Source organism: Coffea eugenioides, chromosome 4, assembly GCF_003713205.1.
Source record: "Coffea eugenioides isolate CCC68of chromosome 4, Ceug_1.0, whole genome shotgun sequence".
Classification (NCBI taxonomy): Eukaryota; Viridiplantae; Streptophyta; class Magnoliopsida; order Gentianales; family Rubiaceae; genus Coffea; species Coffea eugenioides.
The window spans coordinates 9,948,195-10,009,651 of record NC_040038.1 but is presented as its reverse complement, the minus strand read 5'-3'; the positions used below and the strand labels follow the sequence as shown (position 1 = coordinate 10,009,651).

Below are 61,457 nucleotides of genomic sequence, written 5' to 3'. Positions count from 1 at the left end.
TTCTCATGAGTTTGGTCAGAAATCTTTGAAATGCCCATATTCTGGCTATGTTGAAAGAAGGGAAACCTATTGTAGCTACATCGTGTTTACCACAGCATAGGAGGTATAATTTGGAAACTTGGTGACAAATTGATTTGGAGTTTTGTAAGTTACAATTAAAGGTTTTGACTTTGTTATCTTATTGAGTAAAATTAGATTTGTAAATCGTATGCCTGATATGGTTCTGTCTGTTGATATTTGAGAATAGTTTTAGCAGATTGGAAGGATAAGTGGTCAAAGGCTTCTTTTCCTGGTATCTTGTAGGCACATTCATTTTTAACTTCTTAGAATTCCTCAATGCCTTAGTTTAGTGTTTGTTATTGCTGTTGAGAAATGCTAAATTGGATTATTTAGTTTTCTTAGATCCTTTTGTCCCTAGCATAGTAGAATTTCTTTCGCTTGTGGCTGTTGTGTTATTGTCTATATGTTATACTTCCTTGGAAAAGGTTTCACCTTTTAAGATTGATCTTGTGAATTGTTTCAGTGGCATATAAGCTATCAAAAAGAAAAGCTGATGACACTCTACAGATGCTTCACTACATTCTCTTTGGCAAGAAAGGAAGGGTGAGTTTCTTTTTTTTTTAACCCAAAATATTCATTGTTTTTTTTTTAGGATTGCATTATTCAATTAGCTATTTTGTAGTTAAACTAGAAATGGCTGCCAAATGGTATGCGTATGGTGCCTTATGTACTTGTCACTTTCTTTTTGTAAGCTCATTTGGGAATGAGAAGTATTTTGTCCTTGTAAAGTATTTTTGTCTTGTGATGCAGGCACAGACTTTGAAGAAAAACATAGGCATGTTTTCAGGCTTTGTCTGGACAGAAAATGAGGTAAAAATCACGTGGAACTCTTGGTCCTTTATTTCTTGTTATTATTGGTCTTTTTGGTAAAGCTTTTTATGCGAAATGGTTGGATTTGTATCTCTCTTGCTGTGGGTTGTGCAGTTTCTGATGGCTGTTAAGTGTTCACATGTGGTGTTTTATTCATGAAATCAGTGGTTCTTGGCTGTAAATCATCCAACTGCCTTGAGCATGTTATGCCAATTGGTTGTATTTGGATCTATTGGGTTGACAAATCAACTACCCTGCTGCTGCATGATAATTAATAAGCCTGTATGAGCCATTGACCTTGTGGACACGTGGGAATCTGAAGATGGATCTAAAACTGGGAAGGTCCTTGTCATTTGAAACTGGGGTAACTGGGAGAAAATTTTTTAAGGACAAGTATTCTACTTTATTCTGTTCATTTGCTTTCCACCATAAGCTAAAAGATCAAGTTGTTTGTATGGTTTTTGCTTCTGTTTTTTCAAAGCCATAGTCATGAATAATTTGTGAACTTGGGTATATTTTAAGTGGGTAATCTGATGTAGCAAGTTTATGTGTACGCCTAGATGAATGGGTTGTGATTTACTGATCATTATGCTGACATTATATAATCTTCCTTGTTTGACGTCTTCAGGAGGAAAAGCAAAGGGCAAAAGTCAAGGAGAAGCTTGACAAATGTGTTAAGGACAGATTGTTTGTCTTTTGTGATATCCTCAATATTCGGTTGAACAAAGCTGTTGCAAAGAAGGCAAGTTGCTGCTTACTTCCCTGATGGTTATGTTATTTGTTGAAGCATCCATTTATTTTTAATCAATCTTGTACACTTCCGTAGGAAGATCTTTCAGCAAAGTTATTGGAGTTCTTGGAATCCCCACATGCTACCACAGAGGTTTTGCTTGCTGACCAGGAACAGGTGAGTTACTCAAACATCTCTCTCTCTCTCTAGGTTGAATATTTGGCTGTCTTTTCCTGCAGAGTTAATAGGTCATTCTTGTTCTTAAAGTTGTTTGTTTATCTCAGAAGGGTAAGAGACGGAAGGTGAAAGCATCAACAAGTAAAACTTCAGGCCCTTCGGATGCAGCTACAGGAAAGTCAGCAAAGGTTAGTGTCATTTATATGATTGCCAGAACAGTGTACGGGAAAAGATCTGGTACATATAGATTTTTCACGTAGATGAACCTGTTGAATGGGTGGTATTGTATTTACAATGCCAATTCAATGTATTTCCAGTAATCAGTGGACATTCTGGGTCATTTAAGTAGATTGTTGTCTTTGTACTTGCCAATGGAGGATGCCTAAATGTTTCTTTGGTTTGTCATGTTATCAGAAAGCTTTTTCTTTGGTAAAAGGAACCCATGATAATTTACATAGCTTGTGGATGAATCTCTTTTTGGCATGTAGATGATATAAGCAATAACTGTTCTTTTCTCCATCTCTTTTACCAACTAAAATAAATGCCCTGCAAGATTGAAGACTCTTACTGGAGAATGGTAGAGTTTCAGTTAGAGCAAAGGGTTTTGTCATTAGTTACTGGAACTGCTTGCTTGGGGCATTAATGGGATGTCCCTTCCACAAAAATGGATTTCGTGTAGTGTTCTCCAGCGAGTATGGTCCTACTTTTGATGGGTTTGGATAGTGGTATAATTGGAATTTTTGCTGTTGTTTAGCAAGAGGGGTTTCTGGAGTTTATCTTGAGTTGTCTGTTTACGTATGTTAGGATGAAGTTTTTGTGAGCAACTTCATTCTTTCCTGGATCATGGATGATCTTGTTATGCTGTCCAGGCCTAGGTTGTAACAGAGTTAATTTTCAACTTTTTTATTTTCTTTGTTTGGGTTTAGAGATTGATTGTAACATTTGTCTCTGGGATTACTGAGAGATGTCTGATTTGACTGTTATGGTCTGGTGTGTATAGTTTCCTTTGCTTTCATCTTTCAAGTAACTCATAGCTGAATCCAGCTGTTTTCTTTTGGAAACAGCCTTGTGATTCCATTAATTTCTGATTAGATAAGCCAGGTAAAAGGAAGTGGCCCTTCAGGGTCCATTAAGTAATATTTATTATCTGCTTCATGATACTGAAGTTTCTTTGTTGTCAAGCTAAGATGCCAGTTTCCTGTATAATATTTCTGTAAGTCCTGCTGTGCTGCACAGAAAATGTTTTTTTTTTTTATCATGAGAAAGGTTATCAAATTTAGTTTTTTGAGATCAAAGTGCTACTAGTTTTTAGTATCTTGAAAGCATGTAGTATGTTATCAAATACATAGATCATTTGGCAGGTCATGGTTTTGTTCCGATTTCTTTGGCTTTTTTTGTTTGTTGCCAATACTGGTAATGTTATTTCTACTCAATTTCAGAAACAAAAACAGGATTCTGAAGTTGGGGAAAAGCGCAAGCGTTCCTCAACTGAGGATGAAGAAGATGATGCGTTTGAGCATTCTGACAGCAAACAAGAATCTTTGGGGGATGAGGATAGTGATGCAGTTGTCAAAGCAGAAAGTGATAATGAGCAGAGCAAGTCAGATGAAGATGTTGAAGAAGATCACGAGGAACCCAAGCAGAAGCCAAGTGAGAAAAGTGCTTCTAAGAAGAGTGTGAAGAAGGAATCTGGTGATAATAGCAGGGAGAAGTCTAAGGCAGTGAAGAAAGAGAGCCCAGCCAAATCTCCCAAAACCTCTGGTAAAAGTGCCAAAAAAACAGTCAGTTCAGGATCTAAGAAAGTTGCTACTGAATCTGACTCAAAGGAGAAGTCCAAAGTTTCATCTTCTAAGAAACAGAAGGTTGAAAAGGAGAGCGAGAAAGTACGTGATGCTTCTGGGAAAGAAAAAGCTTCAAGTATTAAGCAGTCAAGCAACTCTTCGGCAAAGGGTTCAGGAAAAGATCAAGGTGTGTTGTTTATTGTTTAATATAGTTTGATCCAAAATCTTATTCAAATACTGATAGCATAGTTCAGAGTTTTATTGCCATTCATCATTATCATTTTACTGCATCCATGCATTGCACTGTATGGCTTCGGAATGTTTGAGGATTCTGTCCTTGATTTTGGACTACTAGCGTTTATGCTTGACTAGTGGTTAGTATGTTATTGATGTTAGTTCATAAGAGTAATGACCTTATATGAGATTGGTTGTAAAATTCACTCAATTTTTTGAAAGTTCCAAGATGCATGCATTGTGTGGCGTAATTGCATCTGGGCATATTTGTTGCAAATATTTGCTGCATGATTGTTCACTTTTCCGAAAGAACGTCACGTCCATTGGTATGCTGTGAACATGTTATAACTTGCTTTGAGACTTACAGGGAAATCAAAGAGTGACAAGAAGGCTAAGGCAGAACCCAGCAATGAGGAAATGCATAAAGTAGTAGTTGCCATTTTGAAGGAAGTGGATTTTAACACTGTAAGTGGTCTCTGTTGTTCTCTATGGAGCATAATTATTTCTGACAGCGTGGAGTCTATTATTAATCTTTGTACTTACTTAATTGCAGGCAACCTTATCTGATATTCTCAGGCAACTTGGTATGTTTTTAATGGAATCATATGATTCGGACTCTTTAAGTTACACTTGTGGTTGCTAAGTTGGTTGACTTTATTGCCTTCAGGAACCCACTTTGGAGTGGATCTAATGCACCGAAAGTCTGAAGTTAAGGCTATAATTACTGAGGTTATAAATAACATGACCGACGAGGAAGATGAGGAAGATGATGAGGAAGCTGAGGCTGGGAGTAATCATGAGAAAGATGAGGATGATGACAATGATGCTTAAATTTAAAATCCAAGCATATGCCGTGGATGAGGAATGTATCAGTTTGAATTAGTTGTTGAGTATGATGATGAGAAGCGTTGTACAAGGGACTCTTATCAGATGGGGGTGTGCAGCACAACTGCAACTGCGGTATCATTTCCTTCTGTCAAACTTCTTACAGATGAAGGCGGAATAGGTCACCTGTATCATATAACATTTAACTGTGTGTCTGTACTTTGGATGAAATCTCACCATTAGGGATTTTTTACATTCTAATCCCCTTCCTATCTTTAGCTTATAGCTTGAGCATGAAATTGATGTAGTTGTATTTATTTGATGTTAAACTCTGTAAAACACCTAGGAAATTTTCCAGAAGTGGGTTCAGTGAACTTAGATTTGTAATTTTTATACTGTTCTTTGACACATAGATGAGACATTTTACAGTGAGAAGGGTGGATTTGAAAGGACGGTCTTTTACTTATCTTCAATGTCTTGAGTTTTCATTTTGATATTGATGCGCTGCAAGCCATTAAGCCTGTAATGTGTGCAACTCTTTTTACTTTTGCTTGTAGTAGTAATTTTGGTTTTTCAGTTATTAACAAGATGCTTGCTCCTGGAAGCATTCTTCTTGCTTGCTTTGGAAATAGCGTCGTTGTCAAGTTGCTATCCTATTTCTAGTTTACTTAGTGGAATCATTGTAAAAATAGAATAAACTACATTCCTCCACAATTAAAAAAAAAGTACAGTAAATTTTCGGATATGATTGTGTCAAGCAAATACCTAAATCCTTCGAGTAGGTAAAATAACCGTGCTATCGCTTGATAAAACCAAAAAAAAAAAAAAAAATTAAATAACCTTGCTGTAATGTAAAAGAGAAAAAAAAGGGTTGTAAAATCAAATGTAAACAATATCTAAAGCACGAGCTGAAATGACACCTTTTGTGTTCCTAAAAATTTCCTCTATAGATAATTGTATATATTAATCTAGCAATTGCACAGGAACGCTCATGATTCCATTAAATAAACGCAGACTACTCGTAGTTAAAGGAAAAGAATATCAAATCCATGTGATGAAATCCATCTCTCATAAGTGGGATTTTACTATCTATCATAGGTGGTTGGCGTTAAAAATCATTTCATCAATGTCTGTTAATTCCAAATTGATGAGTATCATATCTATCAGATGCATAGATCTTCTGTCTCACTTGTTATCTTATAACTATGACAGTTTTGTTCTTAATTAGTTCTTCTTGATAAGAGAATAAAAGGGATTTCTGTCTCTGGTGGGTTTTGGCTGCATTTTAACGTCATAGTCGGTGTGATCTGATCATATGTATATCCTTGACCTGATGTTTCCACTGGTGCTGCTGTCCTTGATTCCTTGCACAGCATGTATGGTTTAAGTTTATCTTAAAAACGTTGGAAGCTTTGCATGGTTTTGGATTGATATTTTCTGCAGCTTTTCTAGAAAAATATACTGTAACGATTTGATATATATGAGATCAAAAGGTGATTAAGAAACGTGTTCGTGGAAAACATAAAAAAATTTTGGTAGAAAAATCCAATCCAAACACTAATCGAATGACAACTTTATTGCAATCTCAAAATTGTCTTGTCTGCATAATATAGTCTCAGATAAGGTCGAAATGTTGAATTCAGAAGTGAGAATATGCGTCAGAATCTGATATCACCATTTGGGACTATTTCTCACAATCATAGCTATCAACAGGAAAGCAAGGGAAGAAGCAAAATTGTCTTGTCTGCATAATATAGTCTGAGATAAAGCCGAAATGTTGAATTCAGAAGTGAGAATATGCGTCAGAATCTGAGATCACAATTTGGGACTATTTCTCCCAATTATAGCTATCAATAGGGAAAAAAAAAGGGAAGATGAAGAGGAAGAGGAAGAAGACGAAGAAGAGAAGAAGAAAGCCAATCCAATAGCACTGGATTTTTGCCCTGAAATATTGCTTAGATATTGACTAATTTCGTGATTATTACTCAAAACATAGCTTTGGCATAATTAGGAATTATTTTTTGGCAGTGCTACTAAGCTAATGTAAGTGAGCAAAAAGTCTTTTATTTCCCCCTAATCTCAAGCAATAAACAAAAATCTGAAAGTAAATTTTTTGTCCCTCAACGTTACCATATGTGGGAGGAACAAATTTGCAATGATAATTGCACAAAAAATAATTTTTTTTTGCAATAATGAGCAAAAACTTGTGATTAAGTTAGGTAAGTGCTGTTGTTCTGGATGAGGGTAGGGTGTGCACCAACTAAACCAAACTCATACATTAAGTTCTTAAGTTTGCTATTCTGTTCTAGTCTAAGATTTAAAAGTTTTTCTTTGGGTTTGTTAGGCTACAATATCAACGCACATGATATATATGGGTTTTTTTTACTTTCAGCCATGGCTTTCAAATCAATTATTATTGTTCTTACATAATCTATCTTTTTCAGAATTCTCATGCAGCAACTTGCTCAATCTAATTGTCAACTTATCAGAGATTAAAAGATCAAAAAGGGCTGTGCTTACACATTTGGTAAGCCCCATTAACTAACTAATCATCCTAACAGAAAGTTAGAGGTAAACCCATGCAGAAGTGTGGTCTTCTTTTCCTCTTTTCAACACATACATAAGAAAATAATTCCTCTAATTTAGGTCATACATGAAAATTAAAAAAAGATACCAGAAGATATATGTAACTTAGCATGAAATGTACTGAGAAAAATGAAGAAGAGAGTGAGATGAAAGAAGAAAAAAGAAAAGGACTTATAATGGAGAGGAAGAGATTTTAGGAGAAAATAAGGAAAAGGGAAAACAATAAAAATCACAACATTAGCTAATGCCTTGATGCTGTGACATGTTCTCCTTGGCTGTTTCAACAGAGCATAACCCTCAAGAAACCCAAAACACTCTTTGATTCTTGAGTAATGTAGGGGTGAATTGCCATCAATCTAGGCAAAAAAAGTGCCAACTTAATTACAAAACCATGATGCTGTGGAGATTTGATCATAATCTTCTTTTCTTGTTGTTATGCTATATTATAAGTGAAGTAACTAGGAATAAAGTGATCATCTGCGGTAGCGTGGCATTTTGCTGCATCAAATTTTAGATGCATCAAGCAATCAAATTTGGACGCCAACCCTACCAACCAACCCCACAGGATCTTCTCTACTACGCCGTGTTCTCTTGACTGTTACTAAAATTTTGTTCCATGGCTAGTAGCCTAACCATACCAATATGAGTATATAGAATTTGTCCTCACCAAATGACCAAAACAAAATTTACTAAAATCAAAAGTACAATGGGATTACGTACATAAGAATTAATAGGCAATGTTGACACCCCCCCCCCCCCCCCCCAAACACAAAGAAACCCCAAAAGATATATATTAGTCTTATATCTTCTTTCTCTAGAAGTGTACAAGAAGAATCTTAGCAATTAAATTTGCCAATCATAAAGTACTAGTCATTTTCATTGGACCATCTTTGTTAACCAAAACTTAACAATCTTCAAATTTTGCAAGCAATTGTCTTCCTATATATTCCTTGAATCCCTTTCCCCGAAATATGATATTCTCAGTTTAGCACGGCCAACAGATAGAAAAGCTCTCTTTACTAGTGTGTGCTTATTGAAGGTAAAATATCTGAACATGTTTTTTTTCTCGACTGTCTTTACTAGTTATGAACAAGTCATGAGATTTTATCTCCACTGATGCAATTTGCATGAATGAAACACTCTAAACACACAAATTTCATCTCTTTGAATTTCACTAACATGGTGTTTTGACTCAGGATTGTGTCATTTGAACAATTTTAGCAATGGAGAATGGTAAGAGCAACACATTTGAGCTCACCGTCAAGCAGGGACAACCAACTTTGATCCCTCCAGCTGAAGAAACACAGAAGGGCCTGTACTTCCTCTCAAATCTTGATCAGAACATTGCGGTGATTGTTCGTACAATTTACTGCTTTAAATCAGGGGAAAAGGGCAATGAGGAAGCTGTAGGGATGATCAAGGATGCTTTATCAAAGGTTCTTGTTCAGTACCACCCTCTTGCAGGGCGTTTAACTATTAGTCCTGAGGGAAAGCTGATAGTGGATTGTACCGGAGAAGGGGCTGTCTTTGTTGAGGCTGAAGCAGATTGCACCATTGAAGACATCGGCGACAACACAAAGCCTGATCCTGTTACTCTCGGAAAGCTGGTTTATGATGTTCCAGGCGTGAAAAACGTACTGGAGATTCCTCCTTTGGCTGCTCAGGTTACAACATGTCTTTAACTTCTATTTCGAGTATTAGCTCCAGCAAACTTACATCTTTGAATAACTTTTTGAGTAAAATATAAGCAAATCTCTGTGGTTAAAGAAAAAGGCCGCGAATAAAAAAAAGGGAAAAGATTTTGATTCAGGAATTAGGCTTTTGCAATGTCACATGTATATTACATGATCAAGAAAAGAAGTGGAACATCTGAATTTACATTTTATCCTTGAAAGTTCAGTAGAGCTTTCATAACAGAAATTATTGCAATAGTGCAATCTTACGGTATGTGGCTTGCCCTGCTGTTTATTGTTCCTTTACCCTGGAAATTTAAGGTCTTTGAGTGATAACTGATTTTGCTCTACAGGTGACTAAGTTCAAGTGTGGAGGATTTGTTCTTGGGCTGTGCATGAACCACTGCATGTTTGATGGGATTGGTGCAATGGAATTTGTCAACTCCTGGGGTGAAGTTGCCAGAGGACTGCCTTTAAAAGTGCCTCCATTTATGGACAGAACCATACTCAAAGCCCGAAATCCTCCCAAGATAGAATTTCCCCATCATGAATTCGCTGAAATTGAAGACACATCAAATACTGCTGAACTCTACAAGGAGGAAATGCACTACAGGTCATTCTGTTTTGACCCAGAAAAACTCGAAAAGCTCAAAAGGAAAGCTTTGGAAGATGGAGCTCTGGCCAAATGCACCACATTTGAAGCCCTGTCAGCATTCATATGGCGATCTCGTAGCCAGGCCCTGAAGATGAAGCCTGATCAAAAGACAAAACTTCTCTTTGCAGTTGATGGAAGATCAAGATTTGATCCCCCAATTCCAGAAGGCTACTTTGGCAATGGAATTGTGCTTACAAATTCACTTTGCAGCGCGGGTGAGCTAGTCGGGAATCCACTTTCATTTGCAGTGAAGCTAGTCCAAGAATCAGTCCAAATTGTCACAGACAGTTATATGAGATCTGCTATAGACTACTTCGAAGCAACTAGAGTAAGGCCTTCTTTGACTGCAACGCTTCTCATCACAACCTGGTCTAGGCTATCTTTCCATACTACTGATTTTGGATGGGGAGAACCTGTTTTATCAGGGCCTGTAGCCCTTCCAGAGAAGGAAGTAAGCCTGTTTCTGTCTCATGGAAAAGAAAGGAAAAGCGTCAATGTGCTTCTGGGGTTGCCAGCTGCTGCAATGAAAACGTTTGAAGAGCTTATGCAGATCTAAAGCTCAGAACCTTTTGTTACTGAATCTTTCATCCTGCATTTTATTCTACCTATTGTCATTATTTATGTTCTGTATTTGTTTCCACAACACTTACATTTCCTGATCCAGGAATGTATTCCAAGCTATGTTTCTGGCTAAAAAAGATTATGTAAGATTATCGTTCCTGATTTTGTACCAATACCAACAGTTGAACAAGTGCAATTATTGTTCATATTTCTTTCTAATGTTTGATCAACGTTGATTGATCACATAGATTACTGTGCATATGGAGGGGCAGAGCCAGGCTACTGAGGCAGACAAATTGCCCCCCAACCCCTCAAATTTTCATAATTTTTTAACCGTTAATTAAATTATGGGAAAATTTTCCCTTTACTCTCTTTCTAAAAATATAAAATTTTCCACCATCGTATTTGAAAAAGTAATAAATACCACTTGAATGGACAAGGATTCAAAATTTTAGAACAACAACTGCATTATAATAATTTTCTTCTGTAAACCAATAATTGAATTGGAACGTAAACTATATGTTATTGATCCAAGTGATTATTGACCCCCTAATCATGGACCTTTAACTCCGCTACTGTGTATATCCCTTTAACCCGTGAGAATTCAACGCAACATGAGCTCTACATGAATGCTCAAAACTATGAATAAATTTTCTCATGTTCTTTCCAAAGCAAGTATTGAGAAGAGCTAGCAACGTCTGCAAAAATTTGGAATAGAATACACGGTTAGTAATGATTTTTGATTGAGACAATTGTCGCTATAAGTTTTTAATGCCCGTCCCAATCTCACAGAAGTAATCATTGGCATGGATTAATGAATGCGACTATCACTCTATGCCAAATCTCCTTTGTACCAAACAAATAAAAAAATACAAAATTCAATGTAAGGTTGTGTTAGACCAGAACAAAAAAAAAAAAAAAAAGGCACAGTTCACAAACACAAAGGCTGCAAAGCGATGTTGATGAAAACTTTAGGGGTGAAACACAAAAACCCTCGAATAGTTTCATTTTGTCAGTTTGAGGGTAATAGCAATTTGAATCACAATTTAGTTTCCACACATTAGTCCTTATGCGTTTTACTGGATTTTCGAATCTTCTTCTAGGAATGTACCTTATTATAGTACATATGAGAAAGAAGGGCAGATAATGAAGTTTGTATAGCTCATTATTTTCTAAAAAAAGTAAATAAAATGCTAAAATTGTTTTTATTGATGCCAGTTTAACCACATCAGTGTCATTTGAAAGGACTATAAGCATTTAATTAAGGGATAATTTCAGAAACCTCCCCTGAGGTTTCTGATAATTGCACATAAATACCCTCTTATATGAAAAATTACACTGCCCTCTCCTTGATTGACATATTTGATAACAAATTAAGCCCATGTGAGAAAAAGTAATCTTAAAAGTGATGAATCAGTCTTGTCAAACAATTATATTCCAAGTCCGCCCTTATTGCCCCTATAAGAAAATGAGTTAGAATTTTGGGCAAGAAAAATGGCAATAATAAAAGAAAAATTGGCACCAAGTTAATCCCCTTGGAACGTGAAAAAAACATTAAACAAATCAGCATTCTAGATAGTAAAGTCTTATAAGAATAGTTAGAAGTGCAACAGTATCCAAATACTGATAATGATCAACCTAAGTGTACTAGTTATATTCATTTCATTCAAGTTGTCAAATCCATTTGAAATATGGATATAATTGTAAAAATGTACCCCCAAAAGTTGAGCCTTGGTAGTTATTATAATGGTAGAACCACAAGACCACGAAATGGTGGATTTAGATTCATCTGCAATATTTAGTAGGAATTTATTTGCCATGTTTCAAAATCAAAGATTCTAGATGTACAAAGCACTATAAACTAAATAAACTAAAACAAGTCTTAAATATAATAAATAACAAAGTCATGCACTTCAAGTTTATTGAATACCCACCAAAAGTTGTTATGTTGTTCAATTCAAACATATTACAAGGAATTACATCCATATGGTCTACAAACAAGTTGATTACTAGCTCATTTTCATGCAGTTTAAACCTTTCCGGTAACTGCCTTGTTAGTATTGGCATTCATCGTTGCAACACTTGGAGTCCCACACCTCATATGCAGCAAATAATTAAGATTTTCAGGTAATTCATGAAGTGTTTTCTTACAAACATCATTCAACAATTCTATACAAGAATGCTTATCAAGATCGACATTAGGAATCCTGATTCTTTTCCCATTGTAGTGAACTACAATGTCATGTGCAACCATAGGTAATATCCTGTTTTATACAATTAATGATTAGTATCATAGTTGTTATTTACTAAAACCAGAACTCGAATAATAAACTAAAACCTTCTTTATCATGTAATGACATCTAAAAGCACCTTTCAGAATGCAAAAAACTCCTTAAACCATTATAATTTTTTTTCATTTACCCACATTAGATAGCTTTATTATCCCGAAACAATCTCAACTAATCTTTCATTCTTCCATTACCATTCTTTATTGCTCAACAAGTTTTACAAGTCGTACAACTGGTAAATTGCATATAAAAATATTATACTTGGAAGACTTATTATGGGATAATTTCAGAAACCTCCCCTGAGGTTTCTGACAATTTCACTGAGCTCCCCTGAGATTTAAAAATTTACACTTACCTCTGTTGATTTGATGGTTTTAGTAACAAAACTTTAAAATGATATTGACTTGGTTAATTTTTTAAATAAATACCAAAAAATGCCCTTACATAATGAGTTTTAATTTATTTTTCTATACAATTATAAGATTATCTAGTATAATTATAAGGAAAATATGCCAAAATTTTCATGTCCATACCTACTATTTGATAAACAACTACAATAATAATTTTATCACTGTGATAGAATACTTTTGATGGTACTTTATTATGGATTTAGATTTATAAGATAGAAAAAAAATGTTAAAATAATTCATTTAGACTTTATGAATTTTTCGAGTAGTGGAATTATCATAATTTAGTAGTGGTTTTGGACCTTTTTTTTATTTATTGTTAATTTTAGTACCAAAAAATAGAAAACAAAGATCAACAAAAATATTAGATTGCATATAAAATTAACTCGTCAAAAAAAATTACTAGTTCGATATTTGGTTACAATAGAAACTAGAAACAATAAGAAGGCAAAAGAATGAAAAAATAATTTTAAAACTCGTTCTAAGTATAAGCATACCAAATAAGGGAATTTCATTAAAATATTTAAGAGTAAATCTTTGACTAAAAATTACCCTTTTTCTGTTCTATGTCTGTAATAATTGGAACATCCTATCGAAATTCAGACTAATTTGTTTCATGTGCAATTGCTAAATCATCCCATTTTTGAGACGTGTAGAAAATGTATGTGAGTTAGCAAAGCGAAGTTACTCCTAATAGATTGCATGGGAAGTTCTTGTCATTTTTCTTTCCTTTTTTAATCAGCAAGAGACTCCAAACCTTACAAAAAAGAGAAGGGAGAAAGGAAGTCCTGAGAATCGAACCACAGACATCATGATCTACTAGCTAACATTCCTACTAGTTAAATTGGGTTTTGAGACAAGTCCTTGCCATTTTACACAGGAGTGAAATGGCTTAGTAATTTTGTCAGGTATGGAATCCTTTAGTCATTTGCGAGACAATATATAGGCTACTTATATTTCCTCACTTCTCAGATCTCGCTGGACTTGCTATGCTTCCCTTTCGTCCATACTTACAGCACTTAAAAGGCCATGTTATATAATGGCTAGACAGGATGCTTTTGGCAAAAGCAGCATGAATTTCCTTCCTCTTACATTAACTGATATGAAAGTGATTCCTAGCATGAGAGATCATATCCATTTAAGTCACCTGAAAACATTTATCAACGGCCGATTGGTCAAAATGTTTTTTTATTTTTTTGAAGGATTGGTCAAAATGTTTAAAAAAAACTTGAGTTGAAACTAAGTATTTTTATTCCGTACTAGGAATTAAGTAATGCTGGGCTACTATATCAAAGGTTAATAACTGGATACAATTGATCTTTCCAGCAAAGGGTTACACAAAACTCAGGCAGAGTATAGGGCTGTTCATCACATGATTTAGCAAAATTATATCAACCATATTTAATCAAATCTGCTTTTCTAACTGGTCAAATCACATCATGCAGCATCAAGCTAATTGTATAATATGAAGTATTAATTGTGTGAGATGTGCATTTATCTACTTAATCAAACACGATATGCAGAGAACCAAATGATTTTTTAGTGGGAAAGAATTTTTCACTAAACTGACAAAAGAGTTTGACCGCTACTCATACATGATAGATCGGAATATACAGACTACAGGACAGGAAAATCCCAACTATCTTTAGTCTGTCCTCATGATGTTGAGTATCTATGATCTATGATGTTACGTGTATGATGTCTAGTATCTATATATGCCTTTAGTGTGAGATAACAATGCAATTACTTTAAACTTTCTGATAATGCAAGTCCTCTTTCATAAAGTTGTAAAAGAAAATAAAAATGCACAAACCGCTTCTTGCTTTCTTTTTGAAACCAAAAAGCCAAAGGTTTTATGAAATGATGAACTCAGCAGTATTTGTTATACCTCAATTTCACACAAAAAGAAAGATATTTTTCTTTGAACGTCTATTTTTTAAGAACGTGCAATTCAAGAAATTACTTCAAAATAGTTGAGTTTAGACGCATGCACGCAGATGCGGCGTTTCAGTAGTTGAGTTCTCAATTTTCTTGGTATTCAACCATTCACATTGATCTTATCAAATCTCAGTATCCCATACTTATTAGGATAGCCTGAAATGAGGCATAGGAAGAAATCTATATGGCAGAATAACTTAGACGACAAAAAAAAACTCTTAGACAAAGCAATAATTAGAATCTATACATTTGTTCGATTCAGAAGTGATTCATCTTCAGCAACCGGGGTGGAGTGAGAAGTCCATATGGACTATAAACTTCAGAGATGGTGCCGTTTCGATGACGCCGTGCCGGAGTGAAAGGACTGCAGGAGCCACATGCAAATCCACCACCAGCTGATGAATCAGAATCATCAACCGTGGCCTCCTTGCCACAATCCATCTCAGCTAAGACTTTGTAAAAAAGATCAACATCACATGGAAGCAAAAGAGGGCCTTCATTGCTATACCCATACTCCAATGCAGCATCGTCAAGCAGCATCTTGAACAATGGATGATTAGCACATTCTGCCTTGATCACAAACCTTTGTTTCTCAGGACCAACATACACTGAAAAACAACCTTTAGGAGCAACTTTATACCTTGTTCTGTACTGATCATCATGATTTTGTTGAGATTTTTCAGCTGCCCCAGTACAATGCCATGATTTACTCTTCGACAAAGAAATGATAGCAGCACCCTCCATTCTTGAAGGTTTTGCCTGAATGCTTTGAAATGATAAAGAAACCACCAATTTCTTGATCATTGAATTGTTCTTCCACTTGCTCTTTCCAGTATCCATTATTTGTCCGTCCAACAGCTACAGGCAAAAGCAAAAGATACAAATCACGAATATAACAAAATACTAGTACTACTCTATCGTTATACTTACAATACTCGAGTTCTTTGGCTTTGCTTCAACAAATTCTTATATATAATTTCTCTACGTTTGCTGTCATGAGGGACGAAATTGATGAGGTGCAGTTGTTAAGTTGCTAACTGGGGCAATTTGTAAAAAGAATAGGCAACTACGTGGTATGGTTTCCGCACCGAATATAAATACTAGTGAACCAAACTATACAACGTCCAATGTCAACAAACTCATGGACCTAGGACAGCCTTGATGTAGTGGGCAGATATCTAATCGAATGTGACTAAAAAGGGGCAAATTACACTTTACCCCTCTGTGGTATAGCTAATTTGAACATAACCCCCTATAGTTTTAAAAACTATATATAACCCCTTCATAATTTGGATTAAAGTATCAAATTGATGGAAATGATCATTTATAACGGAATCTATAAAAATGTCAAAATTACCCTTATTTAAAAACTAATGCGGTTGAAGTGACCAAAATATATAAACATAATATGCATGAAACTCTAACTCCATATAATTTTGTATTTTACCATATAACCCCCTTATAGTTTAATGCTTTACTATATAACTTCCTTATAGTTTTCAATATATATACATAACCCCCATGTGATTAATAAATAATTTTTAACTTTATATAGGGGTATTTTTGACATTTTAGTCGACTCCATTATGGATTGCAAATTTCGTTACTTTGACATTTTAATCCAAATTATGAGGGAGATATGTATAGTTTTTGAAACTATGGGGAGGTTATGTAAATAAACACTAAATAACAGGGGGGTAAAGCGTAATTTGTCCATAAAAAAATTTGAGCCCTTTTTCTTGACTCTATTATTCTTGTTGTGCAAAAGAGAAATCCATCAAGAAATTAGTTGTTTGAGACAATAATGCCTCGAACCACCAATTGACCTGGGAAAAGATTAGTCTAAATAATTAAGTTGCGTGATTTGTTTTTCTTGTACTTTTCAAAAGGTTCACATTGTTGTTGATGGGACTGATGATCATCCAGAATAATTAATGAAGAAGAGCTTAGCACTTTTTGTCTATTTTGAAAGCCAAAAAAGATTATATATAGCCAAATCATTAAGGCTGTCAACCGTTTAAAACATGAATCGTGAAGGTGGTGAATGGTCCTCCGCTGTATCCAGACGATTGACCTTAATTCCAATCAATTAATAGTGAATACAAGCAATAAATATGCCTGCATTAGAAGCAATACAATGCCTTCAGGGTGATTCATTTTGGCCCCAAAATCGACTAAATTTCCTTGTTTTAATGTTGTTGACCATTTTTAATTAACGAAAGATAACAAAGCTAATTTTTTACCTGGTTCAGGTTTTATTGCACTCTTAGTCTTCAGTACCCATGTCCACGATGTTGAATCATCAGCATTGGTGCCTTTGACCTTTGACAAGGGCTTTTGCTTTGCATATGTTAACAACTTGATTCGTCCGCCTAAGGTCTCATAATTTTGTCTGATAATTCGTCAATTTACATCATTCTTGTGGAGAAAGCAAATTACAGTAGCTTAAACTAAAGTTTCCAGTTGATCCTGGAATTTGAATTCGTCATCGTTCTTCATGTACTCTCTGGGATTATATTACTACAATTAATGCAATTTTTGGAAAAAAGAAGTACTAATATGGATTGATCAAAAGTATTTGGTACAGCCCCATAAAAATTCTTTTACACACTTCAACACTTATTAGAGCACATCATAATACAGGTAAACCAGCTGGAAGCATTAATTGTCACCAAAACTCTGAGAATTAGTTGAAACGCATTAAAAAGAAAATGCTAACTGGAAATATGATTATAAAGCCAGGGTTATTTATTTTCAGCTGCAGGTTAGTTACTGGCACTAAATAGTTGCATTAACTGAGAGTTGTAAAAGAGGAACGCATTAAAAGTTGTAAAAGAGGCATTAGCTCTTCCATCCAAAATGAACAAGAAATAGTGATATGAGTCTGCTTAACACTAGGATGTAATGTTTGTGTTCTGTCTATAACATCATTTTCTTTATTGAATTTGTGTTAGATAGTTAGTTGGACTGCAAGTTTTCTAGATGCAAAAAAAAAAAAAAATTCAAAAAGAGTAACAATCTTCATTCAATTTGTGAGATAATTAGTTTGCATTTATTCTTATAATAAACAAGATTTCTTCAAAATTGCTGGTATTTGTACTATATATCTTCGCTGCTTTGCTACTTTTTTTTAAACAAAAAATTTATTAAATGGAAAAGAGATGTTTTATGTTGTTCACATGAAGCTTTCTTGACAACAAATTCAAAGCACTAAAAGCATAAAAATGTTTCAATATTATAAGGGTTAATTCCACTTTGTCCCCCCAAACTTTGGACAATAACCCACTTTAGTCCCTAAACTTCAAAATTGGACACTTAAGTCCCTAAACTTATATATTGGGACATTTAAATCCCTAAACTTATAAAATGGGACACTTAAATCTCTAAACTTATAAAATGAGACATTTCGATCACCAACGGCATTCAGGATTCTGTCAACAATTTTCCTTAATTGGGAGGTATTTACAAGTTTAAGGACTTAAATGTCTCATTTTGAAGTTGAGGGACTGAAGTGGGTTATCAGCCAAAGTTTGGGGGGACAAAGTAGAATTAACCCATAATATAATCCAATAAACCTTGAATTGCTGATATATATATATATATATATATATATTAAAGCTGGGATGTTACATATAGGCCCTCATTCAGACACATTAACATGGATAAATTAGTGAGGAGAAGAAGGGCTGTCCGGTACATAGCAATAGCAGAGGCATTTTCCAAAGCGTAACCTGAAACAATTGGCTGTGGAGTTTGGATACAGTCTGCTGCAATCTCTAATACACAATATTCTATTTGATCTCTTTCCCAGAATCACTCTTCTAGTTTTCGAATCCCCAAAACCTCCTGCATTTGGCACTTCGGCTGCAAAAAGTGTGAGAAAGATTTTAGGTTAGTATTAATTCTAAGTCTACAAAATTAACTAAATGTATAATAAAATAACCCTGTTTTCTTTTTCTTTTTTTTTTTTACATGATGAAATTGGTTTCATTTTTTCAATAAGAAAATGTCAATTTTATGTAACTTAAACTGGTGTGTGTGTGTGTGTATACATATATTTGTCAAAAAGGTAATACGTAACAAGTCTAAGATGGCTAAATATATGCTAATTCACAGAATAACTATTCGTTCTTTTTCACTATGGTGCATATTTTTCTTATCATAACAAGGATTGAGAGGGTAGAGTGAAAAGAAAAAGTACCCAAATTGATGACAAAGAGAAGGGAGAGAATGCAACAGAAGATGAGAATTTTTGACATTTTGGAGGAAAGATGGGTGCAAATACGAGTGTTGGCTTCTCAAACTTGTTCTTGTATTTCCTTTATATAGGCCAAGCAGTGGTGTGTTTCATTTAATGATCTTTTCCACAAAACAAAAAATGGAAATGAGATCTTTAGGCCTCTCTTAGAATTCATTAATTGGACAATTATTGCATTAATCTATTCTCTGTTAAAATTTGGGATAACTCATAAAGTTTGTTAGGCTTTTCACAATATGCATTAATTATGGGTCAACCAAATGTACTAGGATTAATCGTCTTCCCTTTTCTATTATTTAGTTTATGTTAGGGGTGTAATTGTAAATGAACTCAGAACTTGCAAGCTTCTTAGTTAAAGATCTGCTTGACCCCGGTGATGATTGAATTTAATTAAACTTTAAAGCTTGAGCTCAAACAATTAATGCTATGTGAAACTTGAAAGGTATTAGAGTTTAATCACAAAGTTTATGAGTTATTAGGATTGGCATCAGTTGAAAGATTCCTGATTAGGTCAGACCCAATCCACCAAGCCAACAAGACATGAGGAGTTGGGCCTGATTGAAACAAAGATTTTGTTAAAGATAGGTACTAATCTATGTCAAAAAAAAAAATTTAAAAAAGGTAATGTTATTTGCACGCTCACTATCTCATTTTTATTTTAATGAGACCATATTACCCCCTCTCTAATTTCATCTTCTTGCCTATGAGTTAACTTTTCTAGATTTTCTCTTACATTCTAAAACAAATTAATTATTCCATTACACATTAAAATGACTAATTTAAAATTGTCACTTATATGTATTATGTATTTTTCTACAAAATTTCAAGAAATTATAAGATGCCAAAGATCAATCTAACAATGTAATATGAATAGATTCTAAACTTCAAGCCCAAAATAAATAAATAAATAAATAAAATCCCAAGCATCAAAGATAGGGTTGGCAATCGGGTCAGGTCCTGGGTTGGCGGGTCGGATTGAGACTGAGGTATTCTAACCAACACATCCACCCAAATCCGACCCGAAAATTTAAATGGATCAACTTTTTTGACCACATGACTCGTTAATTTGTGGGTTATCCGAACTTGACTTGGATAACCTATTTGTTTAATATTTTTTTTAACCTTCTCAGTTTGGTAGTATGGTGGATTTTTTTTTATAATGGAGTTTCCATAAGAATATATAAAATTACAACCCAATCTCATTGTAATTTTTTATTTTTCTTTTTGTACAAAAAATTATGAACAAAAACAAAATTACGACACTTTCACAAATAAAATACCTTATTTTCACATAATATTCATGAGTCCATTCTTATAATACTAATTTATAGCCTTAGTTAGTTTTTTTATTTACTTTATGCCTCTAATTTATTAATTAGATTATAAAATTATATATTAAACAGGTCAAATAGGTCAACCGGTGAGTTGACCTGAATTGGACCTATTTACTTAGCGGGTCATTCGGATTTGATCTGAATTTGACCCGAACTCGTGATGAGTAAACTCATACTCGCTAATTCATATTAGATTCGAATCGTATTTTCGAGTCATGTCAAGAATTGTCACCCCTAATCAAAGATGAGCAAAACCTGAATGTAACTATAATGTCTCATAAATAGGACATTAATACTTCGAAAAACCTACTAAGAATAGCTCATATAACCACCATAGAAGGAATGAACCTTTCTAGTATATTCCAACAAAAGCATAATAGCATCTAGTCACCAGATGATGCAATGAAACCTCAATTGTGCTCATAAAAAATCTGTAAAATTGAAATTAAAATAAAAATATGAAATAAAATTAAACAAATAATTATGCAGATGTAGAAAAAAAGAAGCAAAAGTTAATTTTTTTTTTTACCTTTTGGACACGTACAACAATTGTACCCAACTTCCTTACATGTGAACACAAGATATGGTAGGAAAAGAAATTAAAATAGTAGTAATATAGTCTCATCAAGATGAAAATGGGGTAGTGGAAGTGCAGATAACATAATGGGGTGTAAATAACATTATAAAAAAAAAAAGCAATAGAAAAAATTTACTGGAGGTATAATTAGGCTGCTCAACTATCTGTAATGTTTTGTATCGTGTCTAACGAAATTTATACTAAGATATATTATTCTCATTAGTCATGTCAATGGGTAGAATCTGGATTGTATCCCTTTGATCAAGATCCAAATCCATTAAATTTAGTTAAATTTAGATCCAGACCCAGATCCTTATGGGTCTGAAAAAATAAGTCCATTAAACTCATTAGGCATATCAATGGGTAGGGCTCAGATTACATCCCTTTGATCTAGATTCAGACCCATTAAATTTAGTTAAACTCAGATCTAGATCCAAACCCTTATGGGTCTGAAAAAATAAGTCCAAATCTAGACTCTTATGGATCTGGATACCCAATGGGTATTCGCTGTATTTTTCTAAATATACTAAAGTAAAAATATATAGATTTTAAAAAATATAAACACCATCCAATTTTTATTTTTAAATAATAAAATTAATATTCAAGAAGTTGGATGCAATATTATGTACTCAAAAAATAATTATTATTAACTAATTCGATTTATTTTTTAAATGTCAACTATATCTAAGTCCAATCTTTCATTTATTTGCCTTTACTTTGTCTCCTTTTTATAAAAAAGTTTGTACTAATTACAATGATAACTAGGATTTGTTTGAAAAAGAAAACAATCATGAAATCTTATTGTATTCGATCCAATGGCCATAAAATATTAGAATATTTTATAAATTTACTAATATATATATATATACATAATTTAATTATATATACATGGGTTTAGATTGGATCTGGTATGTATTTGGATTTGGATATGAATCACACAAAATCAGACTTTACCCAGATCCATAACTTTTTTACAGTCTGGGTCTGGATAGGATCTGTATTTAAGAAATTAAATTCAAACTCTATCCAAGAACATTAGATCTGGGTTGCATCTGGAAAAGATCTTATCAATTGACATACCTAATTCTCATGTATAAGCCTTCTAGTTTGATTCTTGATTAACCTAAATCTAAAGGCTTTGTAGCTCATCAAATTGAAATGCAAGGATGTTGCAACTTTTCCAACCGTGGAAGTACAAGAGCCGGCTTGTTTTTATAGTGGCATTTAGCTATCTTGGGAGGCTTCAAAGAGTGGCATTTGGCTATTTTATTCCAAAATCCATCATCAGCTTAATCTTGGGACTCTATTCAACAGGTAATCTTGGAAGTCAGTCAATATTACTTGAAGGTGATTTAATCTTGTTTGGTGAACCGTCAATCTCGTAAACAAAGGGTGTGTTTGGATCCCTTGTTTTTGGGGTTGTTTTTGAAAAACTGTTTTTCACATTCCAAATGCTACAGTAAATGTGTATTTCCAAAACAACTCCAAAAACACCACCATATCCAAACATTATATCAAAAACAACTACATATGTATATTTCAATTATGTATATTATATATATATTATATTAATATAAATTGAAATACACAAATTGAAAATTATATATATTATATATTATATAAATATTATATTAATATAAATTGAAATACACAAATTGAAAATTATATATATTATATATTATATAAATATTTATATACATTAATATTATACATAATATATTATAATATACATAATATGTAATATTGTATACATAAATGTGTAAATATTTATACATAATATATTATGTACATTATATTATAATATATACATTATTAATGTATAATATTATTATGTACACTATTGTGTATAATAATGTCTAATAATGTTAGGTATAATATATAATATACATAATATGTAATAATGTAATAATATATATTATGTATATTATACAAATTGAAAATTATATATTATATATTATATGAATATTTGTATAATGAAATATACAATAAATATTACAAATTGAAATATTATATAAACATCATATTTATAATATTATAATATTTATAATTAATATTAATGTATATTATATATATTAAATATTAAATATTTATTTTTACATATTATAAATATTTTATTTTACTTAAAAATATTTTTACATATTTATAATATATTTATATGAATATTATATATTATATAAATTATATATTATAAATTTATATAAATGTACATTTATACATAATATATATATTAATGTATATTTATAATATACATTTATATTATGTATTATAGATAATATAATACATTTATAATACATTTATATTAATATACATAATATTAATTTTACATTTATACATAATATTAATACATTTGTACATTTGTACATTTATATTAATTATATTAATACATTTATACATAATATTAATATATATTAATAAAATTATAATTTATACATTTATATAATGTTCATTTGTAATTTATACATTTATAATAATATACACTTTTAAATTTATAATATATTATATAATATTTAATACATTTATATATTTTTATATAAATACATAAATATATTTATTTATAAATATTTATAAATGTATATTTATATAAAAATATATAATATATAATTTATACATTTATGTAATATTCATTTATAATTTATAAATTTACAATAATATACACTTATACATTTATAAATACATTTATATTATGTATTATATATAATATAATAAATTTATAATACATTTTTACATTTTTATAGAAATATATTTATTTATAAATATTTATAAATGTATTATAAATCCATAAATGTATATTTATATAAAAATATAAAATATAAAAAATAATTTATAATTTATACATTTATACATTTATATAATATTCATTTATAATTTATACATTTATAATAATATACACTTATACATTTATAAATATATTTATATTATGTATTATATATAATATAATACATTTATAATACATTTATATATTTTTTAGTGAATATATAAATATATTTATTTATAAATATTTATAAATATTTATAAATATTTATAAATGCATAAATGTATGGAAAAATAAAATTTTAAAAATACCCAAAAATATGTTTTAAAAATACCTCTAAAAATAATTCAAAAAACATCTACAGTAAAAGTTTTTCATATAGTTTTTGAAAAACAACCTAAAAAACAACTAATCCAAACGGACTTGTATTTCAAAAACGAAATGCTACAGTGCTGTTTTTGAAAAACAACCCCAAAAACAGCTAATCCAAACGGAACTTGAAGATTATGAGACATACTGTATCTTTTTTTTTTCTACCATTTTTGTCAAAAATACACAAACGATTAACTAAGATAACTCCACAAAGATACCCAAAAGGCAATTGCTGATTTCTAAGTATACTTGAGGACCTTAAGTACCACTCACATCTCTCCTCTCCAGTGGTTTTTTTCTACCATTTTTGTCAGAAATACAGAAACGGTTACCTAAGGTAACTCCACAAGGATACCTAAAAGATAATTGCTGACTTCTGAGTATACTTGAAGACCTTAAGTACCACTCACACACACCTAACACGAACGATGTGGGAACCGGGGAAAGGGCAAACATATATGGAGATTTTCTATGGGACATCAGCCCAGAAAATTAATTTGGAAAATTCTAAGTTGTGTGCCTCACCCTAATATTAGTAGATCCACTGCCAGAAAGTTTAGTCGATGCACTCAATTTCCCTTGATGAATAAAATATTGAGCGTTATTTGGGAGTTCCAATCATTCAAGGCAGAATCACTAAGTCGACTTATACATGTATTATGTACTTCTGTTGACAAAGTGAGGAGCAAATTATCTAATTAAAAAGAGAAAATCTTTTCCGGTTTTCTTTGTGAAAACCAAAATCCCAAAAGTTTGAGTGAGATTATGAATTTGGCGATATTTGTCAAACTTTATATGACTAAATAAAGCTTTTTAGACAATTATCACAACTCATAATCCAGTTAAACATTTCAGACAAGAAGAGAGATACTGTATGTCTATTTTCCTGAGAACATATCTTCCTCGAAATCACTACAAAATAGCCCTAGTTTGGACACATGCACGCAGATAAGGTTTAATCAACACTTGAGTAATCAATTTTCACGGCATTCAACCCTTCATGTTTCATTTTGTCACATCCCAATACTCCATACTTATTGAGAAAGCCTAAAATAAGACATTATTCGTACACCTACACGGCAGATAACTCAGAAAAGGCAATGAGAAGCACTAATTGATGTTCCGCAATCTGGGTGGAGTGTGAAGTTCGTATGGACTAAAAGGACTGCAGGAGCCATATGCAAATCCACCACCGGCTGATGAATCAGAATCATCAGCCATGGCCTTCATTGCTATATGCATATTCCAATTCAGCATCTTCAACAGTGGATAACAAATCTTTGTTTCGCAGCGCCAACATATACCATTTGAATATACACTGAAAAACAACCTTTAGGGGCAATCTTATACCTTGTTTTGTACTCATCATGATATTGCTGGGATTTTTCAGCTGATCCAGCACAATGCCATGATTTACTCTGCAACAAAAAAATGATAGTAGCACCCTCCATTCTTGAAGATTTTGGAGGAATGCTTTGAAATGACAAAGAAACCACTAATTTCTTGATCGTTCAATAGTTCTTCCATTGGCTCTTTCCACTATCCATAAGCCAAGGCAAAAAATTGTTAAGTTGTCAGACCATACAAAATTACAAAAACTACCAATCATGAAAATCACAAAATACTAGTACTACTATATACTGGCAATACTCGAGCACTTTGGCTTCGCTTTGACAAATTCTAGTAAGTAATTTTTCTATCTCTGCTGTCATATATATGGCCCTTGGGAGAAAGTCCCATAAGGGATGAAATCGATGAAAGTGCGCTGCTAATTTGATCTATCCGGCAGTCGGAGAGGCCGCAAACGCTGTATAGTTCCCCACAGAAGGTAAATTCTAATGACCCAAATTATCTAACGTCCTATGTGAACTCACGGACTGGACAGCCTTGAGATGTGGTGAACAGATTCCTAATTGAATGTGAATAAAAAACTTCAGCCCTTTTTCTTGATTGATTTTTTTGGTTTTTTTTTTGTGTAAAGAGAAATCCATCAAGAAATTAGTTGTTTGAGACAATAATGCCTCGAACAACCAATTGACTTGGGAAAAGATAAAGTCTAATGCATGATTTGTTTTTCTTGTGTTTTTGAAAGGCACGCAATTGTTGTTGATGGGACGGCTGATCTTATTAAACAACTGAGATTATTGTACCATAGAGCTTAATTGTCTTAACAATTTTGAAACCCAAAGAAAATATTAGAACTCAGTAATTTAAGCCTCAACAACTCAAAAATGAATCTTTTTTTTTTTGTCAATCAACAGCAATTCAAAAATGAATCATGAATGCCGTGAATTTTCCTCCAATATCTCGTGTTTTTCAAGAATCTAAACGATTAGCATTTTTTTTTCTTTCTTTCTTTTTTAGTTTAAGAGGAGATTCCAAACCTTTTCTAAAAAATGAGTTTAAAAGTTAAATCAAGAATTTTTTGATCACGTACTAGTATTCCTACCAACTAAGCTAGACATTGGGTACAAGAATGAGCCTTTTATTCACACCTTCAGGCATGATATATTTGACCCCGAATTTGTTTAAATTTCTGTATCTTTATTTAATTGACTATTCAATGTTTAATTGACAAGATGCAAAATTGGTTTTGTAGTGCCTGTGTACTCTTTAAGTCGGATTACATTTCCATGTACCTAAGATTCATATATAACGTCCCAGTCGGCGGCCTTGCCAACTATTAATTTCTATGCATATGTGCTCTGGTTTTAATCCCGTAAAGAAAAAAGATTTACTTGCTCCAAATTACAGGCCTTTGGCCGTCTTTCTTATTTCCTTTTCACACCCACTTTGTCTTTTCCTTTCAACTTATTTGTGCCTTGAATTATCTTCTGTCTTGTTTAAAATTATGTGGGTTTAAAAAATTTCAAGAAATTTGGAAATTAATGATCTCATATTTGATCTAATGAACTCTTTTCCATCATTCTTTTTGATCACGTAACAAATTTTGAATAGCTAATACTCAAATTTCCATTAGATCTTAGAACTTCAAAATTTGTCATTGTTCTTCATGCCTTTAGGATTAATGATGGTCCAGTTAGATGATTAATCTTTGACTTTTGGAACGAAGAATATAGATTATTACTCGTAAAGTTTGTTGGAATATAGATTATGCATAGAAAGCTTTCATAGCATATAATACTTTCTGTATAAAAACCGAGAAGTCACACATATATTATATAGGCCTTCTCACTTACAGAAATTATCATTGACAATAATAATTAGAGAGAAGGGAGTCAAGGGACATAGCACAGGCAGGCGCATCTATGGCCATGTAAAAAGGGACATCTCGCTGTGGAGTTTGGCCACCTCGCGTGGCAATCTCTAACACATTGCGCTACGCTTGATCTGAGTCCAAGGTGCTTCAGCGTAACTTTGGAATCCTCGAACCCTCCTGCATTTGGGGCTTCTTCAGCTGTACATGTGAGAAAAATTCTAGGTTAGTATTAATTCTAAGTTCACAAAAACTCATAATCCAATAACCCTTTTTGCTTTTCTTTTTAATCATATGCATTGATTTCGTTTTTTCCATGCGAAAATTTCAGTTTTATATATGTAACTTAAAACTGGTCTAGTTTTCTGTCAGAGAGGCAATGTGTAGCAAGTCTAATTAAGATGGCCATATATGCCAATCCAGCGTACATTTATCTGTTCTTTTTCATAACAACAAGGATTGAGAGAAGAGAGTGAAAAGGAAAAAGTACCAAGATTCGTGACAAAGAGGAGAGAGAATGCAGCAGAGGAGAAGAACTTTTGACATGTTGCAAGACTGATGGGTGCAAATGCAAGTGTTGGGTACTTGAAACTCTGTCTTGTGGATCCTTTATACAGGCCATAGAGTGGTGTGTTCTTTTTAATGATGATGTCTTCTTAAAGATGAAATGGAAATGAGATATTAACAAAATAAATCAATTCAACCCCCAACTACATTCATCCATCCTATCCTAGGATAGAAGTTTGAGATGACTCGTAAAGTTTGTTGGGATTACTTTATATGTATTAACTATTGCCTCCGTCCTGTAAAGATAGACCGATTTCTTTTTTCACATAAATTAAGAAATTTAGCTAATGTAGTTATAATAATTATTTTTTATTCGTACTTTCCTCAAATACCCCTTGTTAATATTAGATCATTCATTCAAAGTAAGAGGTACATATTACTATATTATTCTTGGAACTTAAAGTAATTTATTAGTTTTTCAATACAAGAGTCAATTACATTAATGTTACATGTTTGACTAAAACAAATAACAAAAATAAAATTGCCAAACAATCAAACTTTTCAATTTGAACCCATTAGAAGGCAACTAATATGTATTCAAAAATTTGTAATAACTATATACATTAAATATGGGTATATTAGTAAAATAACAAATTAACTATTCTTTAAAGAAGGAAATAAGTCTATAGTTTGGGACATACACAAAAGCAAAGCGAGTTTATCTTTATGGGATAGAGGGAGTATATGTTGACCAACTTTATTCATCCTAATTTTGTTGTTATATTTTATTGAGTTTTCAATTTACCTACATCAAAATTTGCCACAAGTTAAACCATCAATTCGAGCATATCACCGTGCTACAGGTGTAAATGAACTGAGACTTGCAAGCTTCATGGTCAAATATCTGCTTGAGTTTGAAGCTTGGGCTCAAGCAATGACATGGAAAACAAATATTCGAATCAAGACTTCTCATTTTTGAAATTTCAATTTAATCATTAGACTAAATCCTCCTCGACAAATTTAGTTAAATTTAATCATACATTATACAAAAACAACTACTCGTGCTCGACTATTATGGTAGGCCGCTTAATAAAAAAAGTGATATTTCTAAAAGGCATCTCTTTAAATTCCATCTAAGTTATTGCACCCCCTGAATTCTGACACTTTTTCTAATTAATTATATTTTTTCAAAAGACTAACATCTTTTCCTAATTAATTGTACTTTTTAGAAAAAACTAACATCTGAAAATCCTTTAAAAATACTTGATATTTCATTTGCTATGAGAACTAAAGCAATCATTTTGCACATATACATCTCTCTCTTTTAGTATCGCTTTTCTTCTTCGAAGATTGACATTGCATAATGCAATGCTTGAACTCTACTCAGCATAACTAGCCTAGTGGATCTTAACTCAAGTAAGTTCGACAATACAGGAAGCCCAAATTCAAGCTTTATTAGTATGTAATGATAACTTTTTTAAGTAATAATATTTATAGATATTTTACATCAATAAATACAAAAAGTTATATGCACACGTTTGTGTGAATTTTTGTGTAAATTTTGATTATAGGGATAATTTAAGAAACCTCTCTTGAGCTTTCTAACATTTTCATTGAGTTTCTTCAAGGTTTCAAAGATTATACCTACTTTTCCTGATTTGATAGTTTTAATAACTGAACCTCAAAATCTCCTCAACTTGGTCAAAAAAATTTAAATGAATACCCTAAAATAGATTCATATATTAAAATTTTAATAAAAAGAGAAAGATATTCATATAATAAAAGCTTAATTTTCTTTTCTAAACAATTGTAAAATAATTTTGCACAATTATAAGGAACATGTGTCAAATTTTTCATACTTACATCATTTGATAAGAAACTATGATGCTAATCCTATTACTAAGATAGGAAACATTTTGAGGTTGCTTTATTGAGAATATAGATTTCTACTACAATAAGAAAGTGTTACGATAAAATTTTTAGAGTTTATGGATCTTTGTAGTGGTAGAATTACCATAGTTTGACAGTGATTTTGAACTATTGCAATTTGAGTTATTATTTTTTTATCAAAACAAAAATAGCAAAAAAAAAAAGATCACATCCAATGTTAACTTGTCAAAAAAGATGACTAGTTCGACATTTGGTTACGATGAAGGCTTAGCACAGTGTTGATAGTTTCATAGTTGTACTTGCAAAATATAAAAGGAAAGATTAAGAATAGAAAAAGAAAAGGAAAGAATAATAGACATCAAAGAAAGAGTTTCATTACAGTGGTATTTTAAAGGCGAATATTATTATTTTTAATAGACATTAGAAGTGGGTGAAATTTCTAAACTCTCAACGGTGGCCAGTGAAATTGTTAAAAACCTCGTGAGGTGAGGTTTGTGAGATGATTCTTTGATTATACTCAATAATTGGTTGTTTCCCTTCCGCCCCTTTAGTCTTCTTAACTGAATTCATGGTTCAGTTATTTGCAATATTTATATAGGTAAAAAAATGGAAAATAAATAAACCAAAATCAGGATGGATAATCCTAGACTCTTAGAACGTGGTAATTAAATGCATAGAGAAGCCTAAAGAAAAGAGGGAGAGATCTTAATCCATTCATAAAAAGCCTAACAACCTTAATGATATCTTTAAACTTTTATTCAAGGATAGAAGAGTTAGGTGGAGGTTGATTGTTGAATTAATGTATTTATTCTCACAGACTTTAATGCTTAGATGACCCAATTAAGAGTGATCTAAGGAGGACTCACAAAGCTGTGTTCTCTTTACAACCCAACAAAGCTCCTGGACCTGATGGTATGACTCCTGCCTTTTTCCAACAATACTGGAGTGTGCTAAAAAATGATTTAGTAAATGCCATTTCCAGTTTTTTTCATTCTGGGCATTTACTGAAGGCTGTCAATGAGACCATCATTACTCTGATTCCTAAAGTTGAGTCTCCAGTGTCTGTTTCCCAGTTTAGGACTATTAGCTTGTGTAATGTGGTTTATAGGATTATTTCTAAAATCTTGGTCAATAGACTTAAACCATTCCTAAATCACTGTGTTAGTCAAAACCAGTCAGCTTTTATTCCAGGTAGACAGATCATTGATAATGTTGTTATTGCACATGAATTCATCCAGTGTTTGAATAACAGAAGATGTGGATCAAATGCTTTTATGGCTTTGAAGCTTGATATGGCCAAAGCCTACGATAGAGTAGAGTGGCTTTTTGTGCTAAAAATTATGGAAAAAATGGGTTTTTGTCAGAAGTGGAGAAATTGGATTTGGAAGTGTATGTCTTCTGTTGTCTACTCATTTAATTTGAATGGGGAAAAGAGAGGCTTGGTTACACCTACAAGAGGGATTAGGCAAGGGGACCCCCTGTCTCCTTACATTTTTTTACTTGTTTCTGAGGGATTGTCAGGTTTGTTTAAGAGAGCTATGTCTAATCATGACATTTCTGGACTCAAAATTGCTAAGCAGAGCCCAGCTTTGTCTCACCTCTTTTTTGCAGATGATACATTGGTGTTTTGCAGAGCTAATAAAGAAGAGGCTGTTCATGTGACGAATCTGTTGCAGTTGTATGGAGAAGCTTCGGGACAAGCTATCAATGCTGAAAAGTCCTCAGTGTTCTTTAGCAAGAATACTGGGAACTCAGTTAAGGGTGAAGTTTTGAATATTTTGGGAGGGATGAAGGAGGCTAAGCAAAGTAAGTATCTAGGCTTGCCAATGGTTATTGGAAGACCAAAGAGGCAAGTCTTTGACTACATCAGGGAGAGGGCCATCAATAGGTTGGGAGGATGGAAGGAGAGGCTGCTGAGCAATGCTGGTAAGAAGGTACTGCTCAAATCTGTGATTTTGGCTTTACCTGCATATGCTATGAGTTGTTGCAAACTGCCAAAAGGCCTATGCAGTGATATTTGTAAAGAAATGGCAAAATTATGGTGGGGAGATAGGGAGAAAAACAGGAAAATACATTGGATGGAGTGGAGGAGGCTGTCTGAGGTAAAAGGGAAAGGGGGGTTGGGCTTTAGGGATCTCCAACAGTTTAACAATGCTATGCTTGCTAAGCAGCTGTGGAGATTTTTGACAAGGCCTAACCTGTTAGTTAGTAAGATTATTAGGGGCAAGTACTTTAGAGGATCGTCCATCTGGACTATGAAAATCCATGCAGGGGATTCCTGGATATGGAAAAGTATTTTAGGCTCAAGGGAGGTTCTGGCAGAAGGGGTACGGAAAAAAGTGGGAAATGGTCAGCAGATTAGGATATGGGAAGATAAGTGGCTGCTAGATGTGGAGGATGGAAAAATAAGGTCAAAAAAGCCTCAACATTGTAATATACAAAAGGTTCATGAGCTGATTTCTGAGGGTAGGTGGAATAAGGGATTGTTGAGGAACCTGTTTGAGGAGGAGGATTGTCAAAGAATACTTAATATTCCAATAAGTGCTATGGGTGCCAGGGATAGACTAGTTTGGATAATGGCTAAATCAGGAGAGTACACAGTGAAATCTGGGTATGTGGTGGCAAAAGAGATTCAGGCCAAAGGTAGAAAGGAATGTCTCCAACAGGTTGGCAGCAGCAGGAATGAAGCCAGATCAGGAGTGTGGAAGTTTCTATGGAGCCTGAACGTTAAGCATAAGCTAAAGCATTTTATTTGGAAGTGTCTTCAACGCATATTGCCAGTTAATGAAACAATTAGGAGGAGAACTGGACAAGGGAATGATAGGTGTTGTTGTTGTGGAGAAGGGACAGAAACTATGGAGCATATGTTTTTCTTCTGTGAGCATGCTGAGCTAATATGGAAAGCTGCCCCAATTAGCTGGGATGGTTTGAAGGCTTGTAGACATAATTTCTGGCAGTGGTGGAGTGGTTTGATGGAAGCAAGGGCTCGGAAGGAGGGTAGGGAGCATGTTGAGCTGACTATTAATGTACTTTGGCAGATATGGAAATCCAGGAACCAGATACAGTTTAATAGGGAAGGGAGATGTCCTGGTGTAATAGCTAACAAAGCGGTACAAGAGTGGCTAGAATTCCAGATGGCAAATTTAGCAATAAGGGACGAGGAGGTAGTAGGGAAGGATAAAGAAAACAAGATGGTTACATGGGAACCACCTTCAGGGGATTTTCTATGTTTAAATACTGATGCAGCAATTAAACAGACTGCAGCAAAGGTAGGTTGGGGAGTTGTGGCCAGAGGTAGCAGAGGGGAATTAAGGGGTGCTTGGGCTGGTTGTGAAGGTAGGAGGGGAGTTCCTGCTGTTGAAGAGGCTACGGCAATACGACAAGCTCTCATGTTTGCCCAGAGTAATGGATGGATGAACATTATTATCCAATCTGATTGCAGGGGAATTATTGATCAAATCAGAGAAGGAAGCTTGAATGATCATCTGGCAGGAGCTGTCCTCTTTGACATTAAGGTACTTTGTAAGGGTTTTAGGTCCTGTATCTTCTCTTTTATTAAGAGGGAAGGGAATTGTGTGGCACACCATTTGGCAAAATTTGCCTTAAATCTAGTGTCTGAGATAGCTTGGGTTGATTCTTTTCCAAGTTGGCTAAGTAGTTTAGCCAAAAATGATGTAGGAGCCTTTGCTCCAGTTTTGTAATCCTTTGATGAAGTAATGGAATGTTTCTATCGTTTGGAAAAAAAAAAAAGGAGGACTCACAAGAAACCCAAATCCAACCAATTGGTAACTGAACGAGGGCCCTATAGACCTTAAACCTAGGTTGAAGAACCCACATCCAATCGATGTGGGAAGGAAGCCCCATCCATCCCCCCGCCCCCACACCCTCACCTTACTCCCTTTCTTTCTTTCTTTTTCTTTCTTGCTCTTTTGGAAAAGATCATTAAATAACAAACCTTGCTCTATGGCCTGTATAAGGGCCTCACAATAACAAGTTTGAGTTAACACTCGATGTTACCCGAACAAGGAAAATGCCATTAATTAACATTGAGACAAAACGATACTCTGATTATTGGAGGGGGCTAAGGGTATTTATCTACCATCTTCCGGATAAGTTCGAACTAAAGTAAGCTTAGAGATTTTATTTATTTTCTTGAACAACAAAATAATTATACTTCGTTAATAGATTTCAAGTCTAAGAAAATACCATCATCACTGAACTAGTCATCAATATTCTTCAAAATTTTGTTAACGTAAACATTTAATGATTTGCTCATTAATATGAAGTGTAGAGGTATCATCAGGCTGAATCGAGACGGAGTATTGTATAGCTCAAACGTAATTAGATATAATTTTAGCTTATTTGACCTTAGTCCAAGTAAGGTCAAACAACATGTTGAGCCTAGATCGAGCTCTTGTAGTATAACAATTACTTTCATTTTTTAAATAAAGAATATAACGATTCACATCAAGAAATATTTTAAAAAATTAAAATAAGGGCCAATTTGAGATTAGGGTAACTTATTGAAAAGTACTTTCTTAGTACAGTTTTTATTAAAAGTACTTATTAACTGCTTAAATGCTTTTAAATATATTGTTTGGAGATATAGTTTAATAAATAATTATTGTATTGGATAATGTGTAATTTAAAAATTTTTAAAAGTGTTTATCTTTTTATTTAGTTCATAATATAAGACAAAATGATTAAATTTGATATTTTATTTTTTAAATCACAAAAGTTATTCTAAAAGCACCAATTTGAGCTTTCGCTAAATGCTAAAAATGTTTTTAACACCAAAACTTTACTCTTGATTTTATGGGATGATATTTACCAAACACTTTAAAAGTATTTTTAGCACCTAAATATACTTTTTTATCACAAGCACCGCAACCTCAAACGGGGTCTAAAAACCAAATGTCAAAATGGAAACAATAACTCTTTTATTTGGCAAATAAGAGATTAGTTGACAAAATTGGGAGAATTCTGAAGCGATTAATCTATTACATCCAAACATTTGCTTTTGAGCCTTATGCTATCGTTTGTCAAGAAAAATAAACATCACGCTATTAGAATTTGGAACACATCTTGAAACCAAAGAAGAAAAAAAATGCAAAAAAAAAAAATTAATAGCCTTTATTACATCCAACCATTATACCCTCCCCATAGTGGGAGTGTAATAGTCATGATACATATGGCCATTATATACATAATAGACTGGTTGTGGATCCATCGACAATTTTAAAAACTTTTAAATTTTATGGAATATGTATTGTGAATTACTAAAATAAATATGTGATTTCATTGTGAATCCATGTTACTATACTTTATAATAGAGTGTAATCTATAGTAAAAGTGAGAGATGTAACGAAAGAAGGGATAATAAAGTAATGTTGTGACATATGTATTACACTCTACTTAATATAATTCATTGTGGATGTCCTAAGGTAAAATACAAAAGTTACAATATTGCTTCGGCCTTTAATGAACATCGCATAAGATTTTTTTTTTTTGTTTGAAAACATTGCATAAGAAGCAATCTCTAGTCCCGAAGGCCCAATTTAGTTGGCACAAAGAATGGCCTTTAATCAGGTGACCACAAAGTTTTTGGTTTAGTTCTCCAAACCTCTCATTATTTATGGTTCAATTATCAAATTCTCTTCTTTCTCGCTATAAAGTTTAGAGTCTTTTCCTGAACCAAAAACAGAACCAAAAAATTTTCAATCTCCTTGTAAATTTTATATTATGTATATGTGTCTGTGTCTCCTTGTATATATGTATATATATAAGTTTGTATATGTATCTATATTTTATATTATATTTTGAATCTCCTTGTGTATGTGCACACACATATATATACATACATGTGTATGTACATACGTATATATATATATTTGAATTAATTTTTTATATACTAACAGCGTGTATCCTTTCATCATTAGATGAATGATACATAATTCAAATTTGAATTTGAAATTCAAATTTTGTATATGTATCATGTATCTAATCGTGATAGTATATACACTGTCAGTGTATATAAGATTTACTCATATATGTATGTATGTGTGTTTAGATTGTTTTTTGACGAGGGAAAGGAAAGGTTAGGGAGGGATAGAGGGTGATACAATCTAATTATTTTTTGTCAACCTGCTTTGTGTCCAAAATTAAAAGGAAATGGAAAGAAAGGAAAACAAGATTAACAAAAATTTTAAGATTTCCTAAAAAAAACTTACATGTTTACAAATTACACTTTCAAACTAGAGTTTTTTGCCAAAATAAGACAATTTTAAAAAAATATTCCCAATTTTATTCACTTTCAAATTTTATTCCCATAATGATGTTATTGTTACCACCTAATTATCCTGATTGCCATGTAGGATGACAAGAAAAGAAAGTTTTAATCTACTCTATAGTTTCTAACATGAACTAAAAATTAAAAAAAATTTTATTATAGAGGCACTAGACGATAGCATAATTTTGATAATTTCCTTATAATTATTTAAAATAATTTCTACCATTATTGACCTTGCAATTATTGGTCTCTACATTTTTTTTTAAAATGAATCAAACCTATTGCATATAATTATTTAATAATAATTTTTAAAAAATATGAAAGTTTCAACGAAAATTTCAACGAAAATTGTAAGCAATAACAAGAAAAAGTCACAAAAACTTCAAGGCTATGATATTTGGTTATGTTATCCTTCCTACTCCTTGAAAAGAACTTTTACAAAAAGTAAACAAGCTGAAATTTTCTTCTCTAGTTCCAATTGAATATTTTCCAGCATTGTTCATGATGTTTTACCTTTATATTTTTTTCCCTGCCACTCTTACTTAATGATTTGCACAATTTCCTAGCTAGTCAGGAACCATAATTTCAGAATATGAAAGAAAATCAAGATGGAATTAGTTAATGAGGTTCTAAAAATAAGTTTCAAATAAGTTGGCAATCATTCAAATAGGTGACAAACCAAAAAAAAATAACAAAAAGTTATACTTTATGAGAACCAAGAAGACAAATAAGTACACGTCTCTTCTTCTTTATCTCTAAGTAGAGTACGATGACTTGAAAAAACACTCAATCATAGTATAACTACTAGGAGGTATAAAACGCGCGATGCGCGTAAGTAACTAAAGACAATATGCCCTGCCAAATATGTCAAATATGCGTTGGTAATAGTGCTTAGCATGCCCAATTGAATGTAAAAAAAAAGTTGAAATTATAAGTTTAATTACACTAATCGTTGGAAGATGAAAATGGAGTATGCAAAGCATACATTATATTAGAGACTGGAATAATTGTAATTATAGAATGGTTGCAAATTTGATGAATATCGTATAAATAAGGTGCATAGGAAGATTAATTCTTCAAAGTAGAAGATGGTGGTAGATATTAAATTGAAATTTAAATGGAAAATGGGAAATGCCATGTATACACAAAGTTGAACATAATGAAGTACAGTGAAGGAAGTCATGGCCTAGTGGATGGAGAGAGTATTTCACCATTGCAAAAATCATGATTTGTCACTCACAGAATTCTATCCACCTTATCAACTATTTTTATCCCCTCACTTCATTAGTAGCGACAATGACACACAAGCATTACGCCCCTTCAATGCCTTTTGCAGTACTACAGTTTTTTTGCCAAGCCCAAGCAATACAGCTCGAAGCAAATATATCTGAGCCCAAATAACAAAATACCCTGTTGGCCAAAATGATTATACCACAATATGAAAATATAAATTGAATTGACAAAAGAAGAATCCTTCATTCAAAGGTTGGAAATTGGAACAAGCTTCAGTACAGCATACACTGATTATTTATACAAACATTTGACAGAACAGAGAAAGCAGGGAACAACAAAAGAAGAAAAATTAATAGATGATATCTTTGTCCATTTAATAAATGTATAGACAAAAGATGAGGATCACTAAAAGGCTAAAAAATTTGATCCCTTTTAAGCCTGGCTCTTATAAGGAATGGCCTTGATCACTATCTAATGATACACTGCAGCGAGAGCAGCTCCAATGAAGGGTCTAACCTAGAAGACCCACTGAAAACCAGAGATAAAATAGTTATTTAGCTAAGAATATGAATAGATACTGGGAACATGAAGACACAATCATTATAGGCTTAGATACATGATCATTCCATCCAAGGTCTCTATTGAAGATGATGGCTACACCAAGACTTCTTGCAGGGTCGATGCCAGTGCCCGTAACAGGGATGCTGGCCAATTGAACAAAGAAAACTGCAAATCCAATTGGAAGAGGAGCCAAAATCTGGAACATAAAAAAGAAAGAGATTTGTAAACAATGTCCAAAATTGTTTGATTTCTATGAACTTAATGATCTTTACCAACGTGTTTGATTGCCAGAATCTAGCAATAGAACAAGACACTAAAATTTAGCAACCAAGTACAAATAGATCATGATTAAAATAGTCTCATCACTGAAGCACACGCTGCCAAAAGGTGAAAGAGATATGTGAACTAAAACAACACAATGCAGATAACAAAGCAAATGAAGGGAAGTACAATTTATGCAATCTTAAAGACCTAAAGCTAATAAATACGACAATAACAATGTAAAGCAGCATACTGTCCCCAATTGAGGTTGCATAACATCTTAGACTTACATTCTTGGCTAGAAGCCATATCCTGTACTTCTGTACTTGTATCACAGGCATCTCCATCCTGAGGATGCTACAAATTGAGATCAAACAATCTAAGAAGAACATCTCAACTAAGAAGATTTGAATTAGTTTACCCAGTTAGGGCAGTAGGCCATCGCAGCAAAGTAGTTACAGAACCTATACACAACAAGCAATGTGTAAAGATAGAATATTGGTCTCAAATCAATATATTTATTTTTTTTGACTTTTTAACTCAAACACTAACCTTATTCACACCTGAGGTGTTTTCTGACAGGTATTACAGCAAGAGGAATCAAACCTCGCTTAGCCCCAGGAGAGATTAATGACTCGCCTGCTACCAGTCAATATGCCAACTTGAAAAGATAAGAACTTTTTACTGAGTAAAAAAGGAAGAAATTTAGGCACAATTGTATAATTCAATAGAAACTGCAAAGCAAGGCTAGCTTGTCAATTACAAATTAATTAGTAAAATAGATAAAAACAAAGAAAAAAGAAAAATAACAATTTATCAAGAATTGTAATTGAGCACCACAGGCAAGAACATGAAACTCATCACAAAAGTCTACTCAAGGGAGTATCATGCAACTAAATAAATAACAGAAACAACAAGAAAATTCAGGGGAAGAATCACCAGACGAATCGAAAACAAGGATATTAGAAAAACAATTGACTCACTACAACTTATTAGTCTAATTAAGTGCTGTCTTGAGATCTCAATATTTGTATGTCTGGAATAAGTAGAAGTATAGAATATCCAAAAATCGCTATTTGACGTGAGAGAAAGAGATCATCATCAAGTATTTCAAAATGATTACCTGTGGTGGCCAATCTTCATGGGAATTTAAACAGAATAGATTATCTTTTTTTTTGACAAATATATAAATATAGTCTACCAAACAGTGACAGGGAACACTATAGCCTAATAATATGCTTAGGTTGCAAAACAAGACGTACTTATAAACTGAGAACCTATGTTGCATTTTCTCCACCAAATAACCAGAGAGATATTTAGAGAAAAAACACGCTTGCAAAAAAAAAATGACAGGGAGAACGGGGGATGACAGGGCATACTATTTCCAATTGGGAGAGAGCTTCTTGCTTTCTTGATGGTAGAGAGGAATCTCATATGCAAGTTCTGCTAGCCTAAAAAAATCCCTATGTTATTATAAAAGTTTTCACAACAAGAATAGAAATGCAACAATGAAGATGATGCTGGTTTTTTCCCAACAAGTACCAATTTTAAACTATGCCACACCTCGAGTCATACAAAACACCATTCTGAGATGTCGTTGTTCCCCTCTGTGCTAACTTGCAGATGTAATCTTCAACCTATCCAATATACACTTAATTAAAAAAAAAGAAAAATAGAACACTCTGAAATGCATACCTATACATCTAGAAAAGTAGTAAAATAATGAAATTCAACTAAAATCTTGGAAGGACATGTGTGGAAATGCTCTTATTAGATATTATAATCACCGGGAAAAAAAAGAAACCAGTCTCTGCTTCAGAAATGAATTAAAATGAGCATAATGATAGCAATTATTTGTTAGCCTGTGACTCTGTGAGATATATAGAGACAACAGACCTGCAATTGTGCACCCATAAACCTTGTCAAGTCTTGAACCTAGCCAAGTCAAGTTCTTTAGTAACAAAGTGACTTGTTGCACCAATTAATTTGACGCCAGCATCAAATGTTTGCAAATTGTGAATGCCAGGTTACAATCTACCAAAAAGAAGTAAAAAGTAATGATTAAAACAAGCATTTCAAAAAGGCTTAAAAAAACCTGTTTAGCTTGATGACCACCCTTGAAAGATGGCAATAAGCCATGATGAATATTAATAACAGCCTTTCCATAACTTTTTAAGAAGTAGAAAGAACCTGCAGAAATCAACTGAAGTTTTGAAATACAGCCATTGCAATGTGTAATTGAATAATGCTACTCTGGTATGTCAAAGCACAAGTGTATGATAACAAAAAAAAACATTAGAAGCATCAAATGCAGTGATTCCAATGCTCTACTCTGTTGTATTAAAGCAAAAGACATTTGAACTGAAGATCAAAATGGTAGATGAGATGAAGAAATAGAAAAATATTCTAGAATTCTAAATGCCAATCAACCAAGTCTTTGAAGGATGCTGGGAAGAAATCTCACTCTATCGACCTTATGATTGTAAACCCAAAATCATTTAGATGAACACCAACAACAATTATTACGATATCTACCATTGAAGAATAGCCATATCTGCCATTGAAGAATAAATCACAAAAGGGACCATAACTCTCAACATCTGGCCTAAATCCACTTCACAGTACCTCAAACATAAGCCAGATAATCCAGAAAAGAATAAGAAGAAAGGACAAAACCAACTTATTAACTTGCCATAGAAAAATGTACCAAGAAACAAAGTGCAAGGGAGTGCAATAGACCTTCTAGAGTAAAACACATTCTTGTCCTCGGGCACAAAAACATCAGCATTGAGAATGTTTCCACCTATTGAAGCAATACATTCTGATAGCTTTGCAACTATTCCCAACTCATCCTGCAATTTTCACACACCAAAAACAAAATCAAAGAATTAAAAATTCCATCTTTATACCTCATTTGGCCTAATCCAACTAAAAAATGAAAAACCATTTCAATGTCATTAATGATACCGTTACTCACTGGGCAATGGAAGACATGGATACCATGGCTGATGGAGGAAGAGGTAGATTCATCAAGAGACTCCATTTTGAAGGGCCTCTTCGAAAATCTCAAAACTTGAGCAGGGAAACTTGAGGACACCAATTTGCGTAGGAAACTCATTTCCTTCTCCGCCCCAATTAGTTTAGTTCTTAGTAATCCGGCGATTCGACAGGGAAAAAGGAAAGAAAAGAGGAGAAAGACTGAGAAAGGCTAAAGATTGAAATCACAGAATAAGAAAGTAAAGGAGGAGAAGAGAGAGAAATTTGAGAGGAAGGAGGAAGGTACGAAACAAGGAGCAGCGGAGAGAACTGGGTAGCCTTGATTCTTTACCCTAGGTTTTGGATGGGGAGAAACGCATGTCCAACTCCTTAAATCTATTTTTATTTTGACATCGATCACCTGATGGAACGATGTCGTCTTTAAAAATCACGAGCGATTCACGAGGGCCGACGAAAACGAAGAAGGGCGACGAAAAAAAGAGCCTCGGACCAAAACCCCCCACTCGCTCTTATTCTATATATGTTGATAAAAAATTTCCAAGGAAAAAAAATTTCCAAGACGGATAGGTGATCCAATTGCAAGTAGAGTTGAAATATTTGAACCAATACTCTGCACTTCAAGCTTCACCAATCAAAAGTAACCAATTTCTCGTCATTTTTCTTTATCATTCATGGCCATTTTTTGGAGGTCATAGGAATGTTCCATAAGCTTCACAATAGAAAAGACGAGAATAATCTTTGTTTATCTTGAGATTATTGATTTTAGAAGAATATTTTCATCTACCGAAACAATATTAAGTATGATACTGAAGTTTTAGACATTGTTAATATAAATATTGGCTTCTCAGAATTACGTTTGATAAGATAAAGATAACGAAAGGAAAAGAAGTGTGGGTACGTTCAGAGTGAGAGAGAATCATGGAAGATATTAGATGAAAAAAGAAATGGAGTGTGCCTCTATTTCTATCGTAGCACATATGCAGCCTATATGGTAAAAAAAGAATCATAATGGTAATAAATTTTAAAATTAAATTACTTTGGGTATATGTTTTTGAAGGGCAATTATTTTGGCAATAAACTCTTCAAACTATGGATAAAATCGTAATCAATAAGTGGCGATTTTTTTTCCTTATCTAATTCAAACAATGTTTTTAATGCTTCATTTCTTTTTCTTTCGTATTTAATCCAAATAAAATGGATGGGATCCGTTTTTATTTACTTTCATTTGCTTTCTTTTGCACTAGAGCCGTCTCCTTTCATTTTCCCTTTTTCTCAATCCAAACGGTGCATAAGAAAATAACAAAAGTCACATTTAGGCTCAGGCCCTTTGGGCCTCATTCAAACATTGCATTCAAAATTCCCTTTAGATTTTTAAAGGGAAAATGTTCAAAACATTTCTTATATTTTGTCAAATAATTTTTTGTGGTCATTCACTTTTAAAATGTTAATTTTATATCTCTTTCAAATTCATGTTAACAAAAATTTGTCTTAATCTAAGTTTTCGACCATTTTTTACTTTAAAATTATCACGTAACCCATACGTAGTAAGTTTTTATGTACAAAGAGTCAAATTCCACTTTTTTTAGAGGTAAAAATGAATATGAATTAGATTAGATCCCATTTTTTAGAAGAGAAGCGATTATGATTCAAGTCAAATCCTACTTTTTTAGGGGCAAAATTGAGTATGAATTTGTTTAACTACAATTGAGATTTAATCTTTTTACATCAAAAAAAGATCATGTGTGGGTTACGTGATTGATTCAAGATAAAAAAAAATCAAAAACCTAGATTGGAACTAAATCTTACCAATTTGATTTTTTACGGGACGAAAAATTACTATTTTAAAAATGAAGGACAAAAAAATTCATTTGGCTTATACGAGGTACGTTTTCAACTATTTTTAAATTATCACTTGAGAGTGCCCATACAAAAAATAATAAGGTAAAAAATAAAAAAATCTCTCATGATAAATCTAATATACATAAAAGCACTTCGTGGTTTTAAAACGTATAATACGACAGCTCGTGTTTTGATTAAATTGTAAAGGTGACGGAATCCGTTAAATTTAACGGAAATGGAGGAAATGACAAAAATGCCCTGATATAATTAAGCAAAAGACAGCACAATAAAATCATTTTGTTTTATTTTCTACAGAGAGAGAATTGAGGATTAAGGGATAGAATAGGTATATTTGTTAAAAATTAGGTATAAAATTTTTTTTTAGGTTCCATTAAGTTTAACAGATTTCGTCACATTTATAATTTTATTCAAAATATGAAGTATCATGTTATACGTTTTGAAATTACGGAGGTTTTTCCGTATATTAGATTTATCAAGAGGGGCTTTTTTGTTTTTTACCCAAAATAATAATAATAATAAATAAATAAAATATTAGTAGGCGAAAAATGTTGAAGCCTTCCAAACACCACCTAACACCGATTCCACCATCCCTCCCCATCATCAGTAATTCACCAATCAGGAGTCCATTGCTTTTCTTCCTTTTCTCACTAACGATTTGTTCTTCCAGCTGAGGTAAAAGACGACGAACCTGTTTCTGTTTTAACGTATTTATACCCTCCTATCGGGATCGAGGTCTGAAAAATCTCTTCTTTTGTTTATTTTTCCACCTTGTTCGTGTTTTTCTGGCATTGCTTTGGATGGAGTTGTGATTAATGTTGTATTTATGATTCTGCCTAGGATTATTTCTGTGAGTTGAATAAAAAGAAGAAGAGAATATGTCGGCAATTTTAAGGAAAATAATCGCACCTGGAGGAATTCCCGCTTGGGTACCAAATGCTTAAAAAATCCCTTTTTTTTGGGGTAATATTATTATTGGCTCTTTTTTTTTCTTGTTTTTTAATTTGGGAACTTTAATTTTTGAAGGGAATTCGTGTAATTGCATCCAGGACTTATTCCTCTTCTGCTGGAGGAAAAGAGGTGATTAAGCTTTTAATGTTGATATCTGTTTCTTTTGTTTGTACAATTTTTATACTAACTTTTGGATAACAAATTGTTTCCAATATTTGACTTTCGTGTACAAAATTAATTATTGGCCTTTTATAGATGACAGTAAGGGATGCTTTAAATTCTGCACTAGATGAGGAAATGTCTGCAGATCCTTCTGTTTTGTTAATGGGTGAAGAGGTATAATAGTCCCATTTTGCCTTTATTATCTATTTTTAAAGCTATTCTAGATTGTTTAGTTTAGCTTTTTAGTGGTGAATAAGTTCATGGTTGTTAACTAGTTTTTTTTTTTTTTTTTTTTTTGTGAAATCAGGTTGGTGAATATCAAGGTGCATACAAGGTTAGAGAAACTCATTGACATGCGGGCTTGGTGATTACATTGGTTTCGAAATTTGGCTATGTTTTCTTTTTGATCATTTGTCTAACATTATCAATGGTTTAATGTTTCTTGGTGTCTAGATTTCTAAGGGGCTTTTGGACAAGTATGGTCCTAAGAGAGTTATCGATACTCCTATTACTGAGGTTGATTCTTGTTCTTGAATCATTTAATGACATAAAACTTTTTTTCTGTTGACTGAGAGGGAAGAAGGTATTGTCTAATGGTGTGATATTTGTTTTAGGCTGGTTTTACAGGAATGGCTGTTGGTGCAGCCTACCATGGTTTGAGGCCTGTTGTAGAGTTCATGACTTTTAACTTTTCAATGCAGGTCAAACTTCTTTTCTTTGTACATTTTGATACTATTTCTTGTCCTTTTGAAGGCATATTTGGGCCTTGTGCTGATAACTTGGTTTGTGTCATCATTTTTTCGCGTTTTTAATAGTGTTGTAGTTTACCTTCAAGTCTTATGTGAAATAATTGCCAACTTACACACGTTTGGGCTTCCTATCTCCATAATGTGTAATATCTTTTGTTTTGTGATTCATGATGTTCAAGCTTTTAGAATAGCAGCAGCTATGATGGTTAGTTGATTCATTAGTATGGTCTTTTGAAGATTATGCTGGTCTTAAGTTTTTCATTATTGATACCATTTGCTGTATAATATAATGGATCTATCATTTATGGCTGGGCGGAACTGCACTACATTTTTAGCTAGAGATTGATTCAATGCTGTGCTAAAAAGGCATTGTCTATCTTTTGGGATGTTCTCAGTATTTCCCTTTTGCTGGGGAAAACAAGTTAGTTATCCTTGACTTAAGTGATAGATTTGGATATATGCTCTAGTGTAGTTTAGAACTAGATGTCTATCTGCCATGGGGTAAATTACTTTCTTGTTCTCTTCTACTTCAACATATAAAGGAGGCTTCATTCTGGTTGATGGATCATTTTCCTTTTATGATATTGGTCCTTTAAGGATGGTAAAGGAATAAGCCCCTAGCCTTCAGCAGTGTAAATAGCCTAGCGTTTTTGTGTCTTGCGTGTGCAAAGGGTTTAAAATAATCTTATATTTCCTTTTAACAAACTCATTGGTCTTATGAATTTTTTGAAAGTGCTATTGAGGGCACGCAAGATGGAGGATTTATGAGGCATATGTAGCTTGATCTGTATAACTTATCTAATAAGAGATTTCTGCTGGGAATGTTTGCAGGCAATTGACCACATCATCAATTCTGCTGCAAAATCAAACTATATGTCTTCTGGTCAGATTTCAGTGCCTATTGTTTTCAGGGGTCCAAATGGAGCTGCTGCTGGAGTTGGTGCCCAGCATTCCCAGGTAAGTTTTCAATTGTCAAATTCTCATTCCATGGCTGTGTTGTGAGATTCAGAGTCATAGCTTTGTTGTTTAAGGTTGATAATTTTACTAATAGTAAGGGAAATGCAAATGCATCACTTGACAGGTTTCTTGTGGCTATTGAGACTGGTGGAATTTAATTTATTTTTTGTTTTTTGGTCATAATGTTGGTGAGATATTAAAGGAACAGAATAAAGATGATTAAAAAAAACTTACGAGATGTTGAATGCTAGAAGTGAAAGCAGCTAAACGTAGAAACTTTTTGATCTGAGTAGACCTTAGTGAATAAAGGGTTTTGTAAGTAAGGATGGGTCAAACTATCCTGATGCTTACTATGAAAATTGAGGAAGTAATCTAGTTAGCCTTGATGTTTTTGAATTCATGATTAATATAGCTAAATTTTAAAAGTGGATAGAGAGTAATGCTCCTTTCCAGATATATGGAGCATTTAAGCTCAAGAATTCTCCTTTTTAAAATGACATTTTTTGTCAATAATGTGAATTCCTGAAAATTGAAATAGATGGATCCTAAACCCTGTTCTAGTGAGTCCTGTTTTAGTTCCTAAGTCATTTTATAAATATCTTTCGATCTGGAATTATAGGAAGAAATCGTTCTTATGCTCCAAGGGAGAGCATAAAGATTTTAGAAAATCTAGACATTGTGCCATGAAGTTTCTGGACCTAGTGCTTGATAGATGCCTATCAACAATGTATTCCAGTCTGTTGACTGATTAGTTGAGGCGGTAAATTTACTGGGAATGTTCACATCACATGATGCAGAAACAGCACTTGTTTGTACAGCTCAAGTTTATACCTTTTTGCAGTGCTATGCAGCATGGTATGCTTCATGTCCGGGGTTGAAGGTACTTGTGCCATACAACTCAGAGGATGCTCGTGGCCTGTTAAAAGCTGCCATAAGAGACCCGGATCCTGTTGTTTTCCTTGAAAATGAATTGCTGTAAGTAATATCTGAGAGTTTTGAGTATGGTGATTTTGTTAGTGAAAATTGCTGCACTTTACATGGCAACATTCATATTGTGTGCAATCACTTGCGTGTCACAGGTATGGTGAGTCTTTCCCTATTTCGGCAGAGGCCCTTGATTCCAGCTTCTGTCTTCCAATTGGAAAAGCTAAGGTATTTCTTCTAGTAGTTTTGTGTTCCTTGTTTCCAGCAATGCAATCATTTCACTGTGCTGTGATTGGCAGATAGAGCGTGAAGGAAAGGACGTGACTATTGTTGCTTTCTCGAAAATGGTTGGCTATGCTCTTAAGGTTTGTTATTCTCTTCAATGTCAACATTTTGTCTGTCTGAGTGATTGACCTCATTCTACAAGTTAAAGCCAAGTAGTAGCTTTCGTGTAGAGATGATTCAATTTTGATGAACCTTGGGCCTTTGTCTAAAGAAACCTAATGGAGTAGTGTTGTTGACATCTGTATAAAACTCAGTTTAGGAAGTAGTCTTGATTCAGATGGGTAAATTTTTGTTATGGCATCAATTAAGTTGTATATTGAGAGTAGGTATATTTATATTCTTTTGATAAGTAAAATGACCTTATAAAGGAAGCACTCAAGAACTTTCAACTACTGCAAGTACACATATAATTACAGAAATTTGATCTATATATACTGTATACAACACATTCCTGAGGGAATTAGCATAAAAGATGCTCAACAGTAGTTCAGTGTCCATGCCCTTCTGGTATATTTTTATTTTTTTTCCCTATTGTTAGTGGTTTGAGGGTTAAAATCAACTTTTCATTAGTCAATTGTCAGTCTGCAGATAGTTGACAAGATAATTAAGATTAAGATGACCATATGTGCCACATGGTGGGCAGTTTCTCTTGAGGTTTTGTCAAGCTGTTCATTCACCATTTTTTGTGGTGATATTCTTTAGTATTAGTATTTCATGGTCTGTACCAAATTTTGATTTTTTTTTTTTTGGGTGTGATTATTAAACTTTCATGACAGAAAAGTTGAAGAAGAAACGAGATCTCTTTGATGGTCTGTATGGATTAGGTGTTTTTACGGGTGTTTTGTGAAAACTTTAATGTAGCTTTGTATATTAAAAACTCACTGTAGATGTATATTGGGGGTGTTTCTAAAATTTAAAATTTTATTGGGGTATTTTCAAAATTTTCCTCCCTACCTCAAAACCACCTCCCACCCCCTCTCCATCCCCCCTCCCCTAGCCACCATCAGCAGGCTGCAGCACTACCCCACCACCACCTCCACTCCCCTCCTTTCTCCTCCCTCTTCCTCTTAGACTGGTCACGACCAAATCTGGTCATCGCAACCAAATCTGGCCACGGGCAGGGAGGGGAAGGAAGGGGAAAAGGAGGAGGAAGGAGAGAGGAGGAGGGGGGAAGAGTAGGTAGTGGTGCAGGTGGTGGAGGTGTTGCTGGTTGAGGCTTTGGCATTGGTGCTAGAGAGAGGAGGGTGGGGTGGTGGTGGGGAAGGAGGGAAGAGGAGAGGAGAGGAGAGATGGTGGTGGTGGGTGGAGAAGAATAAGAGGTGGCAGTTTTTTTTTTTTTTTTTGTTATGAGTGTTTTTGGTAGGTGTTTATGAGATGGTATTTGAAGTGTTTTTAGATGTGTTTTGGGAAAAGCTTCCAATTTAAACAGACCCTTTGTTTTTTCAGATATTGTACGATTTGCCCATACTTTCTGTAAAATGATGACTTTTTAATTTCAATTGTATATCCACCTACTGAAATCCTAAGGTAATGATCTGTAGGCTGCTGAGATTCTGGCAAAGGAGGGAGTCAGTGCTGAGGTACATTAAAATTGCAAGTTCTTCCATATTCTAATAAGCAGTGTGGTAACAAGACGAAAATGTACTTTGTTGTGTTAAAAGTTTTGTTCTTTCAAATTGCAGGTTATAAATTTGCGCTCAATCCGGCCACTTGATAGAGCCACAATCAATACTTCTGTTAGGAAAACGAACAGGCTTGTGACTGTTGAAGAAGGGTTTCCACAACATGGTGTTGGGGCTGAGATCTGGTTGATTTTCTTTTTTGTTATCTTTCTTCCAAACCTTTCTATTGTGCATCTACTTCTCTTTTCTTGATATGTGTTTAATTATCTCATTGTCCATTTCATCAGTGCATCTATTGTTGAGGAGAGCTTTGAGTATCTTGATGCACCTGTTGAAAGAATTACAGGGGCTGATGTTCCCATGCCTTACGCAGCCAATCTTGAGAGAATGGCTGTCCCACAGGTTTGTTCTTTCTGAACTTCTTTCTCCTTTTGCAGCTTCACATTTTTTAGCTAAAACTTCAGAGGTTACTATGGGTTATGCATGCTTTAAAGGGAAGAAACAGTTGTAGACGTCATTCACACTTCCACATACAGAATGGATTGAATATATGCTTGTGTAAAAGAATCAGACATTAAAGATGAAAGTGAGAAGTCTTAACATCAAAAAGAAACTAAAAGGATGACAAAATAATCACCTTGTTTTTTGTGTTGTGCGTTGTATATGTAATATTCAACTCCACAATGAACAGGGTGTTTCAAGTGGTACTGACTTCTGCTTGGCATACTTTTATTTTTTTTAAGCTATGTCTCTACATTGTCTTTTAGTAAGTCTACTTTCTGAAATTCGTCATTATCTATCTGCGTGCTTTTACTTGGGGGTTCCCTCCAAACAGGTTGAGGATATTGTACGTGCAGCAAAGAGGACCTGCTATAGATCAGTTCCAGTGGCTGTAAATGCCTAAGCTGCTGGATTACAAAGCTTTCTTGCGATTGTTTTTCATGGTTTTTTTTCATCGATTGAACAATGAGTCTTTTGAACCAAATCTTGATCCAGCTGTTTGGAGTCTGGAACTCTCATCTTCCTGATGCAACTGGATTAACTAAACTAATCTGGTCATACTCGGAAACATTACAATAAATGTGCATGGCATCATAGGTCTAGTATTTTTTTGACTTTCCTGCATTCACTGCTGGAGGAGAGTATCTTGTTTTGCGAAACATTGAGGGGAGCAAGTCATTTCTCAAGTGTTCTTCTGTACATTGTATGGTGTTATTTCTATGGAAAGCCAACTCATTTACATTTTTGCAGTCGTTGCATCATTGGTTTATTTAATATATATACCTACTTCTTGATCATTGGTTATTGTCACTCTTATTGATATTGGTTAGAAAACCATGTACATAAAGGATTGATATAGCTAACTGACATACAGATGAAATATTTACATTTCTCTTCTATACTTTGAATCCCTGTGTTGCTGCCTAAAGTACATGGTAGGTGAGATGACATAAATCTTGTCATCATGCATTTTTGTGTGAGAATAGCAAGCCCTGCACGATGTTGAATTGACTGGCCATGAGGAGCAGATTCAAGTATGGCTCCAGGAGCCCAAGAAGATCATAGTCCTGATGGGATCTTCGATAAAGGAGCGCTGGTTTCGTCTTTCATGTTCCTGGATTATGTTATTTCGGCCACCATCTCCCATCGAAGTTTGACTTGCAGCCATTTTCCCCAGAGCTTTCTCATAAACTAACCTTAGCTTCTCTTGTATGGTGACTGTTCTCTTTGAGTCACGACGATTCATCAAAGAGTCATGATGTTGATGATGATCACCAGAGAATTGTTGAGGTTTCATCCTCAATTCTCTAATTGCAGGTTAATTGGCCAAGTCTACATAAGAAAGATATAGTGAAGCGAACTGAGAGGACTTGACTACAAATTTATAGAGAGGAGAGGCTTCTGAGCCTTGTCCAAGCAATGTTGTCTATTGGTCTTTATTCTCGAGCAAAGAATAAAGAACCTCAAATGTATTGCCACATGCATAATTGTCACGTTGTAGGTGGTGGGGTTAGGAGGTTCTCTCAGTCTCCTTACCTGCAGCCATTAGTATTAAGCATCAAGACTGAAATATTCCCAAAGTTGTGGACGACAGTCGAGATTCCAACCGCATTATTAGCTCGAAAAGTAATTTTGGAAGCAACTGCCACCCTCAGCTGTGTTTTCTTTCAGCTACCTTCTTCATCACAGTTGCAACCAACACATTTACTCATTTTTCTACTACCATGACTGGTTGTTGAAAATGACTTATAGTCTTTAAATCTACAAAAGAAGTTAATAAAACTCTAGTCTAATAGTTAAGATTGAGGTCCCAAGACCTGTACTTTTGGTTCAAGTCTCGCTAATGTTAGACTCCTCTCCTACTTTATGTGATTAGTTTGTAGCTGTGTTGAATTGTAATTTCTTTCATTTGTGAGCATGGTTCAAAGACTCAGCCGTCATTGGAACGGAGCTCTTGGATACGATATCGGAACGAGATAACTCCAAGATGATGGATCACTGAGAACTCGGCCGAGACATCTCTGAGACGGATAAGAACGGTTGAATTGTCCTAAATCATTTCGAGTCAACTTAAATTTTTATTATTTTTGCTAATTTTTTATTATTTTTGCTTATTATTTTTTTATATTATTCACAATTTTTAGAATATTAAATGTTTCAAAATTTACGTCTCGCCGACATGTCGAAATCGATGTGGAACGGTTTAGACCACGATCGCGATCGCAACCGCAACTTTGAACCACGTTTGTGCGAGTTAGTTTGAGTTTCTGATTTATTTATATTAATCCTACTATTGTGGATTCTTGTAATCTTATCAAAAAACTACAGAAGATGAGTTGTTCAGATAAAGAATCAGATTCGTGCGATATGTTACATCAGAAAAAGAAAAAAATTCTCGCAGTAACGTCATGTACAACCTTTGCTGTCATATTCACCTTTGCCTCTAAAGAACATCCCCAAATCTGATTTCGTGCACGTATTGTTTTCAATCGAAGCTGCGGATTCAATCAATTGCTAATTCAAATTACAAACTTTACAAGAGATAATCTAAACAAACTCAAGGGAAGGCTCCCATAAAAGTATGCGACTAATGCGATTCTACTGATCTCAATTCATAGGATAAAGATCAGTATTTGGCATCCTTGTTACAAGCATCCAGGTATACCTGCTGCATATGATTACAGCAATGAGAATAAAAATACATGTCACATGAGCACTCTATCTTGAATGTTACAATCGGAGTCCATGTCAAGGGCTTGGCAACCTGTTGCCAAAATGTTTCTCCAGGTCTTGTATCAATCCCTGTTATTTGTTACTATATCCGCCTCAGCCCTCTTGAGATCAAGAGACATCACAGCATATATCCTGCCTTTTAGCATCTTCTTCCGTCGTCCCATCTCTTGAAGAAAACTCACAAATTAGGGAAGAGAGCAAAGATTCAAGCCGCTAGCTCGAGGGCGTTTCTTGACTTCTGAATTAACATAAATCAAACACTCAACTGTACTACAGCTAAAAATTAAAATGAGGATCAAGATGATGAAAAGACAGCAAGATACAAGTTTTTATCCCCACACGAACTTTCCCAAGCCAAAGAAAGATGTGTGTATCTGAATTTGGGGAATCATTACATAGGAAGTAACTACAAGTAAATGAAGGCCCAAGCTCTGAAACTTTACAAGAAGCACTATTAACTGTACAAAAACGAGGGGAATTCAATAGAAAATTTTACTCATAATTTCTTAGATGTTCCTTTTGAGAATTTACAAAAGCGCCTCCAATATTGCAAGGCTCAAAAAATGGATAAAAAAAATGAAGAGCGAAAAAAAAATAAAATTAAATGCCAGGAAAAACACTTTGATCCACAAAACCTTTTTATTTCTTATGCATACTCTACTTTTGGCGACCAAAAATCTCTGAAGCTGATTCCTTCTTGAGCCTTAGATCCATTGATAACCTAACTGTAGATGGAAGGAAGGCATTAAAAATTCCTCGAGAAGGCACCATCTGAGGTTCTTCTTTCTTAATTCTCCTCCTGGACGGTCCACCAGTTGCTGCAGTATTCTTAAGAGATCGAGATGACTTTGGATCAAAAATTGATGAATTAAAAGAATTGTCAGCCACATTAAACGATAAAGGGCCATTATTGGAGTTATCGAGAGGGTATCCTACTGCCGCATCCTGATGAGGAGGTGGAAATTTTTCGCTTTTGCTCTTAGCATTTGCTTCTGTCATCATTCTCCACCTCTGCAGATAAGTAATATAAATGCTGGGTAGAAAAAACGGGTAATTGATGGATAAACTCATTAAACCTAGAAGCAAACACCTTGTCTGAAAATTTTATGTTAGGATGAAAAAAGAAACAAAAAAAGACTCAAGATAATTTCCTACTCAATTCTTTTTGGCAAAATCACTGGTAGCTAGGCAAGCGGGATCATATGGAAAACTCAAGAAACCACAAATGAAGGGGAACCTAAGATTTAGAGGTGACTGTGCCTGTTACTTCAAAGCCAGTGGTGCAGAACCAGATGAGGACTGACTTGACAAGACATTAGAAAATGGCAATTTCCATTCTATGAGCTAGACTACTAGAGAGCAGAATCAACTTTAGCAGGCTAATATTCAGTTTTAAAGGAAGTAGATATTGTTTTCCTTACATCTAAATTTGCTTGATTCTCTGCATTAGCTTCTGGAGCTGGAACAGCTCGACTAATCCGGTCACGAGCTCTCACTCTTCTCGCACCATCTACAGCATGTGGTTTCCCACTTAAACCTCTTTGCCTAAAAACACCTTCAAGTTAGTATATACATAGAGCAGTAGGAAAATTTCTGATGATAGGATGCAAAAGTACCTCCTGGCTTCTTCATCTCTCAATTTGAGGTCAATTTCCTTGCTCGGAGGATACTTTGGCAAGCTTAATGGGTTGCAGGCAAAAGGTTCAGTAGTAAAGAACTGAAAAAAAAAGGAAAAAAAAGCGTAAAAAGCTGTCTGAATGTATCCATATTGCCGTGAATGTCAGATGCCAACTAACATTGAACTAACATATAAACTCCCCAGGATAGAAATGGCCACAAAAAAAGTGATACAAAAGCCAAAATGCTAAAAGAAAAAATAAAGAGGAACAGGTAATAAGAAAGTCAATCAGAAACAGAAATTATACACTCACAATTTTCTTGCATGTGCACATGTAAAAATGAAGTTCAAAAGATGAAACAAGATACCCTGAAGTAATATGCATATATTTGATTGTACTGAGTGATAAGTCACTGCCAAAACCTATTAGAAGTATTTCCCTTCATTCATCTTCAGGTTTCTAGAAGATCAAGGAAAAGATACGGTCCATTTCCCTTAAACACCTCCATTCAGAATTTGATGATACTGAAGAAAAGGAGTACAGCAGACAGTAAAGATCAGCTTTAGATATTGTTAAAGAGAAGTTTTCCACCGATGAAGCAGTTTGCATCTAGCATTTGTCAGGTTTGTGTTTTAGAGAGGAAAGAAGGTCACTATCCCAGCAATATACTCAAAAGGTGGCCAATGAGGCTCATCATTGGACTGGATAACTTCATAAAAGCAACAATGTTCTGTCAATTCTGTTTGCTGTCTAAGACCAGATAACTCAAAGGGCAATAACAGTCCAAGAATCAAAATTGCAGACCAAGAAAGAGAACAAAGGATGCTAAAGTTAATGCAGTAGGATGATGGCCAAGTAACTATGCCTTCAAAGACCACCAACATTTGGAGAACATTCAACATATAGTTCATTCCCCTTGGACCCTTCATGATTAATTTACCTAACGCACTGCTTGCCTATCATTGACTAGAGTAATAGCCAGCCCCAAACATAAGTCATACATAGCTGACTAGACTAATAGCTGAATACAAATATAACTTTGAGACACAAATATGAAGCAGTTAGACGAGCAACCTCTGTAACTAGATATTTCTGCTTTTTGTGAAATTTGCACAGTTATGCAATACTTACATTACTATTTAAAGCAGCTGTAGCAGTGCCTCGATCTTTGGGGTCGATAGCAAGAAGAGTTTCAATCAAGGGGAGAGAAGAGGGTGGAAAATCCTTGAAGGTTTCTGATATGCAGCGCTTATAAGGTTGCTGTGGTTTAAAAAGAGTAGCATTTGGCAACCTGGATTTCTTCCAATACTCCTCCGACGGAGAACCACACAACTTGAATATCTTGTGGAGTTGCTCAACCTAACAGCAAAAAGTCTAAATTATCAAATGGCCTTGCATCCGGTACAAAAAAGGCTTAAAAGCACAAAGCAGATAACCGTATTATGCTCAACAATGAATTGATTAGAAGTGAAATCAACAGTAACTGAATAATTTTCTCTCCCGTCCAATTTTCTTCCTCTGACAAATATGAAACAGATTCTGGGAAAAATACTAGATTTGATGTTGATATAACACATAAAAGTATGCTGTATTAATATACTTTCAGCTTAATCCCTAACATGAACAAAAATGCCACATTTAGCTCATTGACTGCATAAACAAAAGATGAGATATCCATGCACAAGGATTCATAGACTAAGCATAACATCTTTTAAATCAGTCATCAGGTGTTAGAACACTGATACAAAATAATACTAGAAGACTAGCTTCTCAAAGAGAAAGATTTCTATTCACAGTTGCCAAGAAAGGAAAAAGTAATAATCCTCCAGGCCAAACCCCTTGAAAACAAAAAACAATCAGGGCTTGTCTTGAATTGAGGAAGAATACAAGTATATAAAGCTTCACATAAATGAGCAAGAATCTCAGTTATTGTTGTAATCCCCCTTAATATTATTCAGTGATGAATAGCTGCAAAAGTTCCCCCTATCTGCTGTAAATACAATGTGTAAAGGAAAAATAAGCAAAGAGGATGCTGGACTAAGAATGCTATCAAGTGACTTGCGATCAATCAAACTAACCCCACCAGAAGCATTAGAGGCAATGGAATGGCTTCATCAACGAAGCAAAAGGACATTACTGAGAAGAAAAAAGATACCTCTGTTCTTCCTGGCATTATTGGCTTCCCAGCAAGTAATTCAGCTAAAATGCAGCCAGCACTCCACAGATCAACTCCGATACCATAAGAAGTGGCCCCAAGGAGAAGTTCTGGTGGCCGGTACCAGAGGGTCACAACACGACTAGTCATGGGTTGCTTCTGTTCAGGATCATAAAAAGAAGCTAAGCCAAAATCAGCAATTTTTAAATTTCCTTCATTGTCAATGAGTAAATTGGAGCATTTGATATCTCGGTGTAGCACACCATTATTGTGGCAATGTTCAAGGCCAGAAAGCAGCTGATGCATATAGCACTTCACCTGCAATAAGAAGTGCATTGGAAGATTAATTTCTCATGTTCAACATGAAGAGAAGAAAAATCTGTGGCATACAGATAATCTAAAAGGGCCAAAGGATTAGAATTCGTGCAAGGAGAATCTGACACACTTAAACTAACAATTTCCATAAAAGAATAATTCTAGCGTTGAGGAAAAAGCCCTGTTGGATTGAGTAGACCCGAACCATTATTGTAACATGATTTGCAGAAGAGAGTTATTTTGTTTGCACAAATTTACAAGCATACCAATATTTGCATGCAGTGAATAAATCCTACATATTTGAATTAATTTTTTGGTATACAAGATTATTAAAAAAAAAAAAAGGCAAAGTAAACAAACGTTTAACCAAATCAAGTGCTGAAGTTATCCAAAGCAGCAGGTACTTTACACTATGACATGCCAAAAACATAAGATAAATTGAAATAAAATAAAATAAAACCCATAGGAACTAAGCATGTAAAAACGTATTAAAACTGCAACTTAAGTTCAGATAAGAATCTCATATCCTAAGACAATGTTGACAGGCATTATTGGCTGGAAATATGTTAGTACAGATACCATACCTATAACTTAACAGTCAAAATTTTCCCCCTAAGAGTGATTAAAATGGTCTGAGTAAGCAGACACCCAATTGAGCTTTTTAACTTCATGGACCCAAAACTGTGAATTCTTCACCATTAGAGAACATCAATAGACCCAATCATCACAACCGTAAAAAGCCACAGCATTGGATACCCAAAGGAGTAGCAGGCATGGACCCGACAGTTTAGTTAATGTCCCATTGCAACCTCAGAAAGCAGAAGAATCAAAACTAAAAGACAGATGCATTATCAGAATATCTTGGCCACAGTCCTTAAATAGAAGTGCAAAATCACAGCTCTGGCCACTTGCAAAGTAAGAAAGGGTAGTCAAGGGAATAAAAACTACCAAAATGCGAATCAAACTATTATTAAAATCTTAGAAGTTTCAAAATAACAGCACTAATCTACAACACTTTGACAGCTGTAATTATCGTAAAAATCATTTAACCAGGAAAACAAATCTTCTGTTGAATATTACCTGGGGCTCAGTGAACTTGATCTCTTGGCCCGCCGAAAGCCCAGCAAGATCATGCTCCATGTACTCAAAAACTAAGTAAAGACTAGATGACATTCTTGAAGTGACCAGCCCTTCAAGCTTTATGACATTGGGATGATCCAACTTACTCAACACAAGAATTTCTCTTGCCATGAACTTCAAACTCTCCGGCTCCAAGTTATCAAACCTGACCTTCTTTAATGCCACTATCTTCCCTGTTATCAAGTCCTTTGCTTTGTATACATTGCTGTAAGTACCTTGCCCAATCTACACATCCCAAATAAAAAAATTATTGATATAAGAGCAAAAATGAAATTCATTAAGCATAACACAAGCAAGTGATAAAATCATGCGCCTTTTCCAGCATCCCAAGAAAAAAATTGTCATTGACCAAATCAAATACTGCACCAAGGAGTTGTACATTATGCATTGGAACTTGTAACTTGAGTAATACATGACACTCTTTAGGTTATTTCCCAAATACTGACCTTTTACTGGTCATTTAAAATAAATAAATAAATAAATATAAATAAATATATATATATATATTAGTTCTAATTGTGTTCCCAATAGAGGGAAATCTTTTTGCTTTTTTTTCCCCCTAACAATCTCTCAGGATTCACTTTAAAGTTTAATTCTCAAGAATATATTTCCGTCATTTAGAAATAGAAATAAAAGCAACAACATTTCTTCAATTTCTTATAAAAATATCAATGTTTGGAAAAATAAAACACACAATAACAGAATTAATAGTGTGAACGAAAGTACAGCAGTCCACTGTTGTACGTCATTCCTTAACAGTTGTACCTTAATCCTCCAATGCAAAAAAAAAAAAAAAAATCCGTCGGTATATTAGCGGATAATAAAGCCATTTTTTTTTTCAATCACCTTATCGAGTTTCTCGAAAGTATTGGCACGGCGAGGTGTCCAATCCTTAATAGCATCTCCGGCGACAGCAACTAGCCAAGTCGGCCATCCTTGCTGATTAGTAGCAGTGATATTCCTCAGAGAATACTCCAGTATCGCCGCCGTTTGCTTCCTTCGGTCAGGCTCCCGCGCCGGAAATTCTGCAGTCCTCTCCTTTCCTTCGCCCTGTTTTTGAACTCCAACCACCTCAGTACCCGGTCTCCGTTGACCAATTCTTCTCCGGCGTCCATTTCCTCCTCTCCGGCGAGTAGCTGTCCCAGTTTCTCCGGCAGCCCTCGTCCCAAGAACACACCCCATATCGCTTGTTTTGCACCTTATCTTAGCTTTGCCATATGGGTTTGCCTCCAAACCAGTAATCGGAATACCACTTATCTAGAACATGCAGGAAAAACAGCTCAACTGAAAACAACTGATGGGTTTTTGTTTTTGTTTTCCCTTTTTTTCTTTTTTCTTTTTTCTCTGCATTAAAAATCAACACTTGAGAGCTGGCTTTCAGCTCCTTTCATCGAATTCCTGCAAAACCCATTTGAGTATTTATTTCTCAGAGTGTGTTAATGCGGGTGTATTTGAGTGTGTGTGAAAAAGGTTAACTTTCTAGGAGAGTGAAAAGGAGGAAGTTGCAGTTTAGCAGTTGGGGGCATCTATGAATTGAACGGGATTTTTTTGTCTGCGGCTGGAAAGTACTAAAGAAAGGGTCATGATTTTCGGGTTTATCGACGATAATGCCACTATTTTGCTGAGGTCACGTTACGACTTGTGAGGTGTGAGAGGCTCAAGGATAATGATGGCATTAGTGTTGAGTGCGTGTGCAAAAGTCAAAATTGCGAGTAGGACTGATTGAGTAAATCTTTTCTCCAATTTTGACTTGTCTTACAAATATTACCACCCCCCAATTAATATTTGGTAGCTTAGTTGAAAGGTAAATTAATAACCTTTAGATGAAAATGACAAGGGAATAACATACTCAATTACTCATGGGCATGGGAATTGAAATCTATGTGTTAGATTACAATAATTAATTCGATGTGTTTGGATAAGAGCTTATTTGAAAAAGGTCATTTGGATTATTGTAACATTTTTTTTGTGAAGTAAAAAGATGATTAAAAATCGTATTTATGATATAAATTCAATAATATTTGAATTTTTTTTTGCAAATCATGCTAACGAAACAAAATGATTCATGATAGATTTGTTCAATTAATGCTCAATAAGTCGTATTAAAAGAAATTTTACATGCATGTTAAATTTTTTATTACTGAAATTAAATAGCAAAATTGTGTAAGTGGTCACGTTGTACAATGAGAACTTCATGATTTACTAGGGTTTGAGAAACCGAGTTGATGGGAGCCAAGTAAGGCAAGGAGACACTTTGAATTAGGGCTGCAAACGAATCGAGCCGCTCGCGAGCCGCTCGCGAGCGGCTCGAGTCAAGCTCGAGTCGAGCTCGACATTAATCGAGCTCGAGTCGAGCTCGAGCCAGCTCGAGTCAAACTCGAGCTCGAACTCGAGCTCAAAATATTAAGCTCGTTAGCTCGCGAGCCGGCTCGCGAGCTTGAATATATATATATATTTTTTTATTTTTATTTTTATTTAATAATAAAATTACGTATATTATATATATATATTTTTTATTTTTTATTTTCATAGTGAAATTACGGATATATCCTTAATATTTTATTATTTATTCAGAAAAAATATTATTTTATTTATTTTTTTAAAAAATAAAATAATTTTTTTTATTTTTTTCGAGCTCGAGCTCGAAAATTGCCAGCTCGTCGAGCTCGAGCTCGAGCTCGAGCTTGATAAAATTTAGCTAAGGCTCGGCTCGATTAGCTCAAAGCTCGACTCGGCTCGGCTCGTTTGCAGCCCTACTTCGAATTATTGGATACTCAAACAAGTTTAACTCAATAAGAGCTCATTTAGTTTAGTTTATCAACAAATTAGGTTAAACATGAACATCATTTTGTGTTCGATAAAGATTCAAATTCAGCTGGACTTTGGCCTAATTAGCATAAAATTAAAATTCATATGTAAAAATTCAAATTACTCAAGTTCGACTCGCTAAAAAATCATTTAAATTTAAGTTGATTAAAAAAAATGCACTAAAAAGTACGAGTACGATTTCAAACTTGCTAAAATAAACAAATAAATTTAAATATTAGAATGTTAAAGCTTGATTAAGCTCATTTATTACTTCTAGAGCCAAAGTCATGTCAATCGGGGTGATTTGCCTCCATTATCCCACACAAGACAAGATATGCCATTGTGGCTAAAGGCAAATATCGCAATTCACAAAACTATAGAGTCATGCCTTTTATGATTGATTCTGTACCTCAATACTTCTTGGTTATCCATATGCCCAATAAATTCATGCGATCAAGGTAATCAATACTGAATTTAATGTACTTGGAGTGGTTAGTTAACTATTGTTGGGTATTGAATTTTCATTCTGACCATCATTTTCATAAAAATTATAGAGGAATTGTTCGCTTGAGATGGTCCAACAAAATGCCTGTACATTTATGAACAACACACAGAGATATGACCTGTTCCTTCTTAACAACTATTATGAGTTGGACATTTAGAAAGGAACAAGTGAAAGACAAACCTGACCATCTATTTTTAGGTCAGATGCATTCTAATGACTTCAATTAGGTGTACTTCAATTCAAGTTGTTGAATTCAACGTAAATATAGTTTTGTTTTAGACCTTTTTGTCAATTGTTTTCTTGTAATACACTCAGCCTATGACAGTTTCAACCAATTGTATAATGCTAGTTGATATTTTGTATAGAACTGGTTTAGTAGGATAAATTATTATGAAGGCCCTTAAAACTTTTGCAACAGTTCAATCTCAATATAAAAGTTATCCAAGATTTCAACTAAGCCCTTAAACTATCAATTGCAATATCGACATACAGATTTTACAGATATTATTATTAGTTTTGGTATATTGACTCATTTTTTGATTGAGGTTATTGACATACGAAAATTCAGACGAGACAATCCATGATTTTACCATTTGGATCCATGGGCAGAATTTAACCTACGAGTGTCGAATGCAGATCAATCATATGGTAAATTGTCATCGAAGGAGTAGTTTTCTCCTTTTTTTTCTTTTTTCTTTTGGTGCGATTCTTAATCATGACAGAAACAAAAACGTATGTTTATTATAGTTTTTACAGTAAACTATCCAGATATTCACTAAACTTTTCGAATAGTTGAATTTTAAGCACTATCACTAAAATTTTAAGAGTGTGTATTTACTCACTAAACTATTAAAAGTATAAATTTCATGCCATTCTATTCATTTCTACCATGTAGTCTATTTTCACCGTTACGTCCCCATGACTCTCCTTAAAAATTTGATAGATGTGACGTTGAAAATAGATGAAATGATTCAAAATTTATATTTTTGATAATTTAGTAGACAAATACATGCTCTTAATAGTTGAGTGGTTAAAAATCTACTATTCAAAAAGTTTAGCGAGTAGTCAGATAATTTGCTCTAGATTTTATGAGAATGTTAAGGGTAAAGAAATAAAGATAGTAAGTAAACAGAGAAAAGTAAAGATGCCCTTTTCCTATCAATAATAATTGTCATCGACATATTAGTCAAACTCAATTTTT

General features: G+C 33.9%; 7 protein-coding genes across 9 annotated transcripts in view; 3 read left to right on the top strand and 4 right to left on the bottom strand.

The window, feature by feature from the left end:
- Window positions 1-5,090, top strand: part of LOC113768983 (nucleolin 1-like) — a 7,159-nt gene extending 2,069 nt beyond the window's left edge. The window contains exons 2-10 of the mRNA XM_027313477.1: window positions 524-603; window positions 811-870; window positions 1,499-1,612; window positions 1,697-1,777; window positions 1,885-1,965; window positions 3,217-3,745; window positions 4,160-4,257; window positions 4,346-4,376; window positions 4,460-5,090. Coding sequence (XP_027169278.1) covers window positions 524-603; window positions 811-870; window positions 1,499-1,612; window positions 1,697-1,777; window positions 1,885-1,965; window positions 3,217-3,745; window positions 4,160-4,257; window positions 4,346-4,376; window positions 4,460-4,623 — 1,238 coding nt within the window. The 3' untranslated portion in view covers window positions 4,624-5,090. The remainder of the gene's footprint in view (window positions 1-523; window positions 604-810; window positions 871-1,498; window positions 1,613-1,696; window positions 1,778-1,884; window positions 1,966-3,216; window positions 3,746-4,159; window positions 4,258-4,345; window positions 4,377-4,459) is intronic.
- Window positions 5,091-8,422: 3,332 nt separating this feature from the next.
- On the top strand, window positions 8,423-10,261 carry LOC113768810 (omega-hydroxypalmitate O-feruloyl transferase-like). Its single transcript, XM_027313306.1, has 2 exons — window positions 8,423-8,867; window positions 9,230-10,261. Exons 1-2 carry the CDS (start codon window positions 8,427-8,429, stop codon window positions 10,085-10,087), a joined length of 1,299 nt encoding a protein of 432 aa, XP_027169107.1. The 5' UTR covers window positions 8,423-8,426; the 3' UTR covers window positions 10,088-10,261.
- Window positions 10,262-14,983: 4,722 nt separating this feature from the next.
- LOC113768982 (auxin-responsive protein SAUR72-like) lies at window positions 14,984-15,565 on the bottom strand. Its single transcript, XM_027313476.1, has one exon. It carries the CDS (start codon window positions 15,563-15,565, stop codon window positions 14,984-14,986), a length of 582 nt encoding a protein of 193 aa, XP_027169277.1.
- Window positions 15,566-37,559: 21,994 nt separating this feature from the next.
- LOC113768731 lies at window positions 37,560-38,609 on the bottom strand. Of its 2 annotated transcripts, XR_003468130.1 has the most exons (3): window positions 38,529-38,609; window positions 38,267-38,440; window positions 37,560-37,911 (listed from the first exon to the last, which is right to left on the bottom strand). XR_003468130.1 is itself a non-coding variant. In XM_027313192.1 (2 exons), the coding sequence occupies exons 1-2, from the start codon at window positions 38,366-38,368 to the stop codon at window positions 37,705-37,707; spliced, it is 309 nt and encodes a 102-aa protein (XP_027168993.1). In that variant the 5' UTR covers window positions 38,369-38,603; the 3' UTR covers window positions 37,560-37,704. The 2 variants fall into 2 exon arrangements, 1 of the variants encoding a protein (XP_027168993.1); XM_027313192.1 differs by having other exon boundaries at window positions 38,267-38,603.
- Window positions 38,610-39,950: 1,341 nt separating this feature from the next.
- On the bottom strand, window positions 39,951-41,119 carry LOC113769527 (formyltetrahydrofolate deformylase 2, mitochondrial-like). Its single transcript, XM_027313992.1, has 3 exons — window positions 40,954-41,119; window positions 40,716-40,828; window positions 39,951-40,010 (listed from the first exon to the last, which is right to left on the bottom strand). Exons 1-3 carry the CDS (start codon window positions 41,092-41,094, stop codon window positions 40,004-40,006), a joined length of 261 nt encoding a protein of 86 aa, XP_027169793.1. The 5' UTR covers window positions 41,095-41,119; the 3' UTR covers window positions 39,951-40,003.
- Window positions 41,120-43,394: 2,275 nt separating this feature from the next.
- Window positions 43,395-49,730, top strand: LOC113768340 (pyruvate dehydrogenase E1 component subunit beta-1, mitochondrial). 2 transcript variants are annotated; one of them, XM_027312658.1, is made up of 15 exons: window positions 43,395-43,505; window positions 43,671-43,759; window positions 43,857-43,910; window positions 44,037-44,117; window positions 44,251-44,277; window positions 44,397-44,459; window positions 44,558-44,644; window positions 45,524-45,649; window positions 46,491-46,624; window positions 46,729-46,801; window positions 46,873-46,938; window positions 48,400-48,438; window positions 48,541-48,665; window positions 48,768-48,882; window positions 49,316-49,730. In XM_027312658.1, the coding sequence occupies exons 2-15, from the start codon at window positions 43,709-43,711 to the stop codon at window positions 49,382-49,384; spliced, it is 1,110 nt and encodes a 369-aa protein (XP_027168459.1). In that variant the 5' UTR covers window positions 43,395-43,505; window positions 43,671-43,708; the 3' UTR covers window positions 49,385-49,730. The 2 variants fall into 2 exon arrangements, with proteins under 2 accessions (XP_027168459.1, XP_027168458.1); XM_027312657.1 differs by having other exon boundaries at window positions 43,395-43,565.
- A 2,438-nt stretch (window positions 49,731-52,168) lies between these two features.
- Window positions 52,169-58,487, bottom strand: LOC113768339 (probable serine/threonine-protein kinase At1g54610). The gene is made up of 7 exons (XM_027312656.1): window positions 57,790-58,487; window positions 56,884-57,168; window positions 55,489-55,806; window positions 54,465-54,692; window positions 53,331-53,431; window positions 53,136-53,259; window positions 52,169-52,725 (listed from the first exon to the last, which is right to left on the bottom strand). The coding sequence occupies exons 1-7, from the start codon at window positions 58,123-58,125 to the stop codon at window positions 52,372-52,374; spliced, it is 1,746 nt and encodes a 581-aa protein (XP_027168457.1). The 5' UTR covers window positions 58,126-58,487; the 3' UTR covers window positions 52,169-52,371.
- Window positions 58,488-61,457: the final 2,970 nt, after the last annotated feature.

Bases quoted from the DNA above. Each gene is read 5' to 3' on its own strand.
- LOC113768810 (XM_027313306.1), top strand. From the start codon at position 8,427: ATGGAGAATGGTAAGAGCAACACATTTGAGCTCACCGTCAAGCAGGGA. The intron at 8,868-9,229 runs GTTACAACATGT...TTTGCTCTACAG, and splicing joins TTCCTCCTTTGGCTGCTCAG to GTGACTAAGTTCAAGTGTGG.
- LOC113768982 (XM_027313476.1), bottom strand. From the start codon at position 15,565: ATGGATACTGGAAAGAGCAAGTGGAAGAACAATTCAATGATCAAGAAA.
- LOC113768731 (XM_027313192.1), bottom strand. From the start codon at position 38,368: ATGTTCTTCTTAGATTGTTTGATCTCAATTTGTAGCATCCTCAGGATG. The intron at 37,912-38,266 runs GTAAGTCTAAGA...TTTATGTTCCAG, and splicing joins TATGGCTTCTAGCCAAGAAT to ATTTTGGCTCCTCTTCCAAT.
- LOC113769527 (XM_027313992.1), bottom strand. From the start codon at position 41,094: ATGAGTTTCCTACGCAAATTGGTGTCCTCAAGTTTCCCTGCTCAAGTT. The intron at 40,829-40,953 runs GTGAGTAACGGT...TGAAAATTGCAG, and splicing joins TCCATGTCTTCCATTGCCCA to GATGAGTTGGGAATAGTTGC.
- LOC113768340 (XM_027312658.1), top strand. From the start codon at position 43,709: ATGTCGGCAATTTTAAGGAAAATAATCGCACCTGGAGGAATTCCCGCT. The intron at 43,760-43,856 runs GTACCAAATGCT...TAATTTTTGAAG, and splicing joins CTGGAGGAATTCCCGCTTGG to GGAATTCGTGTAATTGCATC. The intron at 46,625-46,728 runs GTAAGTAATATC...TGCGTGTCACAG, and splicing joins TTCCTTGAAAATGAATTGCT to GTATGGTGAGTCTTTCCCTA.
- LOC113768339 (XM_027312656.1), bottom strand. From the start codon at position 58,125: ATGGGGTGTGTTCTTGGGACGAGGGCTGCCGGAGAAACTGGGACAGCT. The intron at 57,169-57,789 runs GTGATTGAAAAA...TGGGATGTGTAG, and splicing joins CTTTCGAGAAACTCGATAAG to ATTGGGCAAGGTACTTACAG. The intron at 53,432-54,464 runs GTAAGTATTGCA...TTTTTTTTTCAG, and splicing joins CAGCTGCTTTAAATAGTAAT to TTCTTTACTACTGAACCTTT.